The sequence below is a fragment of the Ceratotherium simum genome, chromosome 32 (assembly GCF_057802395.1).
Source record: "Ceratotherium simum simum isolate JZ-2026a chromosome 32, ASM5780239v1, whole genome shotgun sequence".
In the NCBI taxonomy this organism is placed as follows: domain Eukaryota; kingdom Metazoa; phylum Chordata; class Mammalia; order Perissodactyla; family Rhinocerotidae; genus Ceratotherium; species Ceratotherium simum.
Window position 1 is genome coordinate 20,940,307 of NC_141931.1, and position 60,948 is coordinate 21,001,254.

General features: G+C 41.9%; 2 protein-coding genes across 2 annotated transcripts in view; one reads left to right on the forward strand and one right to left on the reverse strand.

The window, feature by feature from the left end:
* Nucleotides 1–9,797, forward strand: part of UCMA (upper zone of growth plate and cartilage matrix associated) — a 10,820-nt gene extending 1,023 nt beyond the window's left edge. The window contains exons 4-5 of the mRNA XM_004425455.3: nucleotides 4,243–4,341; nucleotides 9,667–9,797. Of these exons, the coding sequence (XP_004425512.1) occupies nucleotides 4,243–4,341; nucleotides 9,667–9,764 (197 nt within the window). The 3' untranslated portion in view covers nucleotides 9,765–9,797. The remainder of the gene's footprint in view (nucleotides 1–4,242; nucleotides 4,342–9,666) is intronic.
* Nucleotides 9,798–20,028: 10,231 nt separating this feature from the next.
* Nucleotides 20,029–59,587, reverse strand: MCM10 (minichromosome maintenance 10 replication initiation factor). Its single transcript, XM_004425361.3, has 20 exons — nucleotides 59,532–59,587; nucleotides 57,525–57,623; nucleotides 52,396–52,737; nucleotides 51,493–51,597; nucleotides 51,209–51,346; nucleotides 49,342–49,513; nucleotides 47,015–47,180; nucleotides 44,411–44,578; nucleotides 43,042–43,158; nucleotides 40,190–40,389; nucleotides 38,702–38,802; nucleotides 37,714–37,824; nucleotides 37,509–37,626; nucleotides 35,371–35,599; nucleotides 34,117–34,261; nucleotides 33,361–33,479; nucleotides 31,498–31,611; nucleotides 28,910–29,055; nucleotides 22,029–22,071; nucleotides 20,029–21,942 (listed from the first exon to the last, which is right to left on the reverse strand). Exons 2-20 carry the CDS (start codon nucleotides 57,529–57,531, stop codon nucleotides 21,859–21,861), a joined length of 2,625 nt encoding a protein of 874 aa, XP_004425418.1. The 5' UTR covers nucleotides 57,532–57,623; nucleotides 59,532–59,587; the 3' UTR covers nucleotides 20,029–21,858.
* Between the last annotated feature and the right edge of the window lie 1,361 nt (nucleotides 59,588–60,948).

The window sequence follows — 60,948 nt, forward strand, 5'->3', positions numbered from 1 at the left end:
ATGCACCACTTGGCAAGCCACGCTGTGGCGGCGTCCCATATAAAGTGGAGGAAGATGGGCACGGATGTTAGCCCCGGGCCAGTCTTCCTCAGCAAAAAAAGAGGAGGATTGGCAGATGTTGGCACAGGGCTGATCTTCCTCACACAATAAAAAATAAAATAAATAAATAAATAAAAACGTAAAGGGGAAAATACATGTTCTAGTCAAGAAGGAACACGCTGTCCCCGTGTGCGCTTTTGGGGTATTGTGCAGTGCACCCTTACCTGCAGGAGCAATAGCATTGCAAGCAGGAGAGAGCACACACGACTAGGAGAAGGGAATGTGGTTTGGTGACAGCTTTGCTGCTAAGTGGCCTAGGCCACTTCCTCCCCCTGGGCCCAAGTTTCCTTATTTATAAGCCCCTGAAAGTGTGGTGTTCAGCCAGCAGTGTTTTCGAACGTTTGTTTCCCATGCATTTGGGACACTTTTCAGCTTGGAAGCAATGTCTCCTTCTCAGCCCGAAGTAGGCTCTGATGTCCCCTGCCTGGCGGGGACCCTCATTTTCATGACCTGCTGACCCTTGAAGGCGTTTGAGTTTTCTGCCTTTGAACTAGATTCTTCCAAGGACGCTGAGCTCTGTCTCTGAGTCTGTGGCTTGATTCATTCCTTATGCGAGTATCTGAATAAACTCTCTGTGTCCCTCAGCACACTCAGCAAGGTAACTTGCTCAGTAAAAATAACAGGGCTGTTTTCAAATGATGGGGATGAAAAGAGGTGAAAATGCTTAGAGATAAAATTCCTTTTTTTTGTTTTGTTTTAATTAATTGAATAAGTATAACCCCACTGGGGAAATCTCCAGGCTTCACACAACTTAGGATTTAAAAGGTAGCAAATATCATGAAACATTGAAAAGACTGTGATGGAGGTTGGGCAGTTCTTGATAGAAATCAGAGAAGCAACCTTCTGGCAGACTTGCAGTCTTGCAAGGAACAGGAGTCAATTTAGGACAGGCAGATAGTTTCCATCCTTGTCAGCTGTTTGAGAACGTGACAGCATGTGGCACATGATGAAGCCAGAAGTCCCTCACCTCAAACAGAAGCTCAATGTGTCAGACGTGGGTGCCCAGGACAGCCTGGTGAATACCTAGGATGCACTTGAGTTCATCTGCGGACACCTGCTCAACCTGTGTGGATGGACAGAACAATGCCCAATTATGTCTCAGGTTGGGTAAAGGGCAAGTGACACTTTGAAAAACTTGAATTTGGAACCAGGAAACAGGCATCTGACATCCTTATGCTTCTGGGTAAAGAAGCAGGTTACTTTAGGAAGAAAGGAGGAATTAATCCAATGAAATGCATGTTCTTGAGAAGGGATGTGCACAATGCATAGGATGCACGGTGTAAAAATGGTATCTTGTCCCCCAAATTAAATTGTTCTTACTCATTGCTGAGTCAAAGGTCCAATTTGTGGCACCTCCAAAAAGGCAATTTAGGAAGATTGTTTCTTTTCTGGAGTACTTGGGATAGAAAATGCTTCTATAGGAATTGGCAGTGGCTCAACAAGCACCCGCTTCCCAGACTGTAAGCCCCCACAGCAGCTTGCCGGTACCAGGAGCAACACTGGTGCCTATGGTGGGCCGTAAGGGGGATGCTGCATGCAAGGTGTGTTGTGGGCCAGTAGTGGAGGGTGGGTGTGTGGCACTCTGGCTCCTGGCCTAGCTCTGCTCATACCAGCTGTGTGACCTTGATTAGGTCACTGCACCTCTCTGAGCCTGAATCCCCTCCTACGAAATGTGTGGATGTGGGATAAAGGGCATGGCATGGGGAAGGACTGGAGTGCCAATGCCTTCTGTCAGACTAAAGATTCCCACAATTGTGTAGGTAATAGCACAAAGGTGTAAAAAAACGTGGGATTTAGTTAAACAATCTGCACTGAGACCAATTCACAGATAACTTGCTTTGTAATCAAAGTTAAATAATATAAACATAATATAACTAATATTTAATTAATTTACTTATTATTGTAAGCTCCTTACTTTCAAGCAGGATTTGAGATGGTTTACAGTATTATCATTTCACAAAGAAATACTTCTGGTTGTTTCTTCCAACACCCCTCTCATGTGGGGTGGAGGAGGAAACCAATGGCTTTCCTCGGCTTCTCTGCTTCCATTATCAACCCCCCACTTTCTCTTGCACATCCAAGCTGGTGGGGGTAACAGCACCTCACTCTCCCCGCTTCGATGTGAGGGGAATCATACTGTGGGAGTGAGGCGTTCTGAGGGACCAGTTCCTCTGGCACCAGACACAGCCTTCCTGCTGTCCTCAGTTCTTCCAGCTGAAGCCCAGTCAAGAGAAATATCTTGAAACTAAGAGAGCTTTAAATAATTTCCTCCAGACAACCACAGCTCTCACACCATAGAGGTCAACGTAAAGATTTGAAGGCAGAAATTGATGGACCTGGAAACTAATTTATTTTACATCTAAAAATCTATAATCTAGGGGGCGGCCCCATGGCATAGCGGTTAAGTGCGTGCACTCCACTGCTGGCGGCCCGGGTTCGGATCCAGGGCACGCACCGAGGCACTGCTTGTCAGGCCATGCTGTGGTGGCGTCCCATATAAAGTGGAGGAAGATAGGCACAGATGTTAGCCCAGGGCCAGTCTTCCTCAGCAAAAAAAAAAAAAAGAGGAGGCTTGGCATGGATGTTAGTTCAGGGCTGATCTTCCTCACAAAAAAAAATCTATAATCTAGAGAGATTGGGGGCCCTAAATTAGAGCAAGTGAGGAATAGCTGCACCTGCTGGTGAGGTGTGATGTGGCAATTCAGGTGGGGATTCCCCCTGGGGCTCAAGGTACTGCTGGCGAGCTTCACTGTTCAACTACCATGGAATGATCACCACATTTATGTGTTCTCAGCGACAGTTTTCAGTTATCATTGGGGATATTTCTTCCAACCATAGAGATGTGCCTCCAATTTTATAATGTGGAACCAGGATTCCTCATAAAAGGTTTACAGCCAGCTTTACTGGAATGCATTGCCTTACAAAATAAGGGATACCTGCTTTTGGTATTTTCATCAGGAAGTTTACCGATCACCCCATATCCTGTAGTAGTTACCTACTGCTGTGTAATAAATGATCCCCAAATTTAGCAGCTTAAAACAACAAACATTTATTGTCTCACTTTTCAACATTTATTGACCCTTTTGCTGGGGTCAGCAATCTAGGCACGGCTTAGCTGGGGGCCTCAGGCTCAGGGTCTCTCAAGGCTGCAGTCAAGGAGCTGGCCGGGGCTGCAGGCATCTCAAAGCCTGATTCTGAGAAGATTCGCTTTCAATCTCATTCACGTGGCTGTTGGCAAGCCTCAGGTCCTTGCTGGCTATTGGTCACGGACACTAGTTCCTTACCATGAGTGGGACTCTCCATAAAATAGCTTACAACTTGACAGCTGGCTTCCCTCAGAGAGAGAGCAAAAGTGAGGGAGACTGAGAAAGAATGCGAGAGAGAGAGACGGAAGCCACAGTCTTGTTTGTAACCTAACCCCAGAAGTCACAACCTATCACTTGTGCCAATGCATTGTTTATTAGAAGCAAGTTACCAGGCCAGCCCATACAAGGGGAGGAAATTACCCAATGGCATGAATATCGGGAATCATCTTAGATGCCCCCACCACCACATGCCATCATTTGTACCCTGTATAGATTTCTATCATAGCCGCCATATTGCTTGCTGCAACTTATTTCTATATCTTTCTCCTTAAGAGGAATAGTGACGTCTTAAATAGAGGGACAGAATCTTTCGTACTTGTCTTTTAATCCCAGTGTCTAGCATACATTCTGGCTGTGATAGGTGCTCAAAGATTTTGAATGGACTTGAAAATATTAATTAATGTGAAAGTAACTTTAAATTGGATTATTCTCTCATAGAACTCATTTCTGACCATCTGCATTTCTAGTTTCTAAGTGGCCTAACATACTTGGATACACCACTAATTTTAGGAGTGAAGCTAAACTGTTTCACCTTTTGGGGTCTCAGTCTTCTCATTTGCAAAATCAGGTGGCTGGATGGGATGACCTCCCAGTTCCTTCGAAATTTAAGGTCTACATCAGGAGTAAACCATTTCAGTAAAGCCCCCATTCTCAGCCCACCACAAACAACCCCTTCCCAACCAGATTATGTTTCTTAGGCAGAATGATTGGTGTTCTTCTCAATGAGTACAGCTGCCCCTATCCTCAGGGGCCATTCTCAACTCTTCCCCTTTCCTAGCGGAGAATAGGCAGAAGCTGCAGGCTGACGAGCTGCGGCGAGAATATCACGAGGAACAAAGGAACGAGTTTGAGAACTTTGTGGAGGAGCAAACTGACGGTAAGAGCCCTTCAGCTGGCGTCTTCGGGGAAGTGGGGCTCTGTGGGAAGATCACATGATTTGCCGCCACTTCTTCCCCCTAAATTTTAATCGGAGGAGAGAGGTAAGGGAAGCTCTACACTCAATTCATACCCATGGGAGTCTTGAAAAGAAGAGAGCAAGTCTCAAAACTGCCTACAGAGGGGCCGGGTGGCACAAGCGGTTGAGTGCTCGCGATCCGCTGCGGTGGCCCAGGGTTCGCCGGTTCGGATCCCGGGCATGCACTGCCACACCACTTGGCAAGCCACGCTGGGGCGGAGTCCCATATAAAGCGGAGGAAGATGGGGATGGATGTTAGCCCAGGGCCAGTCTTCCTTAGCAAAAAAAGAGGAAGATTGGCAGATGTTAGCACAGGGCTGATCGTCCTTACAAAAAAATAACGCCTACAGAACTTGAAAAGGCATGGAAGAGGATAGAACACCGAGTGGTGGTCTGTGTGGTGGCCTCTGTCTCAGCGTCTACACTAGTGGCTTAGCTCTGGTAGAGTTGGGTTGGGAAGATTTCAAACTCACTTTCGAGTGCCCTGGATTCACATCAATGTAATGGCTCTAGAAACTACTCATCCTGGAAAACCAAGGCCTTTATTTACCTAGTCACTACAATCAGCATCTCATCTGACTGATGGAAGGAAACCAGGACAACCGAACTCAGAAAGCACTGATCATTGGTGCCCTGCCTTGTACCCTCCCCACCTCCAACACCAACACCTACAGCCAATGTGAAGGCTCCAACTCCCCCACAGCATCGAGCAACTGCAAGCTTCTACGTGGCTTGCTTGTGCCCATACCCAGCTGCTGTTAGTTTCTTCTTCGCTAAGCCTTGGCCTTAGCCTCAGTTGTCTCTCATCAGGCAATCGACTCACCTCATTCCCACCCTCAACTCTTGGGCAGTCATGGCTCCTGCCTCCCCCATAGGAAGTGCTGATTTCAGCAAGGCCTCAAGGGGAGGCAGTGGGTGTGGGTGTGGGTGTAAGCATAGGGAGGCTCTATCTTTAAACCACAGCCTCCCACAGAGTGAAATTTGACTTTGCATCTATTAAGTGCCTTCAAGCATCACCCATAACAAAAATCCTTAGGAACATTTAATAATTAGGATCAGACCAGCAGGCCAGTGCAAGCGTATGCGCATGTTTCTTTCTGTTTTGGTCTTTCTCCAAACCTCAAGACTGGAATGATCCTGATCAAGCTCCTGGATGCACATGAGCTTGGACATAAGGCTCTAGTTAAGGTGATCTTTGTTAGAGAAAGTCAGCGATTTCAGTTCTGAAGTTGTCACCTCCTGGCTTGTTTGCTACCTGTGGGAGGTAACACCCTCTTAGGGCATCTCTTAGTGGAAAGGACACAATCACCAGGTACCCAAGGACAGACAGTAAGCCACTCCCATTGTCCTGCACGTGGTGGCACCTTGCTGAGCCCTGCAGACAGGTGTTGGGCTTGGGTCCCGGCAAATTAAACTTTCCTGGGAACACCTTGTGGAAAATTCAGCCTATTTTAACTCAGAGGGCAAATACTTCTGTTAGAGATTTGTCTACCTTGGTGGACAGCTTGAGGAGAGGCATTTAAAAAATGAGTATGTGGCCTCCAAAATTCCCTCAGTGGTTTTTTTACTCATAGTATTAATAACAGCATTTTCTTTTGTGCATTTTTAAATGTTTCAGGTCCAAATCCATAGCACATGAGTGGAAAACCATCACTGTTTTCCCTTTCATGATGAATTTGGGTGAAGGGTTAGGCACCTAAGAGATGGCAGGTCTTCAACCAAAGCCAGAGACTAAGATCAAGAACCTCAGGCCTTGCCCACAAAGATAAAAACACTGCAGGGCAGGGCACAGGCCTCCAGGGACTGTGGTGACAGTAGCTGTCATCACTCATTGAGCACTCGCTCCATCAGGCACTGCACTGAACCATCTAATCCTTACGACCAGCCTCTCAGATAGGTCCTACAATTTCCATTTTACAGTTTCAAAAACTCAGGCTTAGAAAGGATACGTGAATAACCAACGTGACATAGCTAGGAAGGGGTTTGAACAAAGGCGTGTTTGCCAGCAAAGCTCATGTTCTTATAAATGAAGCATGACTGAATGTGTAGAGGTCTTGGAGATCTTCTTCGATCCAGGGACTGGCCCATGAGGATGGATGGAGTGAGGAGAGTAAAGCACAGCGGTCCAGAGGGGGTCTCCCCAGAGCTAGATAAGGGAAGGAGGCAAAGAAGTGGAGAGGGCCCAGCCTGCCAGAGCGTACATATGACAAAGGTGAAACTCATTTCAATCCTCCTCCTCTTCACTTGCCTCTGCCCTAGAACACTGCTGCACAGCGGCCAGGTTGCCAGAAACCTCCACCCTGGGGCAGTGCTCATAGCCCTTCTCCGAGGCCCCTACACTCCCCCTGGTTTCAGTTAGCTATCTTGATCTGACAATGTCACCTATGCTCAGAATAATTGAGAGCAGTTGGATGTTCACCCTTTCCCCGAGGTACTTGCTTCATAAAGGTGAATGCTGAGGAATTACTGTAGTTGACTGAAAGAACTGAGATTTCCAATGAAGGAATTTTAGGCAGAGAGATTTCTGGACAAGAGTGACCTTGATGAAGGCCTGAAAACCCCATCTCAAAGGCCCCTCTATCAACCCACTCAGGACACTGGTCCTAGTCTGGGGAAGTGGGCTGTGAACGGTTACAGCCTCACTCAGCTCAGTCGTGACTCCTGGTTGCAACTCCACTCAAAACCACCAGCTTCACAAGGCAAAAATGCCCTTGAGTTCTGCCTCCAAAAGTACCAAGACAAACAGTGTGTTGAGCTGCCATTTCTAAGGCTTATGTGGTAGCATAAGTCTGCCTCTACCTTCAAAGTCAGTGCCTGGGTCAGGCCATCCCAGGTTGGCTGCATGACACCTAGCTTGGCAAAGGATGCCTGGCCACAAGTGGTCCCCTACACAAAAGCCATACTGTCCAGGCCATAGATCTTTACCAGAGAGGCCTCCCCTTTAAGTGAAATGGTCTAAGAAGAATTTGGCATGACCTGGGAGAAAAAAATTAACTTCTACATCAAAATCATGCTCTCAAGATTGAAAATAGGAGCTGGTCTACCTGATCTGAGAAAGGTCTGAACAACTGAAGGCTAATACCCAAAGCTCCAACCTGGGCCTGACTCTCTGAGCTCTCAGCTGTTCCTGGAGACCAAGTCTCTAAGGGGATTTTCAGCACCAAGGGCAGCGCCAACTCCAGGCTCACCGGGGAAGGAAACATTCCCAGCAGCCATGGTGCCTGTTACCCAGTGGTAACAAGGGGCCCTTCCCGTTGAAGGCATCTGGCTCTCGTGGGTGCTAAGGACCATAGGGACACCCATTCTCCACACCCTGAAGCCACCAGGCTGTCCTGTTAGCGCAATGCCGCAGAGGATGCATTTCACTAGCACCCAAGTCAGGTTCACAGGCTTTTTGGTGAAGCCCACATTTGAGAAAACAGAGGCAAGGAAGACACTTTGGGTTTTGAATCCTTGATACTATCTTCTTCTGTTAGGACTTCCCATCCTCCCAACATTTTTCATGAATACTTTTTAAAAAATTGTGGTAAAATATATATAACATAAAGTTTGCCATCTTAACTATTTTTAAGTGTGCAATTCAGTGGCGTTTAGTACATTCACGATATTGTGCAACTATCACCACTATCTATTTCCAAAACCCTTTTATAACCTCAAACAGAAACACTGGATACAGAGGGCCAACTGTATTCATTGTACTATGCCATTTTATATAAGGTACCTGAGCATCCTCAGATTTTGGTATCCACGGGAGTTCCTGGAATCAATCTACCCAGAATACAAAGGGACAACTGATTATACATTCATCTATCTATCTATCTCACATTTTGTTTATCCATTCATTTCTTCTTGTTCGAATTCTCTTAAGTATACACCTAGGAGTGGAATTGTTAGGTTTTACTTTTGAGGAGACTCACGGATACTTTTTAAACACTGATGGCCTTGTGATATCTCCTTGAGCTTAAATAGCACCTAAAAACAAGCCAGTCTTGGGGTCGGCCCCATGGCTTAGCAGTTAAGTGCGCACGCTCCACTGCTGGCGGCCCGGGTTCGGATCCCGGGCGCGCACCGACGCACAGCTTCTCCGGCCATGCTGAGGCCGCGTCCCACATACAGCAACTAGAAGGATGTGCAGCTATGACATACAACTATCTACTGGGGCTTTGGGGGGAAAAATAAATAAATAAAATCTTTAAAAAAAAAAACAAGGCAGTCTTGAATTGGCATCAGCAGCCTAATTCTACAATTGTACAAAGGCTTTACTCAGAAACTTGTCTTATCAAAGACAGCAAAATCAGGACTTTCTTACTCATTTAAAACTCCCTCCGGGACCGGCCCAGTGGTGTAGTGGTTAAGTTCACGTGCTCTGCTTCAGTGGCCCAGGGTTCGCAGGCTCGGAGCCCAGGTGCGGACCTATGTACTGCTTACCAAGCCATGCTGTGGTGGCGTCCCACATAAAATAGAGGAGGATGGGCACGGATGTTAGCCCAGGGCCAATCTTCCTCAGCAAAAATAGGAAGATTGGCAATGGATGTTAGCTCAGGGCTAGTCTTCCTCACAAAAAAAGAAAAAAAAAAGACAACTCCCTTCTGTTCTTTTTAGCCTTTTACTATGAAAAATTTCAAAGAGATGGAAAAGTATATAGTATAATGAACGCTCATATAACCATCACCCAGAATCAACAATTATCTAATTTCCCCCATTTTGCTTCATTCATCCCTCTTTCCAGTTAGTTTTACAAATATAATTTTCTTTTTCAAGGTTAGGAAACATAGAACAGTAGAGAAAAATTACTCATAATCCCAGCAATGGAAGTTGACGATTATTTCTTTGCATGATTTTTCAATGGTATGGCCTGTAGTCCAGTTTTGTCACATTTGTGTTTTGGTTTTTAGTTGTTATGTCTTTCACTCAGTCTCTGCATAAGGCTGTTCCTCTTTGCTGGTTGTGTAGGGGAAGAGCCCTGAACTGGAATGCCAGACCCTGGTCTCGGCTCTCTTGGCAACCAGCTCTGTGACCTTCACCTGTCTGGGCCTGATCTGAAAAAGGATGCCTTTGGGCTCAGTGTTCTCTCAGGCCCTTCCAGCTCAGACATTCTGTGTCTGTCACCAAGGTACACAGGCACAGTTGGTTCATGTCTCCGCAGGGCGAGCAGTTTGGGTTGATGGCTGCTAAGAGAGCTTGGTGGCTCTCCTCAGATCAGAGTCCTCTCTGTCCTGACATGATGACTTCTTCTCTCCTCCCCAGAACAGGAAGAGAGAAGCCGGGAAGCTATTGAGCAGTGGCGCCAGTGGCATTATGATGGGCTGTACCCATCATATCTCTATAACCGCCACCAAATCTGACCTCGTCTTGAGACCCAGCAGATGGAGCTTGAAACACACATACCCAGCCCAGGTGTTCGAGCAACTCTCTCCCACACAAACAGGCCCCTTCAAAGGGTCTCAATTTGGGGCCTGCAGTGTCCACATACATGCCTCTCATTCTGATGGATGAAAACGCCCTGGCTTTCGCTTCTTTGCAGATGATTTTCTGAGGTGAGCAAATGCCTGTGGGTCTTCTAGCACCAAACCTACGGTGGTTTCCCGTTGCCTAGCCACTGTTCCCAAAGTAAGACTCTTGTCCAACAGAACAATGAAAAGAACCACAGGAAAGAGAAAAGATTATGTTTGCTTACAGCCTTCAAATAAACACGCTGAGTCAACACTGTGCGTGACCTTCATGACTCTCAAACTGAGCAGCGTCAGCTTGTCTCCCCTGAGTGACGATGCTCCTCTCACTGCCGGGGGTGTTTGAAAGCTTGAACAAAGGAGTACCGCTCACTGCCTCCTCAGTGTGTATGAGCAGTCCATGAATGAAAGAACAGGATAAGGCGACTGTTTTTGTGAAACTGTTCTCTGAGATGATCACGAAGCCCAGGTGCTTCTCACGTCTCTAAAAGAGTTTAAGGTTCAACTGTGGTTTCTTAATCACATCAGTCAGAGCCAGGGTTACAGCAAGGCCAGTTGTTATCAAGACCAGAAATCAGCTGAAATTGAGTTTTGGTGTCATCTCCTTTTTCTTCATAGTGTCTGTATTAGTCAGCTAGGGCTGTCATAACAAAGTACCACAAACTGGGCGGCTTAAGGCAACAGAAACTTATTCTCTCACAGTTTTGGAGATTAGAAGTCTGAAATCAAGGTGTTGGCAGAGCCACACTACCTCCAAGGGCTCTAAGGGAGGATCCTTCCTTGCCTCTTCCAGCTTCTGGTAGCCCAGGCACTCCTTGGCTTGTGGCAGCATCACTCCAATCTCTGCCCCCACTGTCACATTTCCATCTCTCCCCATGTCTTCACATCATCTTCCTTCTATGTGTCTGTGTCTCTTCTCTTTTAAGGACACTAGTCATACTGAAATAAGGGTCCACCCTAATAACCTCATCCTAACTTGATTACATTTGCAAGAACCATATTCCCAAAGAAAGTCACGTTCACAGGTACCCGGGGTTAGGACTTCAACATCTCTTTTTGGCAGACACAATTCAACCCACAGCGGTGGCCCTTTCTTCTCTCCCAACCACACTGCCTTCCTGCCCCAGACTCAGCATCTATCCCACCTCCATCCTTACTCTCGACTACCTTCAGGAATCCCACACTAAGAATGCAGAAAACTCAAGAACAACTTAAGCAGGCACCTCTGTGGGTGGGTCACAGTACTCTAGAAGATAAGAGGACTCTAGATGAGGAATAAGCACCCATTCTTGGCCATCTCCCTGCCCCCACCCCTGGGCCCTCTGCTTCCCCCATGACTTGGGGTCCCTGGTCAGCTAGTCCAGCCTGCTTTTGAGGTTGGACTTCCAGAACAGCATAGGGCAACTTTGCTTTGAGGAAAAGCTGCTCAATTGTGTTAAAATACTCTACCAGAGGTAGGGCTATTTATTAGATCAGGACACTTTGCAATGAACCCATGTTTTAAGTAATTTTTTAAAAGACAGATAAAATCTTTAAAAACATTCTAGTGATTAAGTGAGTATGCATATTCCAAATCACCTCATGTGTAGTCAGCATTGTATTTTCTCACACAAACTCCAAGCAGGAGTGGAACTTGCCTTGGGAAGGCAGGAAGGGCACTGGGCAAACTCATTAAATTTACCTGGGCAGGTAGAACAGAGGAGCCATTCTCTTCTCAGGAGTCCTGGGATTCATAATGTGGAGACTCAGGCTTGGGGGAGAAGTCAAGTCCCCTCACAAAAGAAGTCAAAGCAGTGCTCAATTTTTCAGTGGCATGACACACCTGTGTTAAATGTGCCTTAAGTGAGAGGATCGGTAGCCAAGACTCCAGAATATTCTGATTATGCTCTTTTGGGGATCAGTGAGGTATTTGCTCTAAAGTTATATTACCAACACATATCTTAGTTGTCTGTAGGTGTCTAAACTGGATCAAACCAGAATGCTTCCAAAAGGACACCAGGAGAGTAATGAAGAGCTTCCTCAGGCTTGGAAAAACATGCATAAAATATTCAACTGAAAACTGCATTTCACCACTTAAAACATCCTTTATACATTTATTCATCCTTACCCAATCTTTCTTTCTTTAAACAAGACATTTCTACTGTAAAATTATTTTAGTTACAATATGTGCTCAGAGTAGCAAATTCAAGCAACACAGAAATCCACTACAGAAAAGAGGAGTCTTCTCTCTTTGCCTCTTCAATTCTACCGAGGTGAGTCCTGTCAGTGGTTTGGTGTGTATCCTTCCACTTTTTCTGTTGATACTCACATACGTACTCCATTCTTTATAATGGCAACATGATATATAATTATATAAATCCAGACAGCCCCACTCTCAGGAGCGCAGGAAGGAGCTACTCAGCAGATCTGAGTTCGCTGAACAGAACTGCTGGGACCAGAAGCTGAGCTCTGACAGCTCCTGCTTTCTAACAAGGTCTCACACGAGCATTCACCTCAAACAGGTAGCTGCATTATTACAGTGTCACCGACATGTTGTGGCTTCTTTCTAGAAGCAAGGAGAGCATTATGAGATGGGGTATTTTTACTGGAACTCTTTTCAAGGTGGACCTGGTGCAGCTCTGCTGGGCTTAAGCACACTTCTCTGTGGGTAATGGGTGCTCAGGGAACTGTCTGTGCTCCCAAGTTTTCCCTCAATAAGCTCTATTTTGTATTTACATCGCACGGCAGGGGGCGGGGAGGTGTCTTTGCTCCCTTTGCATGTCAGTGAATATGCTCGAGTTTATTTGCCCCTTCCTCTTTCGGTAAGATTTCTGGAAATGAAACAATGGGTCATAACTTATACACATGTTAAACTGGATAAATCAGATTTCTCTTGAAGAGGTTATATGCTTACTATCACTGGACATCTTTGCCAATCTTTTCTTAAACCAAACAAATTGAGAACACTGGCAGAAAAGTCGGGGAGAGAACCCTTGCAATATACACTATTCATGGTGCCTCCTCAGACAGCAAATCTCACCCACAGCTCTATTCTCCAGATCAGACTTCAGCAGGTGATCGGCGTACACCCCACCTACATGATCCATATATTTCCACCAGCCACCCCATTGCCTTCAGGCCTGTTTTCAACAGAAAGGCTGTACAGGAAACCTGTTGCTCTCTACAGCCATCACTGAAAGTACCAGGAGCTTCAAATTAGAATGTGATAGCAGTGGAAGAAACTGGCATAAAATAAAAACTTTGCAGGTGCCTCAATATGTCATTGCTATTTTTACTCATTACCTGGTGAGACAAATTATTTGGGAGGAATGAGTATTTCAAAGTTTCAAAGCATAAATCTCAACAGAAAGGAATGGAGTTCTGTGTTTGCCTTCCGTCTCCTCAGTCTCTAATCTAGATCAGAGAAATCAGTCGGCTTGAGTGGAACCAAGGTCAGAGATGGTCCTCTCCTGAATTACTGGGCAGGGGACGCATGCACGGATCCCGTCTGCTTCCTACTACACCCCTGAGAGTGGCAGAACAGGGAGACTTCACAAACTGGCCAGATAGACCCCCAGCTCGAGGTCTGTGCTCTTGGCAGTTAAGGCTCCTCATAGTACCTAGTCCTACTTGTAGATTAGGAATTCCTAACAGACATGTAGTAACAACACATGCCCATCCTTAGCTCAGTTACCGAGTGAAGCGAGACGTGGTGAGCTAGCCAACTGGGGTTGGTAGTTGGGCAGCAGTGCAAAGCTTCAACTATTGCTAGCTCAGCTCATGAGTCAGGGCTGCGGGCTGACGGCGCAGAGATACAAGTGAGCTTGCACTCTACCCACATGAAACTGCCCTCTTGCTGGGCCAGGAGCTGGATGCCAAGCCAGGCCCTGGGGGCCAGACCCAGTCCCTGACCCTTCAGGCTGGTAACCTTAATTTATGAGTCGGGTGTGTGTTTTTACAGACTCAATTTGTGCAAAAAAGAAAAGGTTGCTCTCTCACCTTGGCCAGGAAAGAAAAGGAGCCATAATCTGGCTCCTATCGGTAACAATTACACACCCAAATACCCAAATGCCTTCTGCCAAGAGGGCCAGCAACCAGGTGGATGGCAGCTGACAGACCGGACCCTGACTCATGGCCATACCCCAAGCCACCTGTCTCAAAAGACTGCCATGTCCACAGGCAGGAATGCTGGGGCCATACAGATGTCCAAAACCAATGGTCTGGGTGAGTGCCCGATTTAAAAGAACAAAACAAAACAGCCTGTCCTTGCCTTCAATGGCCACGATCAGCATGCTGGCTCTAGATAAAGAACTCTGACAGAAATAAGAATTCTATTACCTTGCTCCACCCCCATCCTTAACAAGGGCCCCATTGTACCTCAGGGTTTTCAAACTCCTTCGCTAAAAGCCAATCCCAGTCATTTCCTGGGGAAGGAGAAGCATGCCAAAGGTAACAGGACCGGGAATCTGGGCAGCCACATTTAAGAGGAAACTAGTAATGGAGCGATCTGTATTTTTAGAGCCTGGCCTTGTCAAAAGCGTGGCCTTTGGGACATTCTTTTAACTAACTCTTCTCTGCTCTTTCATTAGTATCCCCTAGTCCTTGAGGGGTTCCAGGTAAGTGGTTGAAAACAAATTTGTCAAAGGATGAATTCGTGACGACTATTTTTATTCACTAGTTTTGTATGTTGTCATTTTCTTTTCTTTTTTTTGAGAGTGTGTGTGTGTGTGTGCTCCAGGGGAGATTTTGCAACTGATTATCATGAGCTCTTTTGTTTATTTAGATTTTCAGGGAGGAGGTGGTAATTTTTGTGAGCCTCAGAACGATTTTTAAAAAATTTAAGAACTTGTTATATGCTTTTTATCAGTTTCATTTGGTTGGGTCATTTCAATTCTCATTCACTTTCAACCAATTATGTTCTAATTCTTTGGCAAGTTTTTCACAATTTAAAAGTTCTTAAGGGATTTGTCCAAAAGCAAATTGGTTAAATGTGGATGTTCTGGCTCACAATTCGTAACTTTGATATACTCTGTGATCTTATAATGTAGTAACACTTTAAAAAACAGTTTTGTCCACTTCCCGCATCATTTTGATTTTTTTTAATTAAAAATATTTTGGATAGGTAATGTATAGACATGGTTTAAAATTTTTAAAGGACAAAAAAGAATACAGTGTCCTTCCCTGTCTCTCAAAGGAAACCATTATTCCTAAGTCTTGAATATCCTTCAAGCGATCTGTGCACAACCAATTATCTAGCTATACTTTTTTCCATTTTTATTTTCTAAACTTTAAAATTCATTTTTGATCAGTGATGCCTACTTTACCTATTAAACCAACTTTCTACCATGAAAAAAATCTGTATAATTAATTTATAGTTAAGCAGTTCTCATAAAGCTTACTTAAAGAAAGTAAGTGGAAAGGAATGGCAATGTTTGAGAGAACACGCCTGAAAAGAACATTGACTTAATATGTAAAACGAAGGTGAAAAATATTTTTCTAGATAATTTGTCACTAATTTAGACACTAATAATGAGTTTCAACACACCAGTGAGTCTGAATCAATTAGTGTGTAGACTCCCAAATTAAAAACTTCTCTAAATAAAAATGACAACCTTGTTAATATGAGGCAGTGAGATCAGGGAGCACTGGCTTTATGAATTTATTAGCTCATGTTCTGTTGTTTATCATGCAGAGAATTGTGGTACTGAGGGACAAGATATTTTATATTTTGTAAGCAGATTTAGATAACGCAAATAGACCATTAGATTGGTGTCCTGAAATCACTGTTGAAGAGAGTAGTACATGATTTTAGTAAGTCACTGAAGACAACTTTTCTTGTACCTTTAACTGTAAGTACATGAATGACACACAACTGGATACTACTATTGTTTTGGTATGGTTAATAATTATGTAAAAATAAAGTTAGCATCACAATCTGAGAATGTACTCAACCCAGGACTGGAATTGGCTTCCCTGTCTCAAGGTCAAGCTTGCTAGTACTCAATTGATCACATTACTCCAGGGAATGTAAGAGAAGACAAACAAAACCTACACTAAGATTTATAGATCTTCTTGTCAACCTACTCAAAGTACTTCATTGATACTTAATGGTGAAAGATAATGCTTTCTTCTTCAGATTGGGAACAAGAGAAAAACAGTCATATAGACAGGAAATGAAGTGTTACAACTTCTCAGGCAACATGATTCCACATGTAGAAAATCCTAAGGAATCTATAAAAGAGCTGCTCAACTACTATGTAAGTTGAGCACAGTCCCAGGATACAAGGTCAACAGACAAAAATGCACTGTATTTCTATATACTAGCAAGTAATAATCAGAAATTAAAAAGGAAAAAAATACCACTTACAATATCATGGTAACTATGAAATATTTAGAAATGAACAGGATACAATATGTATATGATCTGTTCACTGAAACTACTAAACATTGCTGAGAAAAACTAAAGAAGACCTAAATAAATGGAGAGACTTATTACATTCATAGATAGAAAATCTTAATATTGAGATGTCCATTCCCCCAAAGTGATCCATAGATGAAACACTACCTTAATAAAAATTCCAGCAGGGTCTTCTTGGGTAGAAATCAACACGATGATTCTAAAATTTACATGGAAATGCAAAGAATCTAGACTCGCCAAAACAAATTTTAACAAGAACAAAGTTAGAGGACTAACACTACCTGATTCCAAGGCTTATTATATAGCTACAGTAATTAAGACAGTGTGGTACCGGCATAAGGACTGATATACATATTGATTTAACAGAACTGAGTCCAGAAGTAGATCCCAAAATGCACAGCCAATTGATTTTTTTGACACGGAAGCCAAAATAATACAATGGGGAAATTATAATCTTTCCACTGAGAGGTGCTGTAACAGCTGAACATCCATTTGGAAAACAATGAACCTCAACCCTTATACCTCACAGCTTATACAAAAATTAACTTGAAATGGATCACAGACCAAAAAGTGAAAGCTAAACTATATTAAAAATTCTATAAAAAAATCTTTGTGACCTTAACGCAGTTAAAGATTTCTTTTTTCTCTTTAAGGTCAAGTTCTGTATTTTATTTTTTTGAGGAAGATTGGCCCTGCGCTAACATCTGTTGCCAATCTTCCTCTTTTTCTTTTTTCTCCCCGAAGACCCAGTACACAGTTGTGTATCATAGTTGTAGAGCTGTAGCTCTTCCTATGTGGGACACCACCTCAGCATGGCTTGATGAGCAGTGAATAGGTCCGCGCCCACGATCCAAACTGGCGAACCCTGGGCCACCGAAGTGGAATGCACGAATTTAACCACTACACCAGCAGGCTGGCCCCAAGATTTCTTAGCTAGAAGGCAAAATGCATGAACCAAAAGAGAAGAAACTGATAAAATGGACTTCAACAACATGAATAACTGCTCTTTTAAAGACACTGTTAAAAAAATGAAAAGGCAAGCCACTAACTGGGAGTAAATATTCACTATACCATATACCTTTAAAACACGTGTACCCAGAACACAGGAAGGATTCTTACTCAACCCAGTAAATAAGTAAACAGACACCTCACCAAAGAAGATATAGGCATGGCCAATAGCACATGAAATGATGCCCAACATCAACAGTCATGAGGGAAATGCAAATTAAAACCACAATGACACACCACCACACACCTATCAGAACGATTAAAATTAAAAAGACTGACAACAGCAAATACTGGTGAGGATGTGGAGCAAATGGAACTCTCATACATTACTAGTGGGTATGTAAAATGGTACAACCACTTTGGAAAAGAGTTTAGCAGTTTCCTATAAAGCTAAACATACACTTACCATGTGACCCAGAAATCCCACTCCCAGATATTTACCTGAGAAACAAAAACACAAATCCGTAGGACTTATTCCTGAATATTGGTAGCAGCTTTATTCATAACAGCCCCAAACTGGAAATAATCCAACCCAAATGTTCATCAATAGGTGAATAAATAAACTGTGGGGCATATCCATACAGTGAAATACTCAACAATAAAAAAAGAATGAACTACTGATACATGCAATCATATGGATATATTTCAAAAGTATTATGCTGAGTGAAAGAAGCCAGCTATGAGAGTCTATTCTGTATGATTCCACTTCTACAAAACTCTAGAAAAGACAGATCTAAATTATAGTGAAAGAAAACAGATCAGTGATAGTCGGGGCCAGGAGGTGTGGACTGACTGGAAGGTGGCACAAGGCAACCTTTTGGGGTGATGGAAATATCCTATATCTCACTTGTGGTGGTGATTACATGGGTGTATACATTTGTCAAAATTTATTGAATCGTACACTTAAGATGTGTGCCTTTTACTGTGTGAGATTTAGACGTTAGTAAAGTTGACTTAAAAAATACCAATAGAGAAGTCTTTGCTCAAGCAACATTACCACAAACCTGGTTCCAATCCTAATTTCAACCCATATTTCCAAATCACTTAGCCCATTTTCTATTCTACAAAATGGGGACACTCAATCTGATCCTGTTCTGGGAAACACTATACGGTTGCCCCTCATTATTTGTAGACTGTGTTTGCAAACTCACCTAATTGCCAAAATTCATTTGTAACTCCAAAAGCGATACTTGTGGTGCTTTTGTGGTCATTCATGCCCATGTGCCAGTGCAGAGCAATGAAAATTTGAGTTGCCCAACGTCCATGTCCCCAGCTGAGTTCAAACAGAGCAATACTCGTGTTTGTTTCAGCTCTGGTACTATAAACAAATGTCCTTTTTGTGCCATGTTTTTCACATTTTTGTGCTTTTTGTTGGTGACTCTGCCGTTTAAAATGGCCCCCAAGTGTAGTGCTGAAGCGCTGTCTAGTGTTCCTAAGCGCAAGAAGGCTGTGAGGTGCCATCTGGAGAAAAGAGGGTGCTAAGATAAGCTTCATTCAGTCATGAGTTATAGTGCTGTGGGCCATGAATTCCATGCTAACGAATCAACAATATATATTAAATAAGGTGTCTTTAAACAGAAACATACATAAAACAAGGTTATGTATTGATCCACTGATGAAAATGTGACCAGAGGCTCACAGGAACCAAACCCTGTATTTCCTCTGGGAGCAGTGGTTCAGTATCTGCTGACTCAGTTAGTGGTGACTTTATCAAACATAATTACCATGAATAACAAAAGTCAGCTGTATATATATTTCTAGTTCTGTCTTTTCTCGGGTGAACCGGTTTTGAGTTTTCTCCCTCTTGATTACCATTGTCTGGCTTTTCTCCACAATGTAAGTCAGTATGGTACAAATGGTCAAACCTGTGGAGGACACGACTGGGCTCTTTCTCATTTTGATCTACATAGTTCAGCAGTGTGGCTATGCTCTTGCCTCCTTTTAATGTCAAAAATTCCACAGCTTTTTCACAAACTGCTGTCAACCTAAGCCAATTGATTTCTTTCATCTTTGGTGCCTCTCTATTATTTTCTTTAGATATATCACCATTTCTTTCTTCAACACTGGCAAATGTAGAACTTCATCTATTGAGCCATCCAACCTTCTTGAGAGCTGTATTGTTTCCAAATCTCTACCCATTGGATCAGAGATGTCTATTTTACTGGTGGAGCAGAAGCTCTGATGGGCAGCTATCAGTGACATACTTAACGCAAACAGATTTACTCTCCTGATTTTTAAAAATTAATATTATCAGACCCATTTAATCTGTTATAAACATCAAGCTTTACTTCTACCATAATTTCTACACAGAAACCCAATTCATGCAATCTCTTCCCATCAACTTTACTATACATCAGTCAACTTGTAATGTTTTTAAGTTCCCTTTGGAGAAGATTCCACACCAATCATTCAGAGGTTTCTTATTTGCTATTCTGGATCATTGTTATCTAAATTACTTCAGTTTTCCTTTTGTTGTCTGAAAAGGGAAAATATATTTTATTTTAACAGAACTTCAGTGAAAGGTGATTTTCTTTAAAAAGCCACTTATTTCCTCTAAACAGAAAAAGGCACAGCAAAAAAAAAAAAAAAAATCCATTGTGAAGAGCAGAACATTCAGATCAACCAGGTTCTCCATGTAGGATACAGCCAGTTTTTGCTGGCTAATTTAGATCACTGTGTACTTACCCTGTTCTGCTGGCCTGTGATGGCCTGTGTCAATGACAGGGTAAGAAAAAATTAAACACACATTTTGGATTTACATGAAAGCATTTAATACACATTGATGAAGAGGATAGAATGAAAAGACCCATCTCACTGAAGAATCCTATTTTCAATGCAAATGAGTAAGTCCCCTCTCAGGTCCACCTACCCCTTCTCATCCCTGAATATCCTAAGAAAGCACACACAAAAAGCACCTCAATTGAAAGCCCCTCAAGATCTACAGAAACTCAGTTTCCACTCACCTTCACAAGAATATTACACGACTTATATTCTATATGCAAGCGAATATGGACTCCAATGACGCCCTTGGTTCAAATAAGAACATGTTTCTTACACAAGAAGGGGACCCTCACAGAGCAACCTGGAGGTCAACTTCTAGGCAGCTGCTCAGTTGTGACCTACTTCAAACCCAGAGCTCTGTTTTAAGTGTATGGGACAAATACATCTACTCTAAACGAGCCATTAAAAATATCAGTTTCAAGTGCTTTTGGTTCTTATGAAGAATTAAACATTTTATTCTTTTCTTCCTTCATTAAAAATTTTAAAAATTGAAAAAAAAAAATCTCCTGGAAAGTGAAATACTCCTAAAAATATAGTTACTAGGATATGACCTTAGGGGGACCACAAGGGTCAGACACAGCACCTTCTACCCAGATAGAGCAGAGTCTGATGAAACATAAGGCACATAAATTTTATTTCTGGCTTTTAAAAACCTAAATCAACCACCTCCCATAAGTGTTATGTTCCTACCATAATACCATCTTAGGTATTTCTAATCTATTTCTATTTCTAGCTAGAGTTTAAATCCCAATGTAACAATCCTACCAATCTACCCAATCCTTAGGTGGCATCAGCATTAACTTCGTTCAGATAGCATTTGGAAAATCAGGTTGCCTAGGCAGAGGAATCTCCTAAACGTAATTTTTTGGTGGTAATTTGCACGGGGTTTGACCTATAATTCTTGATGTGTATAATAAAGCATATCTGTAAATCCCCAACTCCATGAGATTCTGTCTGTATCGGATGTTTCTGTTTTTCAGCCACGTTTCACAGCTTCTCAAATTGTGCATTCATTCAAGTTAGAGATTTCAAAGTTTCTTTATGCCATATTTAAATAAAGCCATGTTTAAAAATGATGAGAGTTTAGGTATTTCCATTACAGAGCTCCACAATATTATAAGGGCACAGAGCCATAGAGATATGAATTGAAATGCCAAGTGGTTCAGCGACTTAATCAATTTTGAAGAACAAAACAGAGATAAGAGTAGAAAAGAAGGGAACTTGGCTTGTCATATCAGTACATCAAGACTACATCAAGGGCAATGATCATAATGATCTAGATAGAAAGAAGTTATATTATTTGTCGAATTTGAGTGCTGAAAGATACATTTCAAGATCATCTAGTCCAACTTTCCTCATTCTACAGATAAAGAAATTGAAGTCCAGAAGTTAAGCAACTTACCCTGGGTAAGCTAAATTAATTCTTTTGCCTCTGAGCATCCATATAAATACTAGAACCTTATTATGATAAAGCAGTGACATTGGACAGCCTATCACCCAGGAGATACAAAAACACAGCTCTCAATTTACCTTCCAATTTGGAGACCAAAAATTTGTATAAATGCAGCCATCAGTAGTAAGAACACAGAAGACAACGATATCTTGATTTTCCACTTAAAGGTCAATGTTAAATTTAGTGTCAAACCGACACAATGGAGCAAAGTAAGCAGGCAAAGCTTGCAGGCTCCACAGTATTTGTTCTGACTGTGTCAATCAGGAACACGGGCAATACAGAGCCAATACCCTGCTCTTCCAGAGCCACAAGAAGCAACGTAGGTTGTGGGCTCCTGTTTGAAGTCAGGGCTATTTAAGACTATTCAGAAATTTGGCATGTTCTTCTCCTCTTGGTAACAGGGTTTCTCCTCCTATCTTTGGACCTGTCTTTTCCTAGAAAAATGAAGAGAGTTTAGTAAGAAATGGGTCAACATTACTGGCACGGGTCATTAACATTAGTCACCTTGCAAATGACATACCTTTAGCATTCCATCCCGTTCCCATTTGAAAAGGCCACAATTACTGAAAGAGAAAAGATGGGATTTACTCAGCGGTGAGGTACGGGCCCAAACACATGAAGACCACAGTGCTCACAGCCCTCAGGGGAAGAGTATCCCCCATTCAAGCAGAAGCCGACCAAGGTGACACTCATATTATAGGCTAGCCTCTAATGCTACTGAAAATACACATTCCAAGAATTTGAGAAATGGTCTTCAACTCTGTAATAAGCCAGATACTTCAGAGATGGAATTTCAAATGATAGTATAACAGGTATAAACTACTGTACGCTGTAGGTGATGAATGTGAACCTGGTTTCTATTGACGGACACTGCGATGACACTCAGATTCAAGCAGCTAGCCCTCTGATGCCCTGTAGTATAAGGTTGGACCCGTTCTCCTTTTCTGGAACTCTAAGGTTGTAATAAGAAAGGATTAATTTTCCTTCTGGTCTGGATAATCCTTCCCCTCTTTTCTTTATAATCCAAAAATGTTTACTCTCTTATTATTCAAAGGGCCTAGAGATTCTTGTTCTCATTTTTTAACATGGGGGATGAGTCCAGTCTTGAGAATGGATGTGAATACTATGGGGAAAGCTTATTTTCTACAAAGTTTACTCTGGGGAAGAAAGAGAGAAACAAAAGATACACAATGAAGTCATGGAAGTATGTCTTCCAGCACCCTTGGATCTGAGAGGGTCTGGGGTGTAGGAACTGCCCTACCTGCCTTACCCTTCTTCCCTGTCTAGTTTAGCCTCTTCCCCTGCCCCGAGAGTCAGCACGCCAGTGGCCTTAGCCTTGAATCTCTCCATCAACTTCCTCATCTAGAGACCGGTTCACTATCAATTCAAAGGACTTTTACAGCCTACCAGTAGATCAATGACTGCATTATGAAAAAAATCACTGCTCTAGTCAGGGGTTGGCAAATTACAACGCATTTGGCAGGCCAAATCCAGCCTGCCACCTGTTTTTATAAACAAAGTTTCATTTGAACACAGCCACGCCCATTTGTTTGTGTATTACCTGTGGCTGCTTCCAAGCTACAAGAGCAAAGCTGAGGAGCTGTGAAACAGACAATGCCTGTGAAGCCTAATATATTTACTATCTGGCCTTTTACAGAAAAAGTTTGCCCACTTCTGCTCTAGGTCAAGAACCGACATGAGAAAGACCAGAGAAAGCAGTTGTTCTTACAAGAGTAACAGCGCCACCTGGAGGCTGAAAAGGCATGTCGCTCTTCCAGTTCTTGACTTGTACTTACTCCTTATCCCTAATGAACAGAATTTCTCTGATACTCAAATGTTTTACATAAGCTGTTGCTGTTACAATATTTTGGAGAGGAGTCAAGTATCAATTCACAAATAGCTATTTAAAACAACTACAATCTAGATGGTAAAAAATTCACAGACCTGCTCCTGACAAGATCATAAACTAGCATGGGGTCTGCACCCCCTCCCCACAAATCAGCACCGAGAAACTTGAGGTGAGAGTGAAGTATGGGTTCCCGGAAGTAAACAGCAAGCAAAAACGTAGTGAGAATACCCGGGTGAGACAGTCTTGGGAAGACTAAAGGAGATGTGAAAATTGCCTCAAATTCCAAAGGATCAATATCATACAAATTATGTCCTCTAAGAATAATGCAATAAAGTCAGAAATTAATGACAAAAAAGATAATTAAAATCAATCCCATGTATTCGGAAATTAAACAACATTACTAACTCCGGGTCCAAAACGCAATCAGAAAGGACATTAAGAAATAGTTGTACCTACATGTTAAACTTTGTGGAAGATTGCTAAAGCAAGATACTTAGAGGGAAATATGTAGCCTTAAATAAATTTATGAGGAAACGAGAAAGGTTAAAAACTAGTAAGTTGAGTTTAAGCATTTAACTCAAGAAGCTGGCAAAAGGGACAAAGCCAACCCAAAGAAATAAGGGCAGAAATCAATAAAACAGAAAGAAAATCAATAAATATAAGAAAACTAAAAGGTGGTTTTCTGAAAAAGACTAAGAGCATAAAGAGATTTCTGTCAAAGGTGATCTTGAAAAAGAAAAGAAAAAAATATAGTAAATACCTATTAATAAAAAATATCAAGTAACAGATTGAAAAAAATAAAAGTGTATGAGGAACAACTACATGTTAATAAATTTAAAAACCTAAATGAAATGAATTCCTAAAAAAACACAAAAAGCTGAAACTGGCAGAAGAGAAAGCATGAAATGGAAATGGTAATCAAAGCCATCCTCTACCCCCAGAAAACAGGGCCCAAATAATTTCACAGTTGAGATTTATTAAACTTTTAAGAAACAATTAATTGCTATTTAATGTAAATTATTTCAGGAAGTTGCCCAGTTCATTTTATGAGGCTCATATCATCTTGGTTCTAAACCAGATAAGGTCTATATAAATTTTTTTAAAAAAGGTCTAATTCACTTATGAATATAGATACAAAAATCCCAAATAAAATATTAGCTAATTGAATACAACATGTACTAATATAAGAAATTATCAAGATTAGTAGGGTTTATCCAAGTGATAAAAGGGAAGTTCAACTTTAGAAAAATCTAACAATATACTGTAGCACATTGATACATTAAAGGAAAGTAAGATTACACAATGAAGAAAATATCTAACAACATTCATAGTAAACTGGAAATAGGAATGACCTTATTTAACTTGGTAAAGGTTATATTTAAAGGACAAAGTTGGATGCATTCACTTCACCATAAATATCAAGAAATTGAAGCCACTCTCATCCCTACTATTTAACATAGGACTGGAGGGTTTGACCAACCCTATAAGGAAAGAAGAAGAAACAGGGGGTGTAAGGGTTGGAACAAAACAGATAAAATTGTCATTATTTGCCGATGATCATCTACCTAGAGAAATCAACTGACAAATTAGCAGAATAAGAGTTCAATAAGCCTGCCAGAGGCAAGATCAACTTACAAAAAAAGTAATAATGTTTCCCTAAACCAGCAATAATCAACCAAAAAACATAATAAAAAATAAGTCGTCATTCATAGTACCAACAAAAACTATAACATATCTAACAATTAGCTAATACTCAAAATCTCAGTGGAGGCAACTTTAAAACTTAATAAAAGCCATAGAAGATGATATGAGTAGATGGAAAGACACTCTATGATCTTAAAAAGGGATGATTTCATATATAAAGATATCAGTCCTCACAAAATTATTTTATTCATTTAATGTGATCCTAAATCAGCGCTTTTGCTTCTGAAGAGGATAGAGCCCTTCCGCTTAGACTAGTGCTGTATTAGAACAACTAGAAAAACTGAATGAAATGCAGAAATCATTTATCTGAAGGCCCAGGAGAGTTGCTGAGACAAGAGCTGGGGGAGCTGAGAGAGTAGATGAGCTAACTTCTGTGGCCACTTTTCTATGGCCTGGGAGCATTCGCTGCCTCTAGAGCCGGCAGGGAGCCGAGAATCTGGATCTTTCCCTGGTGGAGAGCCACCAGCAGAACTCTTGATGGAGACCTAGGGTTTTAAAACAATGCTTGATACTCCCTTTAGGATATCTGTCAAATCCTGGGGCTTTATGGGACACAAAGGCTAAAAACATGAACAGAGAGCCTTGGAGAGCACAGTAGCGTGTATTTTTTTTTCTTTGGCAGTTGTGGAAACCATACTTAGCGTCTGAACACAGCTCTCTGAAAACCCTGGAGGGCAGGGACTAAGCAGACTTAGACTGTGCCTTATTTACCAGATCTACAATTCGGTCCTGACTCGCAGTCCCTGCAGAGCAAGGTGTTAAGCCAGGTCAAGGGAGAGTGAACCCTCCAGGGAAAGACGTCAGTGCCACCCCATAATTTTTATACATACTGATGGACATGCAATAAATGCAACTCTAATCAAAATTCCAGTGGGAGTTTTTTAAAGAATTTAATAAACTTACTCTAAAATTCATGTAGAAGAATACATGAAAATCTAAGTCAACCTTGAAACAGAAGAGAAAAAAGGGGTGGGGAGAATCTTTGCCCTAAGAGTTAAGAAATACCTTCAAGTTAAGACAACCTCCAAGAAGTGAGACAGTGTGACAAGACAGGAAACAACATGTGTTGGAGAGGATGTGGAGAGAAGGGAACTCTCATACACTGCTGGTGGGAGTGCAAACTGGTGCAGCCACTATGGAAAACAGTATGGAGATTCCTCAAAAAATCAACGATAGAACTACCATATGATCCAGCTATTCCACTGTTGGGTATTTACCCAAAGAACTTGAAAACACCAATGTGTAAAGATACATGCACCCCTGTGTTCATTGCAGCGTTATTCACAATAGCCAAGACTTGGAAGCAACCTAAGTGCCCATCAAGGGACGAATGGATAAAGAAGCTGTGGTATATATACACAATGGAATACTACTCAGCCATAAGAAATGATGAAATCCAGCCATTTGTGACAACATGGATGGACATTGAGGGTATAATGCAAAGTGAAATAAGTCAGAGGGAGAAGGTCAAATACCATATGATTTCCTTCATTAAGTAGTAGATAATAACAACAATAAACAAACACATAGAGACAGAGATTGGATTGGTGGTTACCAGAGGGGAAGGGGGGAGGTGGGAGGGGGGAGGGTGAAAGGGATAATTCGGTACATGTGTGTGGTGATGGGTTGTAATTAGTATTTGGGTGGTGAACATGATGTAATCTATGCAGAAATAGAAGTATAATGATGTACATCTGAAATTTTTACAATGTTATAAACCAATGTTACTGCAATAAACAAAAAATTTTTTTAAAAAATTAAAAACTAAATAAATAAATAAATAAACCAATTTAGAACTAAAAAAAAGAAAAAGAAGTGAGACAGTGTGGAGTTGGCTCCAGAACAAGCAGATCGATGAAAGAGACAGAGATCTCAAACACAGACCCATGTACACATGGAAACTTAATATGCACTCAAGGGCAATCCAAATCAATGAGAGGCAAGAGGGAACTCTCTAGTATACAATACTGGGGAACATGGCTCACTGTGTGGAGAAAAAAAGAGTAAGACTCATTATTTGTGGATGACCCAACACCACCAACAAAGTGGATTTCCAGAATAACTGAAGACACAAATGTGAAAGGTAAAGTATGATGTTAAGAGATAAAAATGCAGGAGAATATCTTTGTTAATTTGGAAGGAGGGACGGAGTGAGCAAGAAACTTCTTGAAAAAAAAAACTGCAAAAGTGCAATATTATAACGTACAAAAGAAATCCCCTAATGATTTTATTTATTTTTAAAATTTTACTTTTTTTTTATTTTATTGAGGTCACATTGGTTTATAACATTATGTAAATTTCCCTAATGATTTACATTAAATAAATATCAACAACTGGGAAAAATATATTCACAATGATTAAAACTAAAGGGGACTACGCTCTTCAATACAGAAGGAACATCTGCAAATAAACAAAAGAAAAGAAACCCCAACAGGAAAATAAGTAAGAGATGATAGACAATTACAGAAGAGGAAATCCAAAAGGCTATAAAACACATGAAAAGATACTCAAAATAGCAAAAACCAGACAAATGAAAATATAAACAAACGATAGGATACCTCTTCGGGAAAAAAGTCGGTGAGGATAGAGACCCTTGTGTTTGCCCAACGGGGGTGCAGCTATGACCACCCTGGAGAGACACCTGGCGCCACTTAGTTGGCTCCACCCCTGGCCATACCCCCAACAAACTCTTACACAAGACCCTAAATGGACATGTAGGGGAGGGTGGAGGGTGCTGGAAGCGATCTGGGTGGCCACAGATGACCTGTGATGGGTGCTGAGCATGGAATACTATTATTAGGTAGAAAAAATACACTAGATGTACACAGAGCAAATAGATGGATCCTAAAAACAGAACTGAGTGTAAAGAAAGAAAATGAGACAAAACATGTTACCATTAATACAAAAATGCCTGCATATAAAAAAGTACGCATTTTACAAGAAACCAACACGAGGATGGCATTAATCATATTAGAACAGTTGATTCTGGGGTTAAGGAACGAGATGAGAGTGAGGAAGGGGATGAAAGGAATACATAAACAGGATGAGGAAGGCACTGAATGGACCAGGGACGATGTACTACAAACTCCACAGGGTGTTGTTCACATGGAGTTCTATGTGAATGATGCCTCTAGAGTAGTCCAGCACAGAAGCTCTATCTTTGGATGTGAAGTCCTCGCAAAAAGTAAAAACAAAAACAAACAAGGGACCCTTAAAACACACATATTCACATATTAAAAAAAATTTAAACAGATAAATAACTCCTTAGACTGGAGGAAAAAAAATCCCATCCCAGGGCCGGCCCAGTGGTGCAAGTGGTTAAGTGCGCGCCCTCTGCTGCGGCGGCCCAGGGTTCGCCCGTTCAGATCTCAGACGCACACCAACGCACCGCTTGTCAGGCCATGCTGTGGCTGCGTCCCATATAAAGTGGAGGAAGATGGGCATGGATGTTAGCTCACGGCCAGTCTTCCTCAGCAAAAAGAAGAGGATTGGCAGATGTTAGCTCAGGGCCCATCTTCCTCACAAAAAAAAAAAAAAGAATCCCATCTCCCATCCCCCAACAAACACACATATACTCACCAACCCACCCTACCCATACTTCATTTATTTATTCAACAAACATTTTTGAGGACCTATGGGCCAGGTACCATACTAAGTACTGGGGATATAGCATTGAAAAAGGCAGGGTACCTCCCCTCCAGCAGCTTTCAGGGATATCCAGGAGGTATAAGAAGGCACAGAAATAAGGCCTGTCCAATGTTCCAATGGACCGGCATCATACAGGAATTGGAAAAAGGGTTCAAGGACCCTAGATGGGACAAAGAACCCAAACAAGGCAATTCTCATACCTGCAGTGCTTTTGGGGGAGCCTGTCAAGGGAGATGCTTCTGTTTCCACAGGGACACTTGAAAAACCTCTTGACGCCATCATGCCAGTGGTAGTCGTGTTGTTCACTGACGCAGGTCTCCAAAGGCTTGAAGTGGGTGTAGGCACACTGTGTAAAACCGACAGAAGGGCAACATCCGGTCAAGAGCTTTGAAGGAGAAACTGGCTAGCTGCTACGAGGGCAGTCTGTTCTCTCGTCACCACCCAGGTACTTGCTGGTGGAGTTACCATCGTATCTTCCAGCTGTGGTGATTTCTGACTTTCCCTCCTACGCCTTATCTCATGTTTGCCCCACTTTCTGCTCAAGTGTGAAGTACACAAGAACCTTCTGTGACACCAAGACAATAGCAAAAGCAAAGAAAGAAAAGTATTGGAAACTTCTAAACAGCTTCGGTTGGTCTGTCCCATATTCGCGGTCGTCCTTCAGTTATAGGACATTGAGGCATGAGGCCTATTTAGGAAGGCTGATCAGCTCTTTCCTTTTCTCTTATAAGGCCTCTGAAAAGGATATAAGTTTATTACTACTCCTACTTCACAAGCAGCAAAACCAAGAGAGATATAAGTAATTCACTTTTAATTTTGATTCTTAAGAGGACTGAAGAGAACTAGAAATGGTGGGTGAAGGTAGAAACAGTTGCTGGGGCAGTGCGATGTAATTTCTGGTAATTACATTAAGTCTAGAAAACTTTTGGCTCTGGCAACCTCAAAGGGTACAGAACAGAGTGGCAGATTAATCCCCCCCAAGAGGTACACACCCTAATACCTGGAACCTGTGAGTCTGTTAGGTCATGTGGCAAAGGGGAATTAAGGTTGCAGGTGGAATTAAGGTTGGTAATTAGCTGATTTTAAGATCGGGAGAGTATCCTGGATTGTCCGGCTGGGCCCAACGAAATCACAAGGGCCCTCAAAAGTGGAAGTGAGACACAGAGGAGGAGGTTGGAAGGACACAGCGAGAGGACTCAACCTGCCATTGCTGGCTTTGAAGATGAAGGAAGGGGCCACAAGCCAAGGAATACAGGAGCTCTAGAAGCCAGGAAAGGCAAGGAAATGGATTCTCCCCCAGAGCCTCCAGAAAGGAACGCAGCCCTGCCACACCTGGATTTCAGCCCCATGAGACCCACATAGACTTCTGACCTACGGAACTGGAAGATAATGATTTGTGTTGCTTTAAAGCCACCAAGTTGGTGGTCATTTGTCACAGCAGCACCAGGAAACTAATACACCAGCTATGTCCTTAGGTTTGCCACTTTGTCAGAGTAAAAGCTGTCATCTGAGGTAAAACCTTTATTTATTCTCCAAGGTCTGAACTTTCTCAAGGAAACCCCTACCTTTTGGTGGCAGCTGGTTCAGGGCTGCCCCTAAATGTAAAGGAGAATATAAGGTTTTATTTATTTACTTTTTTTGTGTGAGGAAGATCGGCCCTGAGCTAACATATGCCAATCTTCCTCTTTTTGCTGAGGAAGACTGGCCCTGGGCTAACATCCATGCCCATCTTCCTCCACATTACATGGGACACCTGCACAGCATGGCCTGACAAGTGGTGGTCGGTGCACGCCAGGGATCGGAATCGGCAAACCCCAGGCCGCCGCAGCAGAGCGCGTGCACTTAACTGCTTGTGCCACCGGGCGGCCCCAATGAGGTTTTAAAATGAACAAAGATGCAGAAAATTGTACTTGATAAGCTAAGCCTCTTCCTCCTCTTATATGTTTATGAGGCTGATTAGCCATGTAGGTATATTTAATGAGATGTAATGGAGGGGGTAGTGTTTAGCAAGAACTTTTTTTTTTGCCGTTTTTGTTTTTGGGAGGAAGATCAGCCCTGAGCTAACATCCATGCCAATCCTCCTCTTTTTGCTGAGGAAGACTGGCCCTGAGCTAACACCTGTGCCCATCTTCTTCCACTTTTTGTGGGGCGCCGCCATAGCATGGCCTGACAAGCGGTGCATCAGTGCACGCCTGGAATCCAAACCCGGCCGCCAGCAGCCGAGCGCGGGCACTTAAACCACTACGCCATGGGGCTGGCCCCACCATTTTTTATTAACCTTGAGGAATAGAGGATTTAGAATTTTCTAACAGACTTAGGGGAAAACTTCTGCAGAGAGAGACAATAATACAATTCACACTCTGCCTGGAGATTCAATTTAGTAGGTCAAGCCCTGAGTAGAAAGTGACAATAGCACTTGATCATAACGTGACGTGCAGGGACTATGAACTATGGACTGAGGATGTACTGCAAAACTTGAGAAAGAGAGATAAGAATAACTTGGGTCCACAGGAAAAGGGGAAGAGACGTTAGAAGCTCATCTGCAGAACTGGGAGCTGTGGTCAAATGAGAGAAGAATCTCACCACAAACGCTCAGCCATTAGAACTCGGGGGCCAGGTCTGCAGGAAGCCGGGTCTTGGGCTATCACAGTTTGTCTTCCAGACTAAACGACCGATGCAGGACTCTGGTCACAAGACATGGCCCCCACGTCCCACAGGTTCTCCATGTCCTGCTGAGTCACAACAGCACAAGACAAGGCCCACAGTTAGAACCATCTCCTGCACTCACCGTCTTGCATGTCACTACTCGACATTTCACTTCTCTGATGCTTCTCATCTTTTCTTCCATTTGTTCTTTTTTCACCAGTGGCTCAAAATAGCGTTCCTGCAGCTCAGCCTCGGCCTAGAATGACAAGGCGTACAGAAGACCTTGTACCAAACCCAATATATACTCAGGCAGCAGTTTAATACTAATCAAAACAGAACTGATGAGACAAGCTAGCTGTTATGAGGACTTGATAACAGCTCAGCAAACTGCAACGCAAAAGATGATCATAAGTAGACACAAGTTCTCCATATGCAAAAAAAGAATATGAAGGTGTTTGGTGATTTTTAAAACACTAAATACAGCCTTAAAATACTAACATTATTAACAGTGTCGTCATGTCAAGTATGCAGCAGAAGGGAATTATTTCTACTGTTCCAACACAGAGTCAAGCTATGGAAGGTATTCAGTGCCTCCCTAGAGAGGACAGCCCAGTCTATTCAATATTATTCTCTAGACCAACCATTTGGCAGGAGCAATCCCTGGTGGTTTGGAACAACAGGGAGTAGGGATGAGGGCAGAGAGAGATTTACGGCAGAATGTGGTCACAGCTCTGGAGTGAGTGCAGCGCACAAGGCACAAGGACCCAAGGCCTTCAATGACCACAAGAGGGAAGGAGCTCAGCTCTACAGCCTGTCGGGGTCAGCTGGAGCATCTCTCCTGACTCTCTCTCCAGTAGAAAGATACAATATATAACTATATTTGTTAGGGATTTGTTAATCAAAAGAACAGATCATTTAGAGTGGTGGCATTAAACGGGGACAATACTGCCCCCCTGGGAACATTTTTAAAATATGTAGGAGCACTTTTTTTGTTATCGCAATGATTGCTAGCCCTGCTACTGGCAGGGACAGTGATGCTACATCTTCTGCAATGCACGGAACAGGCTCCTACAACAAAGGATTCTTCTAAAGGTTCTATGGGACATCCAGGTGGATAAAAAACCTGATTATAACCTTCGAACTTAACTGCTTTCTATACAATATACAATACTCGTGCATGGTGTTAATATCACAGAATATTCCAAGAATGCAACAAGGAAACTCCTGTGTATACGGAGAGACAACTGCAGTTTGGTGTCTTCAAAAGTTTCCCAGGATTATTCACTGTTTTTTAAAAAAATTATGTTGTCAAAGAAATAGGCCCATGGTATTTAACTTATCAAGAAAACAAACCTAATGAGCCTTCCTTTTTAGCTGTCTCATTGACACTTAGAAATCCAAATCTCTGACTACTTCATTATTTCTTCGAGGGTAGCTGTGCCCACATATTTACATAAAGAAATACATATTTTTAATGAAAATACTTTCCTTTTTTCTTTATATTACAGCTAGGACATTATATTAATATTTTTGAAATTACTAAATAATTATATTATCCACAAATTTTATTTCAGGATAATAAGGGAGCAAGACAAAATACTTCTTATTAAAAAGGGGCATTTGGAGTGAAAGTGTTGATAACTACTGATTTAGGGCATTTGAAATGCCAGTATCAAAATATTTGAAAGGAAAAATCCCTTCCCATACTGCAAGGCAGCAAGTACTATAGTGGTGAGCCATTTAAATGTAATTTCACAGCCATAACTACATGTAACATTTTTATAACAGGGAAGTCTACTAAAGTAATGTTTAATGATGTTCTTCAATGCAAGGACCAAAGCAAAGCTGGAATCTATTAGAAATATTCCTGTTCTTCAAAGCAAACTCAAACAAACTGACATATAGCTATGTCTTGGTTTAGGTAAAAGAAACAGATTCTTAGTCCCACGACAAAGTGCCTCAAGTCAGAGACATCTCTGTCATCTTTGATCTCTTGGGCTCTTACCTCTTTTACGATCCCTGTGTGCCTTGATTTTGCTTTTAGAATTTTCTGAAACTCCTCAGATTCTAGATAAGCAAGTTGTTCTCTCCTCCTTTTCCTGGCAGGCTCCAGCTCATCCTCAGCTAGAGCAGAAAGAAAAAACATGAGCTGTTACAAGGAATTTCAGAAAGCCAGCATGCCTCATGGACTCAGCTTCCCAATCCTCTCTGTCTCTGCCTAGCAGGCCCTTCAAATCTACCCCACTTGTTACCAGCAAAGAAAGGCTCTTAAGATGTGAGCTGAGAAGTAGAAACTAGAATATACGGGGGTGGATGGCAAATTTGACCACCAAATTAGAATCTTTTTACCCCTAAAATAGGAGCTGATTATGCTAATAGATAACAATAACCAAAAAACTCCTATTTACAAATTGATGTTAAAATCACACTGCCAACTTCAGAGTTTTAAAAATACAGATAGGGCGATTTAAAACAAAGGAATTCTACTTCTTTCAAAGTAAATGTTTATACTAATATATGTACAAAGTTCCAATGAATAACCCTTATATCAAGTTTTCAAATTGTGTACAATTTCATTTCAATTTAATGTGATTATAAAAAACAACCAGTTCCAGTTGTGGAAATTCTATTTAGGCATTCTGCATAGAGGTAAACTGAAGTAAAATAATGACTTTTGATATCAGGGACGCTGGTTATGGTTTACAACATCCCTTCATAAATGGCTTCTCTCTCTCATTGCTAACTTTGAAATTTGCAGTACCTTGAGGAGAAAACGTGTTGTTATTTTCCACGCGATCCTTCACTTCCAGGAGATCCTGGGGGTCCTTTCGCTTCTTTTTAATGCTGTTTGGGTTTGTTTTTGTTAGAATCTGGCCTTTTGCCCTTAATTTGGTTATAGCAGCTAACTAGAAAGAAGAAAAGAGAGAGAGAGAAAAATCTAAAAGATGAGATAGGCATCTACAGCCCTGTACCCCTTTCCAGTTACAACCAGTGAATTCTGGCTGTTCTCAAACATAAATTGGCAAAATAAACCTTCATTCTACCTAGCACTATTAACACAGTTATTAAAATTTAAAAGCATGGGAGATAAGTCTATAAGTCAATCAAGTCTCACCTTATCTATATATCAAGAGTTAGTTTAACATCACCTAGTCTGTAGGCTTCCAGATCCATACAGGAACCACATAAACATTTTGGAAGTTTGTTCTAGAATCAGACAGAGTTAGGATAGAATTCTAGCTCTGCCACTTACTAGTTTGTAACCTTAGTTACTTAATTTTTCAGCCTCAGTTTCCACATTTATAAAATGGGGATGATAGATGATATCTTTTAGGGTTGTGGGTGTATGGATGAAATGACATAAGGCATGCAAAGCATGTACCTGTACATAGTAAACAGCATGTACGCATGTATCACAGGTACAGACTAGTAATATATGTGTAATTGTTGTTATTATTCTTACTCTAGGTACGGCCTTGGCTTGAAGCTAGCCCTTCAAGTGGTTAAAGCTGTTAACTAGAACAAAGAACAGAGAGGCTCAAGGTGGGAGCTTCAGGTGACTCAGGAAGGGGAGAGGTGAAACATTCTGAGCAGGTGGGGTTCTGAGTGCCCCCGACTCCCACGTCAATCAGAGCAACTTAGCTTTTATCTGTCTACAGACTGGGCTTCTGTGTAAGATTTCTTTTCTAGGATTCTTTAAACCACTATTTTACAGACTTGCCTCAACAATTCCAAGAACTTTTTTCTCTAATGCCAGTGTCTCCAGTTGTAAAACAATATCTCCTTCCAGGCCTGATAAGAAACAGCATTGAGATAATGGCTAACTTTCTTGGATTAAATTAATGGCATTATGCTGATACCATTATCATTTAAAGTTCCTTTGATTCTAATTATGATGATCAATAAATAGCTATTAGGTGTCAGTCTTTCTTGGTCATAAGTATATAGTTTGAAACTCCAGCTATGTTTTACAGAATGCAAATTCAAATATTGAAGAAAATAGATGCCAGCTTACCTTTTTGGCTTCTGCTAAAGCACTCAGTTTTGGTCTTGGTGGTGGTGACTCATCAAAAAAGAGAACATCATCTCCTTCCAAGATGCCTCGCCCGAGCTTCGGCGTCTGTGTGGCTGGGGTTCCTTCCAGCCTGGGGAACTCAGCCCCCATTCGTGGAGACTGAGCAGGGGGCTGTCGAGAAGAGGATGGCACAGCTGGGCTCTCGACCTCACTTGAGCTTTGGAGAAATCTTTAAAGAAACACGCAGTCACAAAATATGCATGCACAAAATAAACAGACTGGGAGACTGTAGGCAGGCCACCAGCTGGTAAGTAGTTGTTAGTGAAATAATTTCCCCTCCTTGGTTAATAATTCAGATTAGCATACAATAAAGAACAGTATTAGCTTCACTAACTCTTCAGTTAACTAGTTTTTCATTGAACGAGCTCTAATTGTTTTACCAAGTTAGAGCCGGTCACTATTTTTATCAGTTGGCTTTCCAGTGGGTGTCATCTATAGAACACAGCCCTGGAGTTGAGATGTGGACTGTGTTCCTAGCCCTCTGGTTGGTTCTGGACCTTTAGGAACTCACCACATCTCTCTGTATTTTAGTTTCCTCTACTGGGAAGAGATAATACATGTGATACATTTGGAAGTCCTTAACAGAAAGGAGCTATTATTCACATGGTGATTATTTTATATACAGTTTTAAAGGCTCTTTAAAAACAACAAACATCAGAAATCATCTAGTCCAAACCTCTCATTTTATAGATGAAGAAATCAAGGCTCAAGACCCCATTGCTCATAAGTGTCAGGCTCAGGACTAGTATGGGTAATCCTAGGCCATATTCTTTCCACCACCACATAGCCACTCGCTCTAGGCTGAGTTTGCAAATTGCCTATCAGATCCTGCCCAAAGATATGTTTTGTTTGGCCAGCAAAATTCCAAAAAACTTCAAACTATAATGCCTTTAAACTGAGAGGTGATGTCTATTTCCCACAAAGTCCACAACTCCATATATATTTTTCATGTGTATGTCTGTATATATACAGTCACGCATCACACAACGACGTTTCGGTCAACAACAGACCACATATATGATGGTGGTTCCATAGGATTAGTACTATAGAACCTAGGTGTGTAATACGCTATACCATGTAGGTTAGTGTAAGTACACTCTATGATGTTTGCACAATGACAAAATCACCTAATGACACATTTCTCAGATCACATCCCCATCAAGTGATGTTGTAACTAAATATTTATGACATCTGCAGGCACAGGATGAATACCTATACAGATATCCCATCAGCACCTCAAACTAATCTGCCTGAGGCCAAATCCATTCTCTTATTTTTCCGAAGCATTTCCTCTTGACTTATAAGTGACTTTCCTTTTCATGGCAACATCTACCCTTCAGCAGCCCACATTTGGGACAGCATCGTGCTCCACATTGGAGTAGAACAGGTGTGAGTTTAAAACTTGGCTTCATCACCTACTAGTAATCTGACCTTCAGTCACATTATTCATAAAACAATAATACCTCCCAGATCACTGTAAGGACCGAATGAGACTGTACTTATGCAGTGTACTGCACAGTGCTCCGTACATGTTAAGCGCCCATAAACAGTAGCTCTTATTACTATTCAGACAACTTGAGTGCAAGAATCTTTGATTCGCCTACCTTCCACATCCATTGCCACTTGTTTTTGCCTCAAAATGACTCTCCGATTTCAATGCCTCACTTTTATCATTTACCTGAACAATTCCAGTATCTACTCATTGGTTCTGTCTGTAATTAAAAACCTAATTGTGGCAAAACTAAGAAATGGGAGCCAAACAGGTCAACACGTGCTTTCCCCTTTCACAAAACCCTCTTCCGATTTTCTTCTCTTTTCCGCTGTGATATTAACTACTGCAGCCTGTACCACTTGGTCTCAGGATTCACTAACATATGACAGAAGTATATAACTTTAAATGCTATTTAGGATGTTAAAATTATTTTAAAACTTTCAAAGTTTTAAATACTTTTAAAATACTTTTAAAAAGGTAGCCAACCACCCAGAATTTAAAGTTGCATGTTTGAAATCTATTCAGGCATTCTGAGGATTCCCAAGATGATTATCCAAACAGGGACGAGTACACCTGTTACTAGTACCGTTTCTGTATTTCCTCTGATTTCTTTCTCCTCATCTCCAACATCCGCTGCTTCTGTTGCTTCAAGAGGGCTGATGCCGAGATGGACTGGAAAGCAGGTTTCGGGCTCCCCACGATCCCTGAAACACAAGCCACAGACTGAAGGGGTCCCCAGAGGTCGGGGGAACTCAGGTGTAGACACTGGAGCAGGTGCAGGCTGACTCTACCTGATGACTTGGCTTTGGCTAAATGTTGTTTCAAGTTTCTAGCTCCAAACGTTGGCAAGTCCATCAGTTCCTTGAATTCCTCGGAGCAAGACAAGGTCTTCTGGGGTATTCCTGGAATACAGAGACATCAGCTTTAGAAGATTCAAAATTCAGACCATTTGATGTCACATGACGTCACTTTTTTTGTGTGTGAGGAAGATCAGCCCTGAGCAAAGGTCTGTTGCCAATCCTCCTCTTTTTTTGCTGAGAAAGATTGGCCCCAGGCTAACATCCGTGCCTATCTTCCTCTACTTTATAAAGGACACCACCACAACATGGCTTGACAAGCGGTGCAATGGTCTGCGCCTGGATCCAAACTCGCAAACCCTGGGCCGCCGACACAGAGTGCACAAACTTAAGTGCTATGCCAGTGGGCCAGCCCCACATGACATCACTTTTTAAACTCTGCATTCATAACTTAGTCATTTGTAAATGAAGTACATGGACTATCAAGGGGAAAAAAACCATTAACCTCTAACATCAGACTAGTAGGACTGCAAGGGTATGACAAATTTATCTTATTTCAGGTAATGATTAGAATACTAATATCTGTCGGGTCATTTCATACGCTATTTCTGGCATATGCACTACGGATGAGAGGCCATACTAGACCTCTGTTATGAACCAAGACCAAATACAGGGTAGAGGTGGCATTCTCTGACCAGGACCCCGATACTACTGATTCTACTGCTGGACACTAAGAGTGAGACCCAGACACGTCAAGAAGTTTCAAAAAGCATACTAAGCTAAGACAGCTAAGATTAATATGCTGTTTTTTTCTTAAGATGCTGTCAACCAAGTTTGATTCCTTCAGCTTAGGCCACATCACTCACTAAGTATAGGTGATGAGCGAATATTTATAACTTAGAATGTGAACTGACCATTTTTAATCCTAAAGACTACACATTTAAGCTGGAGAAAGAAATGCAGTATCAAGAAACAAAATTACCAAGTTTTTGCTGAGTTTCCTGAAGGATCAAGTCTGTGCCCTTAACGACCAGATTAGTTAGAGTGGTTTGAATCTTTTTTTTAGGAGCGACAGCAGCTGCCCTGAAATGACAAGATCCCCCCACGAAAGGAAAATCACCAATCTTCAATGATCTGATGAGGTGAAGAAGGCACAGAAATATTCGTTTATTACAAACTGTCAAAATTTCTCAAAGCACCATATAAGTAGACTTTCTTAATACCATGGCCCTGTGTATGCATTACATTATAGATGTAAAACAACACGCAACCTACAAATTTGCTTGAAGGTCATTCTTGAAGGGCAATTTGGCAAAGGAAATAAAAAATATGCCAACGCTTTGATCAAGTAGGATTTATCCTAAAATAATTAAGACCTATGCAAAAATTTAGGTTATTGTTAAAAGTTAGAAATATCATTAATGTTTAAACACAGGGAATTGTTTAAATAATCACAGATCCATGCAAAAGAATACTATGCGGTCACTAAAAATAATGTCATAAGTGAATGAAAACATTCATTATTTTATGTGGGAAAAAAAGAGGTTGCAAAGTCTGGGCACAGTATAATCTCATTTTATATTATTAAAAATCTATACATATGGGGGAAAACAAACCACCTACAAGCATATACCAAGGAACTAACAATTTTCTAGGTGGTGGGATTATAGACGGTTTTTATTGTTTCCTTTTAGCTGAATTGTGTGTGTGTGTGTGTGTGTGTGTGTGTGTATACTTTTTATAATGTATGTGTATTGCTTTCTGCAGTTTGGAAAAATACATAAATTATTTTAAATCTTAAAAATGTGCTTGATATTACAAAATAGGCAGGAAGTGCGAGTCCTCTTGCCAAATTTCTGTTGGATTGGGGAAAAAAACCTATGTTTTGTTCTTGGACCAACTGTAGCTCCCTTGTGCCAGGTCCCCACCTGTCATGTCCTCAGATGTGCTTTCTGGAACACGGTAACAAGGCCATCAATCACCTACCTCAGGGACTCTGTGGAGTGGCTGAGACCCCGGAAGACAGGACACGAATGCCTGCCTCAGCAGCATCCACTCCCGTGAGGCTGTACTGCATATGCATTCACTGAATTAAACGTGGGTTCCACAAGGGCTGCAACCTCACTCTAACAGTCATGAGGGAAATGATTTAAAGAATGGCAACGCTATGATTACCACTCTCAATGGCCAAACAATCAGCCCTGACAGAGCTGCACTATTCATGTTAGAAGCCACAGAGGAAATGTTAGACCACCATGATGCAACTCAATTGCTTCCCCTTCTGTGTGTTTTCCCCTCTGGCTGAAAATGAAAGAGGCCCTCATCTACCTTGTTCCCGGCAGTGAGTTATGAAAGATTAAACCTACACAAAGTCTTCTAGGACCGTTACAGAAAAGCACAACCATTGCATTTACTTTTTTTAAGAAGACAAGGAGATCCTTGTCCCAAAGAAGCCCCAAGCATGTCTTACATTGAGGCTGCGTAAGATGCCGAAGAAACCCCTCCATAGTAAAAGCCGTCCTGACACAGCCGTTCTTTTAGGCTAATGCCTTTGCGGGCAAACTTCTTTGGAATTCGCCCTCCGGAGAAGGTGGACTGCAGGTCTGCCCGCCTGGCACTGAGCTTCTTGTACTGGGCCTGGATGTGATACTGACAGTACTCACAGTCGTTCTGCAAAAAGGAAGAGCGGCTGCATCAGGATTAGGGTGACAGGCCAGAGAATAATGTAAACAGACACAGTGCCTTTCTCCCGGCTACGCAGGGCACTATTCTGCATGCAGAGCCCTCCTTGCTGACCTCCAAGACCATTCCCAAAGTGCAGCTAGGCCGCCACTAAGGGAAAGAAGTTCTTCCCTTAAATTCCTCTTAAAGCACTAGTCGGGTGAAAGAAAAAGTGATATTATGACTGCCTTTGCCCTCTTTCTACAACAGAAATAAAATCAGCTTCTAGGATGAACCTCAAAAACATGCTAAGCGAAAGAAGTCAGACACAAAAGGCCACATATTGTATGACTCCTTTCATCTCCTATATCCAGAGCAGGCAAATCTACAGATACAGGAAGCAGAGTAGAGGTCCCCAGAGGATGAAGGTAAGGAGGATGGGCAGTGGTTACTGAATGGATACAGGGTGTTCTTACAGGGTGATGAAAAGGTTTTGAAACTAGAGACAGCTGGTGGTTGCACAACAGAGCGAACACACTAAATATCACTGAAGTTACATTTTAAAATGGTTAATTGTACGATATGTGAATTTTGCCTCAATAAAAGTTAATTTAAAAAATAAAACAAGGGCCGGCCCTGTGGCTTGGTGGTTGAGTGCGCGCACTCCGCTGCTGGCGGCCCGGGTTCGGATCCCGGGCGCGCACCGACGCGCTGCTTCTCCGGCCATGCTGGGGCTGAGTCCCACATGCAGCGACTGGAAGGCTGTGCAACTGTGGCATGCAACTATCTACTGGGGCTTTGGGGAAAAATAAATAAATAAATAAAATTAAAAATAAATAAATAAATAAATAAAAATAAAAATAAAAAATAAAACAAAATCAGTTTCTAGTGAGGCTTTGTCTTTCTCTGGTTGACTCTTGGACAAATGCTACCCCTTCAGCGAAAGGAAAAAAGAGAAACTACGTACTACTGTTCTATTGGGTGAACCCTTAGAAATGAGGACAGTGGATTTTTAATGATGCAGCTGTTATGTGGAGACCTGTCAAGTACTTTACTCTGAGACCTCTTTTTCCAACTCCCTCCCTCCTTTCTATTTCCAGCTCACTAGCTCATCTATTAGGCAGGAACGCAGGAAATAAAAAGAGATGAACCCAAAACCTGTCATTTAATCCTTTCAAGGAGCTCTAAGAACTACCACTTCACATCCACTAGGATGGCGGTAATCAAAAACAGACGAGAGGGCCGGCCCCGTGGCTTGGTGGTTAAGTGAGCGCGCTCCACTGCTGGCGACCTGGGTTCGGATCCCGGGCTCGCACCGACGCGCTGCTTCTCCAGCCATGCTGAGGCCGCGTCCCACATACAGCAACTAGAAGGATGTGCAGCTATGACACACAACTATCTACTGGGGCTTTGGGGGGAAAAATAAATAAATAAAATCTTTAAAAAAAAAAAAAAAAAAAACAGACGAGAAACTGGAACTCTCACATCCTGCTGGGGAGAATGTAAAAGCCACTTTGGAAACCAGTCTGGCAGTTCCTCAAGGCCTAAATATAGAGTTACTATACGACCCATCAATTCTACTCCAAAAACACACATCCACACAAAAACTTGTACACTAATGTTTACGGCAGCATTATTCATAATAGCCAAATGTGGAAACGACCCAAATGTCCATCAACTAATGAATGGACAAACAAAATTTGCTATATCCATACAATGAAATATTATGGAACCATAAAAAGGAATGAAGTGCTGATAAACGCTACAACATGGATGAATCTTAAAAACATTATGCTAAGTGAAAGAAAGGCCACATGTTGTACAATTCCATTATATAAAATGTCCAGAACAGGCAAATCTATAGAGACAGAAAGTAGAATAGTGGTTGCCAAGGGCTAGGAAGAGAAGGGAATGGGGAGTGACTGCTAATGGCTATGGGTTTTTCTGAGGGGTACTGAAAATGTTCTGAAATTACATAGTGGTGATGGTTGCACAACTCTGTGAATATATTAAAAATTACTGAATCCTACACTTTAAAAGGGTGAAATGTATGGTATGTGAATCATATCTCAATGAAGCTATTTTTTTTTAAAGCCCTAAGAAAAAGCATAATGGAGTTAAAATATAAACTAAAATAAGGTTTTCAGTGAATTTCAGCATTAGTCTTTTATTTATTTTTCCCCCCAAAGCCCCAGTAGATAGTTGTATGTCATAGCTGCACATCCTTCTAGTTGCTGTATGTGGAACTCGGCCTCAGGATGGACAGAGAAGTGGTGCCTCGGTGCATGCCCGGGATCCGAACCCCGGGCCACCAGCATCGGAGCGCGCACACTTAACCACCAAGCCACGGGGCCGGCCCTCAGCATTAGTCTTTGATCTCTAGTACTGCAAAAAATTGAGGGCAAACTAAAATTCGGTCTTCCTTATCACCTCCTAGTCAGGTGGCAGTAAACGATCACTTTCCTAAAAGGTCAAATCCTTCCCCGCCCTTGGCTTCTTAAACTGGCAATTATTAACCACATATTCAATTTCCTCACTTTGACTCTTCCCGTTATGTAGGAAATCCAGTTCCAAATTGGTCATTACAGCTAAAGTATCCACAATTTATTCCTAATAGTTCCTTTCTTTAGCAGAAACCACCCTAACAAGGCTGGAACTAACCAAATTAACAGTCTGTGTACAGGGTTCTCCATTCTTCTTCTTTGCTTTACAGGTTCCCAGGTCAAGAGCTTCACCCATGATTAAGATTTTTTGAGGATGATCAATAGATAAGCAGACCTGTAGAAAAGAGGTGGGGTGGGAGTTAAAAGCAGACAAAGGTATGGCCTTGTAACAGCAAGAATGGATAAAAGAATGGTTGGTGTGAGTTAAGAAGGCTTTATCAGGCTACAGGAATTTGAAGCCAGTGCTCTATAAGACAGTTTTAGAAAGGGGAGGTGTAGAAGACACATTTAGTTCTCTACCCAATATCCATTCTCTCCTACATCTTTGTTAGCAGAATCTTGATTTTATTTGGGCTGGCAAATGCTCAGCCTCAGGTGAGGGACTCTGTTCCCAGTTTTCCCAGCATTCCTTGTAGCTAGTGATGGTCATGTGACTACGTTCTGGCCAATGGCACTGAAGCAGGAGTCAGTACGGAAGGCAGCTGGGAAAGCTTCTGTTTTCCTGATAAAAGTAGATAGAGGAGGCTGGCTCACTTCCCGCCTTGAATGGAGATGTGATGGCTAAAGCTTCAAAGCCATCTTGTGACCAAGAGGAAAAGGCTGAGCGACTCACAGACCCTGACCCTGACATTACCATACTGCCTGTATCTGGATTTTTGTTATGTAAGAAAAACAAATCCCCACTGTTGACTGTTAAAAAGAAACTGCAGTGAAGTTTTTCTGTTTACTTGTAGCCAAACTCTTTCCTAATAGATGAAGATTTGTTTCCAATCTCTGGTGAAAGCAAGGAATGAAATAACTTTGTCTCTCACTCCTCCTGATAATAATTATCTACATTACAGTGAAATTGTCTTGATGGGTCAGGTGGAGAAATTGTCTGTTGCTATTCACACCGTAGCTAGGTTTGCATTTACAAGAGAATCAGTGGGTGGTACCCAAACTCTAATGCTGCTTGAGAAGATGAAAATTAAGCTTGAAAATGGAAATTCACAAGTGGCAGCTATGGTTGCACTAACTAATGGAGCAAAGTTCCCTCAGCTATCAAACCTTGCCTCCTTGGCCACCACAGAAGTTTGTGAAAGAGATCTAAGGAGACCTGAGTGTAAGAGTTCAAAAAACTCCAGGAACCTTGGAACTAATTTGAAAAGATATAATAAAAGAAGTTGATACAAAGCCCTTTAGAGTAGGTGGAAATTCAGAATACTGGTGAGTAAGGAATGAACAAAAAAACAAAAAGCCAGATTAATGAAGATATAATAATATAAAACCATGACTTATTACCTGGAGGTAGACCAATACAAATGTTTTTGACAAAACTTGGCTAAGTTATAAAGACCAAAAAGAAAATCATGGGAACAGATTCTTACCTCCTCCGAACCATCCTTGGGCTTCATAGGGTTAGCATTGAGCAGCCCTATGACGGTACCCTGCTCAGTCTTCCAGAGTTCTTTGTGAACTTCTCCAAACAAGAACAACGACACATACCGGGTCAGGTCACGAAGATCATTCAGTCGCCAGATGCTAAATGTTTTTCCCTGTAACAAATATTTATTTATTTATTTATTTTTGTAAGGAAGATTAGCCCTGAGCTAACATCTGATGACAATCCTCCTCTTTTTGCTTAGGAAGATTGGCTCTGGGCTAACATCCATGCCCATCTTCCTGTACTTTATACGGGACGCCGCCACAGCATGGCTTGACGAGCAGTGCATCAGTGTGTGTCCGGGATCTGAAGCTACAAACCCCAGGCCGCCAAAGCGGAGCGCGCGCACTTCACTGCTACGCCATGGGGCTGGCCCCTATTCTTATTTTTAATAAAATTTGCACAATGGGTTACACCGTCTCCATTTATGGTTCAAGTGTTCCATGGTGAAAAAACACAGAAGTATAATCCATCCTGAATATATAATCATCAGAATGTCTGTTATACTTTCTCTAGGCTTTAGTTTACCCTTCTCATTTTAGAGATGAAAGATGAAAGTGAAGTAAGGCAAGCCATTAGCCAACTTGTTACTAGAGTCTCTAATTCTCAGCTCTAAACCGTCAGTGGGATACCATTGCCTTCCTAATCACACACATACACACACAATCATGCATGCAGACACATGTGCACACACACAATGTCAAAAGGAAAAGAGAAAGCTGTGGCACTACCATTTAATAACTTACTGATATGAATTTAGTATATCTATTATTTATCACTGATTAGTTGTATTATTAATATTAATAAGGAGGTTGCAGCTCTTTCTAAACCTTTGCTTAGCTTAGAAGGAAAAACAAAAGCATCATTTAAAGAAAACTGGTTGTGCTTAATTGTAAAATTTCACAAGTATTATTAAATAGCTGAAGAAATGCAACTCAAAATGCTGATCACTTATAATATGAACAAATTCCACTTTTACAGATTTTTTTAAACAAAATAATTTGAATAATATTGAATCAAGCTATTTCACAGAGGCACCCAGAGTTGGTATGGTTATAGGTGTTGGTGAGCTGTTACCTGGACTCAGTGTTATAATTATTCCTCCATGGATTTATACAAGGCCTTTCTTGGAAGAGTTCAGATAAATTTCACACCTATTATTTCAACATCACTATCACCACTTGTGACCCAATTTAGAACTTAACCGAGTAAAAACCAGACTGTTCACATACACCTGGACAGTAACAGGGCTAGAGCAGGACTCAGAATCTAGAACCCAACTCCTGGTGTCAGGGCTCATAAAAAAATCTAAGACTGGTCAAGATCTAAATTGGAGAGTGAAATCAGTACTAAGCATGATTAATGGTATTTTAGAGCTGGGAGAGACTTCTGATATAATCAAAAGCCAGTTCCTTTATTTTACAGACAAGGAAATGGAGGTCCTTAAAGCAACCTAAGGCCGGGCCGGCCCCGTGGCTTAGCAGTTAAGTGCACGCGCTCCACTGCTGGCGGCCCGGGTTCGGATCCTGGGCGCGCACCGATGCACCACTTCTCCGGCCATGCTGAGGCCGCATCCCACATACAGCAACTAGAAGGATGTGCAGCTATGACATACAACTATCTACTGGGGCTTTGGGGAAAAAAATAAATAAATAAAATTCAAAAAAAAAAAAAAAAGAGCCAGGGTTCACAGATCCTTCCAGATCCTTACTAGATGTAAGAGGTCAGTCGCAGAAGTTCTGAAACTGCTGGCCTGTGCCAGCACAGTATGGTATATTTAATTTGATGGATATTAGGAAAGATCTGACGAGTTTTAAAATCACAGTTGATTGAGGCATAAGGGGAAAACTACTTTGTGGTGTGGCAAGTCAGAAAACTTGGTTTCTACGCCTTGTTCTCCCTTTAACTAGTTATGTGGCCTTAGGTTGCTTTTTTTTTTTTTTTTTGGTGAGGAAGATCAGTCCTGAGCTAACATCCGTGCTAATCCTCCTCTTTTTGCTGAGGAAGACTGGCTCTGCGCTAACATCTATTGCCAATCCTCCTCCTTTTTTTCCCCCCCAAAAGCCCCAGTAGATAGTTGTACATCATAGTTGCACATCCTTCTAGTTGCCGTATGTGGGATGCGTTGGTGCGCGCCCGGGATCCGAACCCGGGGCACAAGCAGTGGAGCGCGCGCACTTAACCACTAAGCCACGGGGCGGCCCAAACCCTGGCTCTTTGATGACCTGCTCCTCTCCTCCACATGAGGGATTATGGTGTCATAGGGGCAATCCCAGGTGCCACCAAAACACTGACAAGTGAAATGCAGTAAGAATGATTTGCGCAATGAAAAGCCCAAGAAGCCTGTACAACCAGATCTTCTCTAGGCAGGGCATTCTTTACATATACCTTCCTCAGATACCAACCCAGTGATGGTGTGGCAACTTGGGAACTTACTAGCTGATATTTCAAAATGAAATACTGATGGGCTCTGGGTAACTAATCAAGAACACGAGCCCCCACTATCAGATGGTGATGAAGCAGCTAAGAAATCAATAAAATGGCTTACACTGTTAGAACTCTGTGGAGTGATTTTCTTCAATATAACCCCAAATGTCACCCAGTCTATTTCTTCCAGCTTCTCACTTGACATCTTTTCCTTGAGCTGAGACAATCTGATCAGCTTTCGGCCAATCATTTTCTTGTTCATTTCTGTGGAGGACACTCGAGGCCGCCTGGGTCAAGAAAACAGCAATTAGTAGATTATTCTAATAAGAGATTATCTGGCACTTAGGCTGGTTAGAAGGGGTGTTACAGGCAGAAATCTACAGAGTACCTGTTCTCCAGGAGGCTTAGTTATGTAGTACAGACAAAGCACACATTTTTACAGCAGATAAAAAAAATAAGATGATTTTTAAAGTGCTTCCTTGGATATAAAACTGGAGCTTATATAGAAAACAAGAAAGATCACACACTGTTTTAAAAATTTCTTATAAATTATAGTAATGCTATAATATTCTCCTAAAAATAATTTGACTTTAATATAAAATCATGAATTGATGCTAATAAATAAAATATTTAAATTTCATCAATTCTGCAAGAGTTTCACAGGTTCTAGTATTTCTAATTGGATTTTTTCAAGCCAGCATTTTCATATAATAATAAATAATAAGGCTTTGAATCTAGCTTCAATTAATATATTCTTGTTCCTAATGACTGACCAAAAACTCATGAATTTGCAAATTGTTTTTCTCTAGTAGAATATTAATATCTGTCCTGTGTTATGTTAGATCGTGTTATGTATTCAAGAACAAGAGAAAACTGAAAAAAAACATGCCTTTTCACTATTTTAGAACTCTTTTGGAATAGAAAGTCCTAGAGCTGACTCTGAACAATAAAGAATATTCAGGAGAAAAACAGTGATGTAGATGGAGAAATCCTTTTCTTTGCCTCATTTCCGTGAGTTAATAAGTTACTATCAGATTACTATCCTTTGGAGTATTTTTAGGGCCTGAAGTCCAGGTATAACAATTATAAAGAGACAGACAGTTCTCCAATCCCCTAAATTGGTAGGCCCCTCTGAAGACTTGGTTGAGTAGTTTCCACTTCGTCTACCTCCACTCGATTCACAGGTGCAGTACAGTCACACCAGCGACACCCTTCATTATCCACAGGGAGTTTCAAGAGGAACTGGCTGGAGCAGTATCACCTCAGAAGGGGCATGTTTACCTGGAAAAAGAACTCTGCAGCCTCCTCAGTGAGAAGCACAGCTTTTACTGTACTCCATCCCTCAGACTCTGTCTCCCACGTAATTAAGACACTGAGTAGTTTTTTCAATTTCAGAGAGTACTGAGCCTCACAATACACTTCTACTGCATGTTGGCAGCTACTTGTTCTCCCTCTGCTTAATAATATACAGTTTAAGAGCTCAGCAGGTTTAGTGTAGACTGACAAGGTTTAGGTGTTCTAGAAGGGTTGCACATGGCTACTCAGATGGACTGTACTAAAAGCAATCTGGTCTCAGAGTAAGGATTACTGCTCGGCCCTGGGCTTCAAGAGAAATAATAATGTAATAATGGAGGTGCAATGGAGTAGGGGTACAGAGCATAGAAGATTTGAAAGTCCAGGCTTTTCACTGAACTGATCCTGGCATTTATTCTTATTTTAACTGAGTATCTTAATTTCTCCACATAACAGAAACAAAGAATATAAATTTTCCTTAAAAGTTATGAGGAAGAAAAAGAGCACAGCTATTTTTCTCAACATCCATTACAAGACGCTATTATCTTGGTTAAACTATATATACCTTCGTGTATTTAAAAATAGTCTCAGGGCCAGCCCAGTGGCGTAGTGGGTAAGTTTGGCACACTCTGCTTTGGCGGCCCGGAGTTCTCGGGTTTGGATCTCAGGCACAGACCTACAGCACTCATCAAGCCATGCTGTGGCGGCGTCCCACATACAAAATAGAGGAAGACTGGCACAGATGTTAGCTCAGGGCCAGTCTTCCTCAAGCAAAAAGAGGAGGATTGGCAACAGATGTTAGCTCAGAGCCAATCTTCCTTACCAAAAAAAAAAAAATCTCTATCACTGTTTCTGTTAGTTTCTGATTAGATATACTATTATTTGTCCATTTCCTTTTTACAGATACATTATCTTTTATTCATTATATAAACAAGAAAAAGTCTTCCTTAAACATTTCCTATGCAAGTGTACTGAGTCAAACCCAGTGCTAATAGCTAGTCTTACTGCCAACTTCTGTCACGTTCAAGAGCTGTTGGTGTTATGTGGATCTGCTGTACAAACACACTATTTCTAAAAGGCTCAGTTCTCAGGAAGGAGGAAGAGGCATCCAGTGGGGCATATGAGCACAGTGAGAAGGCTGTTACAGTTACTGACCTGAGCCTCAGGCCGGAGAAGGCTTCCACGGAGACCGTCTGAGCCGTTTCCCCAGAACTCCTGGGAGGGCCTGCACTCTGATCTCTAGTCATCCCACTAGGCTTGTTCCCAGGAGTTGTTCGGAGTGGTTGGGAGGGTGCACTTGTCATCTTCGAATATGAGCTTTTGGGCTCTAGAAAATTAACAAAGAAATTAAGTGAAAAGAAAACCACACAAACTATAAAATTTGTTCTCACAGAATTGTTTCTTTTTTAATCAACACATGCAATAACCAAATCTTGAGAGAACAAAGGAAGCCCATAAGACCATTTTTGTACTACCCTCAATATCTCTGCAGTGCAGTCCACAAGAACTTTCTACAATGATGGAAATGTTTTACACCAATACTGTCCAATATGGTAGCCATTAGCCACATGTGGCTGTTGATCATTTAAATTCACTTGTGTTTCTAAGGAAACAGCCACCTAATTTAATCAAATTTAAATTTAAATAGCTGCCTGTGGCTAGTGGCTGCTGTAGACAGTGCAGCTCTAAAACACCGTTCCTCTGTGCGATGACATTTATTGAGTATTTACCATACACGAAGCACTGTGGTAGATCCCATAAAGGAGTAAGAGCCCCTTCGGGAATCAATAATTAGTGGAGATTTGTGTACAGATCAAATTCTACCTGAAGAAAATCCAAAGTTAGCTCCCTTTCTTTTCTTGTTTCATCTCATTTCATTCCATTTCATTTTATTTGTGGGGTGGGTGGAATTAGGTAGGGGATTCTACTGACTGTTGCTTGCATTAAATATACCTGATGTGGTTATTTTTCATATTTTAGAAGCATTTGATAATGTTCCTGAAGGTCAGAAAGCTTGGGTATTTTCCTTAATAAAATATCACTCTCTCTTAAATAAGAGTACATTGTTTACTCTCAAAGGGACTTTGGATCATCGCTCTCCAGCTAGGGGCCAGAGCAACCCTAGAACTTTAGAATCTCTAGAAACCACGCCCGTGCCCCACTCTCTCAAAACCAACTTTGGACACTGCCTAACGAAATACTTCTAATGCCAAAGGCCCTAAGGGAATGGATACTATTCATAAATGAACACACTGAATATAGGATTTGTTGTCAAATAAATATGAGCACTCAAGGGGCCGCAGCTGTTCTTTACTATTGTGTCATATGCCAGTGCTATTCAAAAGGGCCTGTTTGAACACAAGTAGTCGATAAAATGCTGCCTACTCTAAGCTAGGTTATCTCCAGATCATTCTGTCTTAGATCCTCCAAAGAATAATCCCCTTGGGCAAACTGAGGCAAAACCAACACAAACGGCTTATAAATCTTTTTCATTTTATTTTGTGTATATGTATGTGTGTGCTGAAAGACTTTTATTTGAGTACCATTCTATACTCTGGTAAAGAAACCTTTTCTCAAGAATAGACCCTCTGGTTTAATACAACCTGGCTTAAAAGACAACTTGATCACTTTATAAGGGCATCTGTGCCTTGACCACACAAGCCTGAAGATTAAATCTCTAGATTACCAGCATGAGAATTCAATCCAGCAGTTATACTTACTACATGTCAAGTCAACTGCAGGACCACAGAGCCAAAAAAATATTCAACACATCAAGTATTTAGTAAATACCTCCTCTCCCTAAGGATTTTCTAAGCACTTTAAGATGTAGAGAAAAAGTACAAAATACAGCCTATGGCTCCCACTCCCAAGAAACTTACTTTTCTCAAAGGGCAGATAAAACAGACCAAAGCGTGTGCGTGCACGCACACACAGACACACACACACACACACAACGGTGCCAAAATGTATTTTAAACAGAGCCAGAACAAGTGAGAAGCCAGTGAGCCCTCGAGTACCACACCTGCAGATGAAACCTTTGGTGTCCGAGCCACCCGCTTGGTTTTTGGTGGAGCAGGGATATCAAGCTCTTCAGAAAAGCACGTGGACTCCTGAATTCTCTGAATCTTCTTCTCCTTAAGAGGGGGACGTGGAGACTTATCTAATCGATTAAAAGTAAAAGAAATTAGCAAAGGAAATTTAGAAAGGGCTTCAAAAGCTGTTTTGGCAGGACTTGGATACAGAAGTAATGTTGTAATTTCTTAATAACAGAAACGCATACTATTCCTAGAATTATAGTCTTATTACCAGGTGATTTATGCAGAACAGCTGGACTTGCAGGCTGTTTAAGGGTCGCTACTCTTAGCTGTTCTTCTAAGGACTTCATCTGCTCTTGCAACTTCGTTAATTCATCTAGGAAAGAAAAATATCCTGATTTAGGAACCAGACCAGAGGGAATATTATACACAAAGAAAGTGCTGCAATTATTTTTGGTGTCCACCCATCACCCCTAAAACCTGGAGACCCACCATATAACCCCACACCAAGAACTCATGATTAACTTTTGCATTTCAAAGAGGTCCCCTGAGAGAAACAGACTATATTTCCAGTAATCAAACCTCTAATACCTAAGCTAGTTATGAATTTGTACTACTAAGGGATATCAAAGATACATACCCTCAGTTAACAAGTTTTTAGGAGTCAAGAAATGATTATATTTATTTCATAAATTGAGTATCACAATTAATACAATAAATGCTGGCTCCTGTATTAGAAGAAACAGCCAACCACTGAATTTTATTGCAATTTAAAAATATATATGAGAAGATGCCAGGAATAAGACAGGGGCACTCCTCCAAGTTTCTGTTCAGGAATGGTCTCCTGCTCAAACAGAATGCGTAGCAGCTCTGTAGTCTCGTCCCTGGCTCCATATGCATATAAATCCCAAAGTAATATTTTTCTGTAATAAGCATGAAAAGTGTTAGAGCCATTCTGTGAAGGGTCAATTATAGCTGGCTGACACTGATATAAGGAGGCCTTTGATGCTGAAATGCTGGTCTTAAATGTTTGATCTACTAACTCATACAATTTTTTTTGCAAAGTCATTTATCTCCACCTTCAAAGCAGCAGCTATTTTGATGAAAACTGTTAGATTGGTAGTCTTCATCTAGTCTATCAAAAAGAAATTAGAGAAAGCACGTAGTTAGGCACCTTGCAACTCTTGATTGGTTTTCCCTCGACTGAGAGCAGGAGTAGGGAGGACTCTGTTTTTAGTTGATTGCAATGTAGGAACTTCTTCTTCATCTGTTAAGTCCCCCATATCTCCAAAGAGAGTGGCCAAATTTTCCTTTTGGTCTTCAGTCGTCTCCACTTCTCCATCAACAGCCTCCTCTGTGTAAGATTCCCCATCACCATCAGCATCAAAGAGCTCATCAAATTCATCAGGTTTGCCATCTTCCCGAGTCAAGGGGTGACTCTCTTCTGAATTACAATCCAAGGCTGACTCATTCTCCTCCAGCAGCGCGGTCAGCAGAGACAAATCATCCTCCTCCCCTAGGAGAAAAAGAAGAAAAAGGATAAAAAGTAAGCCAACCTAAGAGAAACCGCTGATGACAAGCATAGTTAATTAAAATAGTCAACATTAATAAGGCAGTTAAAATGACTCTGCAGATTCACCATTTTGCTTGGTATAATGGTTCTTGTCTCTCCTTCCCTCTTCCCAAGTGCACTGGGAAGGCACTGGGCTAAGGAAGAAGGGGTTGATACCTGCTTAGTGCCTACAGTGGGCCAGACACTGGGCTAGATCTTTACTTGTGTTACCTGAGCTAACGAGACAACTTCCTGCATACCAACCCTCAAGAAATTCAACCACAAGGGAATAATCGAAAACCACACTAAACATACATTTAGGTCCTGGATGTATATATTCCTCTACTTTTTAATTGTTTGAGAAAATTTTTTAAAAATATAGAAAGGTACAAAGAATTATATAAAAAAGTATTCATCTCTCGTCAGCCAGAATTACCCATCGCTAACCTTTTGTCATGTTTGCTTTTGGCCTTTACGTCAAATAGTTTCCAAAAGGTTTTTAAAAAAGGTTTAAAAAGTTTATCACGCCAAATCTTATTCCAACTCCTTACTACTGCCTCCAGACCCCACTGCAATCACTATAATAATTTTGGTTTATCCTTCCAGTCCATTTTTCATACTTTTTACATAAATACATAGGTATTCACAATCAACACACTGCACGTCACACTACATGTATTACTCTGCAATCTGTTTTCACTTGACATTGCATATACGATTAAGCTAAATCAAAACATATAGTTCTAGTTTACTTCTTTCAATTGCTGTATAGCATTCCACAGTAAGATTGTATCACATTTTATTAATCCATTTTCCAGTAAAGGACATATGGGCTATTTCCAATTTTTTCCCACTACAAACTATGCTGTAATCATGTGTACATCTTCTTGTACATGTATGAGAGCTTCTTGGGAATACATATCAGAAGTGGAATTGAGGGATTGTTGGGTATGCACATTTTCCAATTTTACTAGATACTGCCAAATTATTCTCCAAATGGTTGTACTCTCACTAGCATTTTACGCAAGCTTCATTTCTCCCAACCACCTTACCAATATCTGATATGTCACCTAAGACTTCATGCCAATCTGATGGATGATTTAAAAAGGCAGCTCAGGGCCGGCCCGGTGGCTTGGTGGTTAAGTGAGCGCGCTCCACTGCTGGCGACCCGGGTTCGGATCCCGGGCGCGCACTGACGCGCTGCTTCTCCGGCCATGCTGAGGCCGCGTCCCACATACAGCAACTAGAAGGATGTGCAGCTATGACACACAACTATCTACTGGGGCTTTGGGGGGAAAAAATAAATAAATAAAATCTTTAAAAAAATAAAAATAAAAAAAATAAAAAAATAAAAAGGCAGCTCATTGTTCTGATTTGCACGTCCAGGATTACTAGTGAGGTGAAGAACTGCTTATGTCTATTGGCCAGTTGGATTTCTTCTCTCTTAGTTTGTTTATTTTCTGTGCTCGTTTTTTTTTTTTTTTTTCCCCTCTATTGGGGCATTATTCCTTTATAAAATTAGAGACATTTAAAGCAAAGACATTAAGGATATTGCATGCACCACCACCCCCTCATTTGAAAGACAGGGGCTGAAGTCCAGAGAGGGTAGGGGCCTGTTCAGGGCCACCTGGTGAAACAGGTGAGCGCAGGAGCCTGGTTTAGGATGGAGATCTCCAGACCAGCAAATCAATATCCTTCCCACCACTCTACAATCCCTGACCATAAGTAAAAGAGCCAATAGCCAAACTCAAGGCCTAGAATCTGATGAAAGGGTCTAAAGCTTAAGGTCAGAGTTTGCATAATGACTAGTTTGACTTGCTTAGTCCACAAAGACCCAAGAGTGCAGGATGCAGCAAGAGAGAAGAGGCAGCCTGGCTCCCTGTGCTCCGGTGAGACTGTCATAACCCCACAAGGGAGCCAAAAGGCCCTGCTCTGCCTCTCACTTCCAGCTGCTGTAGAGAGCACACCCCAAGAAGAGGTGTTGGCCCACACCATTGGGAGGCCCAGGTGAAAAATGCTGCCTAGTGCTCCATACTCCTGGCCTTGAACCCACCTTCTTTCCTGAGAGCACCTGGGCTACTCTTGTGATGCCTCCCATCCCAGGTTACCTCAGTCACCACCAAAAATCATCTGTCTTCTCCATGGTATGCTGACGTCATCTTCCCACGTCCTTGCTCCCAAAGCCCTGGGATCTTCTCTCTGAAACCCAGAATCTACTGCCAGCAAGTTTCCCTATTTCCTCAGCAGCTCTTACAACAGAAATCTGGCTGCCCCTGCGACCCCCTTAAGTGGACGTTGTCTAATCGTCCACACCTCAGGCTGAAAAGGGTAGAATAGTGTCCGGTACACGATAAACATCTGGTGATCAACTCCAGGGCCCTGATGTCTTCTCTGCTCCCTGTCACTTTGGAACCATTTACCTCTCTTTAAGACACAGTTCATGACATCAGATTTCTTTCATCAAGAAGCCCTCCTGGTCACTGTCATCTGCTGTTTCCCTTTGGACACCTCCCTGTCCCCTTCCATCTCTACTGCTGCTATCACCATCCTCAGTCACTTCAACACCCAGAAGGATGACCCAGCCAACATCTTGGTCTCTCGGTCTCTTGACCTCCTCACCTTCAACGGTCTTGACCTCCCCCATCTTAGCTACTGACTCTCAAGGTCATTCCTTGTCACCACGGCAAAGGCACAACTTACCTCTGAGATCTTCGCCACCTCCTATCCTTTCAGCCCACTCACTCAAGTACTCCCACCAAGCAATCCTACCACTTCAGTAAAATGTCCAACCATCGATCCTCCTGCAACATTTTTACCATCCTTCATCCCCCATCCCTCATGTCCTCACTTTGGCTCCATGTTCCATCATTATAATCACTACCTTCTAACAACTCTTAACTCCCCTGCTTCTCTCATGCCCTCATGTTACCTGACAAAATCTTAACCCTAATTCAACCCAACAGGCCACCACCTCCATGCCTGCACCCCAACTGGTGAACTTTACTGGAGAAAAGCCACCATACAGACTGGTTTAGCTTTAAATGTGTACCCAACAATAAGAAATAGGCATTCAGTATTGCTTAAAAATCCCCACACTTCCCAAATACATTTGCTTTCCTCTTCTCTAACTACTTCACACTGTCTCTCCTCAAACCTCTGATGCCCTGTCCTCCCTCTTTTCCCTTAGCTGATGATCTTATCCCATGTTTTATAGAAAAAAAAAAATAGAAGCAATCAGACTTCCTCATCTTTCACTACCAAATCTGAACATCCGTTCTCTACTTTCCTCCTATGACGATGGATGAAGTGTCTAGTCCCACTTATGGCCAATCCATTTTATACACCGGATCCCACTCCTCTTAGCTCCTCAAGGACTTCAGCCTACAATCACCAGCTGTCTCTCCCCCACATCACCCACTCTTCCCTGCCTTCTGGAGCATTCCACTCAGCATACAAATTCATTCCAGTGTCTCCCAACTTACCAACTATCTGATATTTTCCTACCTATTTGTTTGTTATTATCTTGGTCTCTCTACCAGAATGTAAGCAGGAATGTTGTTCAACAGTGTATCCTTATCACAAGTAAATATTTTGATTTCATCTATATTGGACCAAATTGTGAAGCCATGCCAACAAAATGAGATTTTATTAGATACAATGATTTCTTAGAGAACACATACCCAATCTCTACTTATTTCCATGACCATCTCATAGCAAATAGGTATACTTTATATTAAAGCACTGCCCTGTAGGTAATTTAGTGATTTTAGGAAACAGGAAATTATCATTACACCAAAAATGCAATGAATTTCACATATTATCACAGCATGATGAATTTCAACAACATCTGGTTCTAATTTTTTTTAAAGGGCAAAATGTAATAGACTTGAATTTTGAAAAAATAATTCAGTTTCAGACAATGAGCTCAATTATACACCAAAAAAATAATGCATTTTATTTGCTAGGGTCTCTTCACAGCCATCACAATCATTTCTGTGCTGCTCTCAGGCTAAGCTCTGCTAATTAGAGCAACATCTCTTTACTGGTAAATATTTCGCGCTTATCTCTGCAAAATGAACAAAATTAGAAAGGACTGTATTTCCCACCCCCCCAAAGCCCCAGTAGATAGTTGTGTGTCATAGCTGCACCCTTCTAGTTGCTGTATGTGGGACGCGGCCTCAGCATGGCTGGAGAAGCAGCGCATCGGTGCGCGCCCGGGATCCGAACCCAGGCCGTCAGCAGCGGAGCGTGCGCACTTAACCACTAAGCCACAGGGCTGGCCCAGGACTGTAATAATTTAAGTCAGAGCCAAACTAAAACCACTTCGACAGATTTCAATACTAAATGTGAACTCTGAGGTCAGACTGCCTGGGTTCAAATCCCTGCTCTGACAGTTTCACCTGTGACAAGCTACTAAACATCTATTTTCCTGTCTACAAAATACGGTTACTATGAAGATTAAATCACTTAAAATAGATAAGGATCTAAGAGCAGGGTTTTGCACATTTTAAGTATATGCCAACTATCATTATTACGCAAGATAATTACTGCTGCCAGAAGGAGACATCCCACCTGATTAAAACAAATAACATTCAGTGACTGAAGCAAGATCTCTTGTGAACCACTCAGACAATACTTGAGGGTGGGGTAGCTATTTTCACTACTTTGCAAGTAGAATAAATAACAAGTCCAGGGACAAAAAGGTGGTTTTCCATGATACAAAGAGAAATGAGAAAACTGCCAGGACTTACCATCCATTGCTGTCAAGAGAGCAGTGATGATGGAGAACGTGGAAGGAGGACCAGGTGCACAGGAGACGGCAGTAAGGCAGAATCTTGGCTGTGTGAAATCTACATTAGAAAAGTCACCCTCGATTCTTCTTTCTCTCTCACATGGCATATCCAACAAAATCCCGAATCTTACAAATCTCAGGAGATCTAACCTCAGAATTCATCCAGAATCTGACCATTTCTCACCCCCACTGCCAACACCATCTCCCTCCTAGTACAGAAGCAGTCCCATTTTTCTTGTCTTCAAACTATGGTTAGAGACACTTGGTTGAGGTACAAAGATACTAGATTATATGGATGAGACAAATTGGGAACAGGTATTATTGAGGCTGGTCTAAATATTTGGGCTAACAACCCATTTTATTTATTGTAACACATTTGATGTCTACAATATCCCTAGCAGCCTAGTGCGCGGTTCTACTTAGCTGCAGCCTTAGCCGCATCAGGATTATTCAATACTAGTTAGCAAAGCTCAGAGGCAGCTTTGCTGGCATAGCTAATTAGGATAAATTCATATTATTCCGCGCACTTTCCTTTTTTCATTTAAAATGATTTTTTAAAATTGTCAGAAGGTGTAAGTTTTTCCAGGCTATTATTTAACATATATGTGCTCTATAATATATGTGACCTTGATAAGTCCAATGTCAAGGTATTAATTATGGTACTTTCTTTTTATTTATTCGACAAACATTTCCATGGACCCATCATGTGCCCCACACTGTGTTGTCTACTGGGAAATTGGATTGTAAACTTCTACTGGATTGTAAGCTTCTTTAGCATTAGGAGCAAACTGTCTTGTTCATTTCTATAACCAACCACCCTTTCCCCCCCTAATAAACCCATGCACTCTTCCTCACCCTCACACCTAGGACCATCCAATAAGTGCTATGGGTTCTAGTTCCAAAATATTGCTCAAACCTTCCACTTCCCTAACTTCACTACCAAAAGCCTAGTCCAAGCCACCATCAATCTTCTGACTGGACTATACTGTATTAGCTTCCTGTATTGGTCTCTCTGTCTCTTCGTAATCTAGCTTCCCTATGACAGCCACAACAGTCTTTTCTTTCCTTAGTAATCTTTTAGGAACATAAATCAGACCGTGGCATTCCCTTAATCAAAATTCTTTAATGATTTTCCATCGCCCTTAAAACAAAATTTATAAAGCCTACGAGGCAATGGCTACTCCCCCTTGCCTGCTTCCACTTCCTCATCTTTTCTAGGCGTCCACTCCGCCCAACTCTACCCTCCCCACAAAGGATGCTCCAGCCAGACTAGCCTGCTTTCAACTTCTTGAACACCCCAAGTGCTATCAGGCCTCAGGTTCTTTGTCTGGGAAGCTCTCCCCTGCTCCTTCTCATCCTTCAGTCTCCGCTTAACTATCAGTTTTTTTGAGCCTTCCAGTCCACCCTGCCTGGCTAGACCCCGTTGATCCTCTCCACTTCACCCTTTTCCTGACTAAACTGCCCCTTCCACTATCGTGTACTTGTCTGTTAACTGTCACCCTCTTTAGATTGTAAGCTTCAAGTGGGCAGAAGTAATGTGTGTTTGGAACACTGCACATGGCACGTATTCGAAAACTATTAGCAAATCATGAATTTTAAAAAAAAATACGAATGAATGAGTAAAAGAAGTGCAAACAGCATGCACTAGGCAAGCGTTTTAAAAGGTTGTTTTTAAACAGAAAAACCTGATCCCTTACATATAGAAGACAGCCCGACGCCTGGCGCCTCCCCGATGCATTTCAGAAGTGCCACGCAGCCCCCAGCCCCGCACCGTCCGGTCACCCGCACCCAGCGCCCCCCCGGCCGGCCGTTCGCCCGAGGCCGCCCCCGCCGCAGCCCGATTCCGGTCTCGCCCACCTCAGCGCCCCCGTCCTCGGAGCTCTCTAAACTCGCCGGCAGACACGCGTGGCAGCCCCTCTCCCCCCGCGACCCGAAGGCCACCCCACACCCAGGCCCCACTTCTTACCTGACTCCGCGCCAACTCTCCTCTCCAGCCAGACCCGCCAAAATTCCAACTTGACCCATCCCCGCGTCTGACGTCAGACGTGGGGCCGGCGCTGATTGGCTACGTTAGAGCTCTCGGAGTGGAAGACCTACTAGTGAGCGCGACGCGCGCTCCTTGCGTAGAGCAAGCTGATTGGCTCCCGTGACCGGCGCCCTCTTTCTTGGGGGCAAGGGAACTTCCGGTCGTTGCTGCCGCGGGCTCCTTTAGATAAGAGTATTCCGGAGCCCCCGGCCAGCGCCGGGAAGACTTCCTGTGTGACATTTTCACAGGAGGTCCGAACTCAGTTCCTGACACTTTCCGGGACGGAGTGTGTCATCCGATCCTTGCGAGCCTCCTGTTCTCTTTCAGTGAGGTGGACGGTAACGCTGGACGCGGAGAAGCCCGCACGTGTACGCAGAAACCATGGAGCCCGTTCCAAACGTACTCCTGCCCCCCGAGATGTCCTGTGGGGGACTGATCGTGGAGAAGTCCCAACAAGCCGGTTGATTGTTTCACTTAGTTGGCTGTTTCACAACCTTGTGTCCAATTGAGATGACTGGACTCAAAAACAAACAACAATCTGGTCGACTATTAACTCCGCCTGACCTTGGAGAAGGAACATCCCGTTGGGATTCCGCTTCACCATCTGTAAGATGCGAAGGAGACGCTGGATGGCAGCATTTGACACAGTAGAAACCACTGTTTCCGAGGAATTCGTGGTCCGTAGACTTGGAGAACTGTAACTGGCGTCAGAGCTGAGAATAACTTATCGGGAGACCAGATTTTTCACAGAATATGTTTTAGTAAAATTCAGACTTAAATATTTACGGTCTAAAAATAGTGTTTGTACATAATTCAAAGAACACAGTTTCTAAATGCAGAATAATATGTAGCTTCTACAGAACTTCAGAGAATTCAAAGCAGAACAGTTTTTGATGGACCAAATGACCATTTTTAGTCTTTTTTTTTCCCTTTCTCAGACTATTTAGGCACTGCATTCTCCCACTGATAATGCATTTCATATAAGATGATATCTCTGTCCACTGTGTTTACCTTCATTTTCAGAAACATTAAAATCAGCTTTAGGATGACTGGAAAATAAAACAGTCCTGATGCCATCTACATTGATTTTTTTTTTGTATGTCCTAATCAAGTATTAATGCTCCATTTATGAGCTTAGCCCTGTTATCTGGACCTATTATATTGACCCAGAAATAGGAACAATACCACGTTTAAGAGTGGCTAGTGTTGAAAAATTCACGGTAACAGAGGAACTATAGTAATCAAACTGAAGAAAGGATTTTAAATGCATCACATGGAATTGTAAAAGTTCATCATGGATTTATTCTTAGCCATCATGCCAACATTCCTGAACCAATTCTGATTCTTATTCTGAAGT

What these genes read in the sequence shown, in the direction of transcription:
- MCM10 (XM_004425361.3), bottom strand. An exon ending in CCAAGGATGGTTCGGAGGAG is followed by an intron (nt 43,159 to 44,410) that starts GTAAGAATCTGT and finishes TCTTTTCTACAG; the next exon opens with GTCTGCTTATCTATTGATCA. An exon ending in GAGTAGTGACATGCAAGACG is followed by an intron (nt 29,056 to 31,497) that starts GTGAGTGCAGGA and finishes GGTTTTACACAG; the next exon opens with TGTGCCTACACCCACTTCAA.